This window comes from Pipistrellus hanaki (genome assembly GCF_964339955.1).
Source record: "Pipistrellus hanaki genome assembly, chromosome: 5".
NCBI classification, from domain to species: Eukaryota; Metazoa; Chordata; class Mammalia; order Chiroptera; family Vespertilionidae; genus Pipistrellus; species Pipistrellus hanaki.
The window spans coordinates 13,572,047-13,644,135 of record NC_140507.1 but is presented as its reverse complement, the minus strand read 5'-3'; positions in this window follow the sequence as shown (position 1 = coordinate 13,644,135).

The window sequence follows — 72,089 nt, the reverse complement described above, 5'->3', positions numbered from 1 at the left end:
AGGGTCTTGCTGAGGACAAAGGCAGAGGGAGGGACCTACCTATATCATGTTCTCAAAGGTACCAACTAATAGAGAAGCAATGCCTCTCAGAAGTAAATTTTGTTAATTAGGCTCTCAGAAAATAGTTACCTACTCTCAACTGCTACTCTCAATCTGTCTCTACTACTGGCAAAAGAAGGAAACACAGTTCAAGGAATGACCTACTCATGGTGGGTTGGTACAAAGCACAATGCATTTCTGTTGTATCAGTGTTTCCCAAGTTTCAGCCATCACATCATTATTATGAGGAGTTGGCTCATGTGACTCTGGGGGCTGAGCAGTGCTGAGATCTGCAGTTGGTACTCTGGAGGTGCAGGAGGGTCCATGTGTAGTTCCAATCTTGGGAAAGGGCTGAGAACCAGAGGATTTACTGGTAGACATTCCAATCTGAAAGCTGGCAGGCTCCAGACCCAGGAAGAGTCAGTGTTCTAGTTTGAGTCCTAAGACTGGAAAAGAAGATGCTCTAGCTCAGAGAGCCACGCAAGAGGAATTCCCTCTTTCTCAGCTTTTTTGTTCTATTTTGGTCTTCAACTATGGGGTGAGGACCCCCTACTTGAGGGAGGGCAATCTGCTTGACTAAATCCACCAAATTTAATGTAAATCTGATCCAGAAACACCCTAACACACACACTTAGAGTAATGTTTGACCAACTGTCTTGGTACCCTGTGGCCCAGTCAAGTTGACACATAAAATTCACTATTATATAGCCCTAATAATTTTTGTCACACTCATGTAGCATCCATATCCTAATTTATACAATGTTCTTTTTTTTAAACAAAATTCTTCTTTTCTTGAAGTTTTTCCATTTGTAAATGCAACGTTAAATCAACACTGTAAATGAAATGTTCGTATTACCTGTCAATTAGCAAGAGTTAGAAAAAGAAGATAGGCTAACACCAAACTGAGACGTTGCCTTGACAATGTAAGTAACATCAAGTCAGCATGCTATATAAAAACATCCACAAGCCAATGGTGGCACTTGGCCCACCCTTTGAGACACAGCATTATTTTTTAGGTAAATATAAGTCAAAAGTGTACAGTCTTAACTCATTGAAGGAAAGCAGCCCAACCCTTGCCATGGCAGTGAATGTGTACTTCACTTTTTAGAAATGTGATAGACACTTTCATACATCAGGCAATTTTTCTTAAAGACTAACATTCTTATAGACAAATATCTCAGAGATCCTTCATCTGGACTAGAACTTAGCTCATGTGCACCTAGAGACTAACCTGACCAGCCAGAGAGAATGACGTAAACAAAGATCTTGTCATAAGGCTTGGCAGACAGGGATGGTGTCATGAAATCTAGGGTACCTGGGGTAGTGGGTGACTACTTACTTATAGAGGTCAGGTAGAACCTGACAGCAATCACAGGAAACTGTGGTGAGTATTCAGCAGGCAGCAACCAGTGTTCAATAGGCAGAAGCTCTTGCATTGTTGATGCTCATTATCATTTTACATCTAGGTGCCAGCCCATCATTGGCATCAGCAGAGTCAAGCTATTGGCAGCAGGGACTGGGAAGGACTTGTGAGGGCCAAGGAAGAGCCAGGTCCCAGAGGAAATGGCCCATTGGGCTGTTACTTGCTCAAAGCCTGAGGCACTAGGAAGGTGAAGAGAAAGATTCAGTCATTCAATCTGTAGGCATTTGGCCACCCAGAGTGAGCTGGGAGTTATGCAACTCTTACGTATAAGAAAACATCAGTGCAGAAGAGAGACTGACCAGGTATTTTTGATATAATCACATCATAACTAGTCCAAGCCAGCGGTTTTCAAAGTGCAGTCCCTGGACCAGCCTCAGTTGTATCACCTGGGGCTTGTTAGTGAATTCTATGGCTCTGCCCCTACCAGAAACACTAGGGGTGGGGTTTAGCAAGCTGTGTTTTAATAAGACTTCCAGATGCTTCTAGTAGGTGCTAAAGTTTGAGGACCACTGGTCCAGGGAAGGGGTGTGTCCAGGTGTGCCCAGCTAGGGGACAACAGGGCTGTTCTCCTGGAGGGACAGGCAGATGTCAGAACACAATCAGGATGTTTTCCAGCTTCAGTTTTGATTTCTCTTCTCTTGGTAGTGGCTTCTCACCCTCTGGCAGTCGCTTCCTCTGCTCTGCTGCTCCCTTTGTGCACACAAGGAAACATCACATCTCGACAGGTGATGAGAGGACTCTCTCACTCATCATTGTTACTTTTTTAATCTCAATTTTTAAAGTAGAGACTTCCAGGGGAATTTGAATCCTTCTCCTAATTTATCTGATGTGCTGGAAAATTGTACAAATAGGCTCCTTAGGTTGTTTGTTTGGTTGGTTTGAATGCAAGGCTTCCTTGGTGTTATATGCCTAATGAGTCAGTCACTGCTGCATCGCAGAGGACGGCCTGCTGCTTCTCCCTTCCAAGCCAGTATGCAGATGTGGAGAAGTTCTGGTCAACAGGGGTGATTTTGCAACAAAGATCCTGGTGGAGGGAGGCAGCATAGGAGGTCGCAGGATTCGTGTGTGGCACAAACTATGGATCCAGATAGACTTGGATTTAATCTTGGCTCTGTTACATGTTTGCTGCTAAATCTAGGAGAGATCACCTACCCTCTCTTGAAATAGTAATACAACTATTTCATAAAGTTATTGGTAGGATTTAAAGAGGTGATATGTGCACGTAAAATGCCAAGCTTAAACTAGTTGCTCAATAAATAGAAGCGATAAACTTGTATTATTCCCTAATCTCTCTCATGTTTCTTGAAATCCATAGCAGCATTGTTTCCCAGTTACAGTCTGGGAGATAATGGCCAATATTTACTGAGTTCTGCTCAGTTAGAAGATTTTACTTCATGTAACTGAAACCCGACTCAAGCCAGTGTAAATGATAAGAAACTCTATTGTGTCCTATAACTGGAAATCCAGAGAAAGGAGGCATCTCAGGAGTAACACAGTCAGGGATCCAGCTCTGTCTCTCTAGTCTGCTCTCAGTTCTGACCTACTCTGTATCTCAGACTGGCTTCCCTCATGGTCACCAGATGAAGTTACATGCTCCTTTGCTCACGTCCTTCAAGGAAAACATGTCTCTTCCCACCAATCTTATTGAACTGACATGAGGGTCACTTAGGCTTTTATATGTAGAGACTAGCAATGACCCCAGCTCCTATTCCTTCCCAAAAATAATAACATGCACTGCTTGGTTGTTTGTCAGGAGTCTGAGGCTTTGATCCAATCATTGGCATCCAGTTATAAGAATCGGTTAGTTAAACCAGAAGGCACATTCCTGAACTTGGGGGATAGTACCAGCTTCCCTTAGTTTCTTGGGCTGAGTTTTGATGGAAGGATGAATACGTATCAATAAAGAAAAGGAAAGCCGGCTAGGGTCACTGCAGTTTTCTACATCCCAGGGACTGTGCTAAGCTTTTGACATTTATTTTCTTATTTGCTTTCCACAACCACCCTTGGGGATGGCTCTTTTATATAGATAAGGAGGAAGAAATTCAGAGACCAAGTCACTAACTTGCAGAACTAGAAAGCAGACTCAAGCCCAGGAGACCCTAGGGCCATGCTCCTGACCTCTGAGTCGCCTCCTTGGCTGGCCTCTTTGAGGCGGGACTCACACTTTGGCCTCACTGTTCGGGTTGTCTAGGATCCTGGCACTAGCCCAGCGAGGTGGACTCATTTTTACCCCATGCTGAGGAATAATGGGAACATTCTGGAAAGAACTTGAGCTCAGTTCTCAGGTTTCCACAGTTATTTGTCTGTTGTTACCAAACACTAAAGACTTTAAAAATTCACTGTGGTCATATAGGCAGGAAAAATGACCTCATTCTTGCAACCGCAAATCCAAAATGCTCTGGAATCTGTAAGACGAACTGCATTTTAATTAGAAGAGAGAAAGAGCAATGAAGAAGGTCCTTGGATATTTTTTCAAACCTCCCTTGGCTTGCCTTCAGGCCAAAATGTGACAAGTGCCCTAAATCTGATAACAAACACACACTTCTGAAATCATTGTTAGCTTTTCTAAAAAGAAAAAAAAAAATCACATTAGTTTCCTGTTACCAGTAAGAGTTCAAGAATGTGCAGCCTTGAAACCCAGCACATGAGAACACGGAGAACCATCCCCATTAAATATTAACAAGGAAACATGGAGCTCCCAACCCATTTTCCTCTCTGCTTAGAAGGTGTTTTATGATGTCAGGTCCTCAGAACTTTGAACCCAGCGATGTTAAAAGGCTTTCACTTTATCCCTAAAATCTGGTCATTGGTTATTGTCCAAGTGTTATTTTCAACCCTGGGTCAAACCTCCCAGCTGATGAGCAAGTTGTCCCAACTGACAGTGCAGAGCAGCAATGCAGCTTCCACGAGCTGCTCCCTCCCAGGCTCTGAACAGCAGCACTGGCCTTTGGTGCATCCGCTGCCTCATCAAAAGGTGGCAGCAGGGCAAGGAGAGGAGAGATCATTATGTGCTCATCGTGAGGCACACTCTCCTGAGAAGTTATATGCAACATTATCTCATGCAGGGACTCGCCACAAGCTGGTGTTGGTATCCATCCCATTTTATAGATGAGCACACTGAGACCTAGAGAAGTTAATTAAGGATGCATATGTTAGAAGGGCTTAACCCGCAGCTAGGAGAAGATGCAATTAAGGATGGTTAAAGTAAGAATCTGAAAACTCTTTCTGTAAAAAGCTAGATAATAACTATTTTAAACTCACTAGGCCATAAGGCCTCTGTCAGGATCATATAACCTTGTAGAATGAACACATCCAGAGAGAAACACACATAATAAGTGTGGCTCTGTTCCAATAAGACTTCACTTATAAAGACAGGCATTGGGCTAATCTGGCCTTTGGGCCATAGTGTGTTGATATCTGGCTCCCAGCAATGTCTCTCAAACTTATCTGCAACAAAGAACCAGTTAACTTGCCCTCTAATTTTTAGCGTATCAAGGACTAATACTTACATAAAATGCAATACAATTAACAAAATTTGAACATAAATTAAAATTTTTATTACTGTTAGATTCAACAGACTCTATCAGACTGTTGTAAAAATTCATAAACACTATCAATTTTTGTACCTAACTTGGACCAATAAGAAATGTCCATGGCATGATGCCACTCTATAATTGACATGTTGAGTAGCCAGTGATTTAAGGATTAGGATTTTATTACCTTAACTAAAAGTCTGGTGCATGAATTCATGCACAGGTGGAGTCCCTTGGCCTGGATGGCAATTGGGGCTGATCAGAGTGGCTGGGAAGGAAGGACTATGGGAGGTTGGCCAGCCATGGGAGCTTGACTGTAGGAGAATACTGACCACCAGGAGGGCAGTTCCTGCATTGAGCCTCTGCCCTTTGGTGGTCAGTGCATTGTCATAGTGACCGGTCAACTGGTCATTTAGTTGATGGGTCACTTAGGCTTTTATATAAAAAGACTAGCAATAAACCCATATGTGGTCAGGTCCAACTGTTAACCGTCGCATCAAGGAACCAGATTTTTTCTGCTTCTCAATGGTTGATCCTCAGTTTTTATCTGTCTTCATGGTTTAAGACGTTGGCCATAGTCATCACTGCACCATCACACAACAGTGTCCAAAGCAGGAAGGAGCAAGGTGGCAATGAAGGCTCTCTACTTGGACTATAGTCTTTTCTATTAGGCAGGATAAACCTGCCCTGAGCAGCCATCTGCCTATGTTTCATTGGCTATGGATCACATGACTCAAATCAACCACTAGGAAAGGGTAATAAGGACCCCATTGTTGGCTTAAAGCAATTGCGAGTTATCTCCTCAAAATGGGCCCAGAGCCACCTGATCAAAATTAGGATTTGGTAAACCAAAGAGGAAGCCAGCTCCAGGAATGTGCTTAAGGAAATCTGACTATTTGTTTAACAGCCCAGGCCTGCAGTCCTTATCCTTTCCACCCATAGCTGTGCTCCTTCTCTTCTAGTCACCTATTCCAGTGAAAGAATTCTCCTCTTATGGTGCTTGCTTTAGGGTCTGTATATACTTAACCATTTGTGTAGAGCTTTAAAAATTATAGTGGGCTTTCATGTGTTTTATAAAACTTGTCGATGCTTACCTGTTTGTACCAATATTATGTTAGAGGATGGATTTAAGTGCATGGATGATGCTTGAGATTATGTAGCAAAAGGATGTAGCATCAGAACTCTGGCCTAGGGCTTCAGACACTCTTCAGTCAGTTTGTTCAGAGATATTTGACCATTTTTTTTCCTGCACTGACCTACAGCATCCAAACAACAGTCAGCCAATGTATGCAAAAGGTCAAATAGGCAATTATTGGTGTGAATTAACTGGTTGTGTCAACAGAAATGACACCCTCCCACCCTTCTTTTTTAACCATGTTGATTTGAATGGTCTCATGAAGGGTGACTGACTATTTGAATTACCTGAGGCTAAGGGACTACCTGGGATGCAGGGCTTCCAATCTTAAAACCAGGACAGTCCCAGTTTTCAAAAGTTTAAAAAAATTGTTTATTTAATTAAATTTAATCATTAGGAGAGGGAACCCCAGTTTTCAATTTTAACACAGAAGTCATTCTAGGAAAAGTGGGGCAAGTTGGCCACCCTAGTTTCTGGCTCTATCTACTGTCAGAATGTGCTTTTGTCTATTTTTTGGCATGCTAAGTTCACAGACCCCTAGTTTTCCTGGAAAATTAATAAACAATGAGCCTAGCTTTGTCTTGTGGATTCCTTTTTTTTTTTTTTTTTTTTACAATTAAAACATCTAAATTAAGAGAAACACAGACACGTCTTAGAAATTGTTTGTTTCTTCCACAATTGAGGATTTTCTTGGGAAATTTTTAGAAGTAATTTTCCTTGATTGTGAAGAGAGGCATGCAGGAAGACCTCGTAAATTTTTATTTCCGCTTCTTTTCTATCTGCTGCCAAGCCCAACCAGGCACGTGGCAGCCGGTCTCAGAACCCACTGTTTGAGCTGTATGTATTTAAAGATACTTCAGCCTTTTCACTGCTTATTCACTGCTGTCCTTGGACTGTCTATTAGAAATCACTGAGGGTCCTTTAAAGAATAAAAATAAAACATTCCTGGGCCCTACACCATGCCTATATTGGGAGATAGGGGTAGAGAATTTGGGGCCCAGGGGCCTTTGCTTTCCACAAAGTTCCCAGATAATCCTGACATGCTGCTAGCTTCCGAAGCAACTGGCTGGAATATGTCAGTCAACCTGTCTGAGTGACAACTACAATTGTAATTGTGCTTTAAAAAAGAGAACCTTATAAAATTGCAAAATTGCTCACCTCTGCCTTTTTTCCTTTCTCTCCCCTCCTGCCTCTCTTTTTCCTTTTCTTCTTTTTCTTCAGTGGTAGAAGCTCATGGGAACATTGGGGGCAATTTTAGGAAATGGAATGAAACTTACAGATATTCTAAGTGAATTTAAATATGCCTTTTTAAATATTCAGAAGGCTCTTTGCCACGTAATGTCTGTAGGGACATGAGGCTTGAACAAAAGCTTAGGAGGAAGAAATTTCTGGGATTATCCCTAGCAAGGGACACCCCAGGCTGCCTTATTCTTCCACTATCTCCATCCCTCTGGTCTTCTTCTCCTTCCTCCATGGTCCGCATCCACCTGAGGATCAGTGGACAGAGGAGATCTGATTTCTGTTGCTCACAACGGCACCAGTCTGTCCCCTGAGCCAGGCAGCAGAGATGAAAATTAGTGACAATTCCCAGCCTTGCTTTCTGTAATTTGTCAAAAGCAAGCCCCATAGCAGTAAAGGTTCTAGTTAAGGCCTCTTTAATGGCTCAGACTGATTTCATTTTTTTTTTTTTTTAAGCCACCAGAATAGTTAATAGAGTGTGTGGGACAACACGATTTCCACTGGGGCGCAATCAAAAAGGAAGCTTCTCTCTGCGTTTTTCTTTCATCTCTCTCCTTACATCAACCTGAAGCTGAGCAGAGGCCCCCGGGGACACCTGCTTAGCAGCTCTGCCTCCCACAGAAGGGAGACTTTGCCTAGACAGCTCCAACGAGTCCCGATTCAAAGGTAAAACAATTAGTACACATTAATCATCACAAGGATGGTACTAAAAGCATAATCCTCTTAGAACGGGAACAAATTACACTGAAAGCAGCGCTATAAAATCAAGCACAACAAGACCACGCTATTAAGGAAGATGAGAGGACCCTGCGCTGAAGCCCAAATCTGGCTGTCACAGGTTTGGTCTCGACCCAGAAGTTTCCCTGCCCTCGTCAGGTGGCTGTAAAAACCAAAGGCTCACCATGTGGAGGCTGGGTAGCCATCTCCTCATGAGGCTAGAAGGTCTGGGAACATCTGGTAGCTACAGTTACACAGCCTGATGTCTGGATGGTTTTCTGAAGGTGGAAAATGGCCCCCAATGCCTGGAATCAGACCACCTAGGACTTCTCCAGGAAGAAAGAAAGACATCCCTTTTCTGCAAAAGGAGGACCTTTGTTCACATTTCCAAATGAAGCCAAGATTGTTTTAGACAGGAGTGTCTGCTTCCTTCACCCCCACCAGAGGCTGCCCGGCCTCCTTTTCTCTTTTCTGAGCTTCAGCCTGTGAGGTGAGCACTGTCTGGGGAGAAAAGTCACAGGATGCAAAGATGAATGCTGCTGTCACACTCTGTAACAAATGTGAGGCTCAGAGGCTGGGCCCAACAGGAAAGGTACTGCATTACTAACAGCCATTATCGATGTGCTTGGAATCCAGACCAGGCCGCAAAGGTATCTTCCCTACTTCTCTCAAGTGGCTTTCCATAGCCCCATGGCATTTTCCTTGGATCTACCCAAACCCTCTGTCCTTTTTACACTCTCCCTGATTCCCAGCCATATCCCAGTGTCCCTTGTCATAGGGACAGTCCCATTTCAGATCAGTGTCTTTCTTCTTTGTGCCAACAAGGCTCTTTTACTCTGGATCCTCAGAGCTTCAGAGTAATGGGCACTAAAAACTTTTACCCCCTCATTGCACAACTGATACACTATTATGTTAGAAGAGTTCTTTCCCATCAAAAGTACTGTGAGGGAATGAACTGAAGAGAGAACCCCTCCTGCCACCAAAGTTGTGTGGAACTTGCTATTTATTTGCACACTAGAAGAGAATGCAGTGGTCCTAGCTGGTTTGACTTAACATTGAGCATCAACCTGCAGACTAACGGGTTCGTGTTCAATTCTGGTCAAGGGCACATGCCCTCAAACCCCTGTGGGGAGTGTGCAGGAAGCAGCCAATCAATGATTCTCTCATCATTAATGTTTCTATCTCTCCCTCTTCCTTCCTTTCTGAAATTATTAAAAATATATTTAAAAAAGAGAGAAGGCAATGCTTAAAGTCAGGAATCACTGGTGGGCTTTCACACCAGTGTGGGGACTATCTTCCCAGAGCTTATAAAGCTAGAGACTGTTCCAGATATAATCACATTTCTTACTAGAGACAGTTTACAAGCTCAGTTCCTTTCATTTGTTTGGAAGCTCATACTGCTAGTTAGATGTTTATTATTTGTAACTATCCATTTTTATTCTCACCTTTCCCCACATTCTTCTTCTCAGTATATCACTACTGGAAACAGATACCATGATGCTAGGAGGAAGGCCAAGGACTCATTGGCCCAATCTGAGACCGTTGCTTGCTAACTCCCCCCCGGGGTGCTCCTCGCTCAGTGTTGTGTGTCCATAGGACACATCAGGGAGGTGTTTGGTTTACTCGCCCATGCCATGTGATTCAGGCCATGTGATTACGAACTTTGTGCCATTTCCAAAATGGAAAATATTCAGCTCTTGATGAGATTATTAGCTCTCCTCTTGTCCGGGTCCAATAAATGAAAACCAGATTTGCATGTATAAATAACAATGGAGTGCTGAAATGATTTATTTAGTAAAGTTACTGTTTTGGAAACCAAATCAATGTGTCATGTCAAGATCCAATCTGCCCTTCACTCACATGGGAAAGGAGACTTCTCCGGGGTCTACTAGAAAACAAAGAAAGAAGTTGGAATCCTATTAATAGTTTACTCCTTCCACAGTTACAGTGGAATCCAGCTCTGAGAATGAAAGCTTGAAATAATGTTTCCGAGAACATCCTGATAATGGCGTGTGCTATTTTTTATTGTATTCAAGCCACTCATGAATAACTCTCCCCACCCCCAGAAGGAAAGGAAGCAAAGCAAAGGGCAACGTATTTTCCCAGTGTGTGAATTTCCTTCCTCAAGTAGAAATAGTTGGAATTGGAAGGCAAATACTATGGTCATTACATGTCAGAACGCTGACATGATGACAGCTTCAGAGGTGTGTTGGGCTACTCTTGTGTGTGCTCTTTTTAAAGAAGACAATAGGCATTGAAAATTAAGTACTGCATCAAAGCCTTCCAACTCCACTGAGAACGAGACTGGAAAACTCAAACCATGAGGCAGGGCCATTTCTGCGTAAATTGTGTGGAGGCCTGGGTGCATGGGAATCACATTGTCTAGGATGCTCTGGAGATAGCCAGAGTGGCATTTCAGAGCCGGTGACTACAGAACCACCTGCAGTCAGTCCGAGTCATGTTCCTGGCATTAAACCAAGGCTTGTCATTTGGATCAACTCTGTTAATGCTCACGGACCTCACTTGATGCCACTCGACCTAAAGTGGGCTTGGATAGTGGATAGTGCCATCTGGAGCCCGTGATGAGGGAAGAGCTTTGCCTTGGACCTAACCCCACTCTGTTACTTTCCAGGTGCATGGCTTTGAGATAACTGGTTTGATTTTGTTGAGCCTCAGTTTCTTTGTTTGCAAAATAGGCACAGTTGTATCTAACTTGCAAGGGTATTGAGAAAATCAGAGACACTGCATGTGAAGTTCTAGGACATAGTAGGGACTCAGTAAATGGTGCTGTGTAGGTATATATGTATGTTAGTATGTATGCATGTTTAGTTATTTATTTACTTATTTACTTATTGCAGCACCCACTTCATCTCTTTATAGCAGAGACTCTTAACCTGGAGTCTAGAGAAAGAGGGAATAGGCATTGTCTTTGGTTTTCATTTTATAGATGAAGAAACTAAGGCTTCCTAAGGTGAAATGATTTTCCAAAATCACACACTTAGTAAACTGTTAAGCAGGGATTTCCACTGAAATAGTTTGATGCTGGAGACTGCAAAAACAGTTGCCACACTATTTATATTCCTAGGGATGATGGAGTCCATTTACAAAATGCTAGGGCAATAATTCAGGCAACAGCAGAAGAGCAAGAGACCCACGTTTGAGGTGTGAGGCTGATTCTGAGTCTCAAGGAACCATTTCATAACATTCCCCAATGTGGATGTATGACCTTGTGACCTCGTGCTGTGCTCTGCCATGTTTTATTACTTCTCTGTACACCAGGCGATAGAACTCTAAACATAGAGGAGAGGTCAGCTTAAGAAAGGAACACAGAACTATTGAAAGCCCTTTTATTTTTCTACACCAGTCCCACAGGTCTAAGAAAGTCAAGGACTTGATATTTACCATTCACCGGCTCCATACAAATAGAGACCCTCACTCAGAAGCTACAAAAACAGAAGAAAATGAAGTTCAGCACCTCCCAGCAGCCCTAGTGATGGGGAGGGATGTGTTGGAGCTGATCTTTACTGGCTGCTGTTGGTTCCTCTTGAGCAGTGTCAGGTTAGGGACCAGCAGGGAGGAAAGGTCCCTTCTGCTATGAGCTTGGAGAGTGCATTGACCTTCACAGATGTCTTACAAAAGGAAGTCAGTGTATTGAACATCGCTGAAGATTAGGATTTTGGGGAAGTTTCTCATAAGTCACAGAGGCTTCTGAATGCCCATCAATTCATCAAGTACCACACACACTTTTGCCTCAACTGATTGCATCCTTTTTCCTCTCTCCCAGCCAGCAGCTTGCCCCACCCTATATTTTGGTTCTCTCTCTGTCTCCCTTTTGTTTGTTTTTTTTCTCACTAATGAGAACTGCATTAGAACCATGTTAAGAGAGAAATTGAATGGCACACACCTGGGAATACACAGCCAGATATCCACTGCCTGAATACAGCTGCTGAGCTATTTGGGCTTTGCTTGGAGAAACAGGGACATTATAACATATTGATTTGGATGGATGCTAGTAGCCATAGGTTTACAAAGTACCCTTCACTTTCCTGCTGAGGATTTAGATATGGAATGAGGATGTCATGATATTCAGAGAAAATTAGTGAGAGATTAACTGCATAGTAAGTGTGTGTGTTTTGTTTGTTTGTTTGTGTGTTGTTGTTTTCCTGGACAAGTATTCTCTGTCATTCCTAGATATAGAAACTTCTGGAAATTACTGTTACTAAAAATTCCTGTCGTTTTTATCACTGCACTGTATTCCCAGCTCTTAATGCCCATTATATTGTTGGTACTCCATAAATATTTATTAAAGAAATGAATAGATGAATAAGTGTGAATTTGCAACACTAACTATTGTAGATGCCCTTATCCATCTTTGAGCCCCAGTTCCTAAAACAATGCATGATTTTGGTCAATTTAAATAGCTAATGTAAGCTATTTCTGTAATTTCTGAGTAGATGGTCTGTGGTGTGTATAAATCATTAAGAGGAGCAACCCAAGGCTAAGTTTTTTTTTTTTTTGGGGGGGGGGGCGGGGGCGGGAATCACAGTAGGGCAATGGATGCTGGGAAGGAGTGGAGGAGTACCAGTTATCCCTACTCCTTAAGGTCCCAGTGTCACCTTGGCTGACTGTCCCTTGGTTCATCAGGTTCTCCTCCCTTGGATCTCCTCCCCAACTGAATCTCTGCTGTACAGTGAAATCCTACTCACATAACCACTCCTACCCTTCATTCCAGGGAGTATTTTCATGTTAACAGCAACTTTACCAACACAGGGCTTTTGTCCAAAGAAGAAGCCCTAATAATGGGAATTTCAGAGACTAGAACAAGCCAACAGGAGAGAGATTTTCTGCTTTTATTTGAAATCCCATAATTTTGGTATTGTCCTGTTCTACCAACACACACACAAAAAAGAGTTGTTTGCTCAGTCACTATGGTGGTATTTTCTTTAGTGGAGGGAGAAGAGATTCTCAGGAAAGGAACCAGACCAGCCTAATTAAAAAAATAAGCTCTTAAGAGAACCCCTTAACACCGCCCATGGCCCCTCCACCACCTTTTCAAATCAGTATTCTTACTAGTTTTGATTTAGAAGATTCCCACCTCCCTTATGATTTTTTATGAGGAAAAGCAGTCCCACTTGGAAAAAAAAGGCATGCAGCTAGCATACTTGAAGACCATATTTTATTTATTGATTTTTTTTAAACATACATTTTTAACAGAATTTTTGTTGAAGTTATGTTTACGGGGTATCAGCCCTTGGAGAAAATGTGATGGTGTGCACAGAATATAAATAAGTGAAGCTCTCCACAGACAGGATGGCAGTCAATGAGGAGTGAAATTCATTGCATGTATTTTCCTTTGTATGATACTTATGTCTAGAGCATTAGCAATGCTTTATGTATATGTGATGCTGTATGTCCCCTTATGTGGGTCTGAAAGGGCTCCGGACCAAAAGTCAGGGGCTCTGGGGTTTGATCCTGGCTCTGTCTCAAACTTTCCAGAGGCCTTGGGCAAATCAATAGATTATTTCCAAGTTTCAGTTTCCTAGTTTTAAAAGAAATATATTATTATAGTTTCTAGAAAAAAAACAAACAAAACTAGAGCTTGAAAGGCTTGGATTCCAGCTAGACTATTACAAGCTACAGGATCCTGAGAAACTCATTTAACATCCCAGATCCCTTTATACTAGTAAAGTGGAGATAATGACAGCAGCTATCTAACAAGTTTACATATTAAGAGACATAAGCTCTGGACTCCTGCTTTAAGGTTGACTGTAATGGGGTATGATAGGTAGAAACTTCCAAAAAGGGGTAAGTTACAAAACTTTTTAAAACAAAGAGCTATAGAAGCAACAGGAACTAGATTTTAAAAAAATACAGAATAGGAAGCTCCCTTTTAGGAAATCTAATGATCCCTAGTAGTTTTCTTAACTGGAGACATTTGTAAATTCTAGGATTAGTTTAAGACTTGGATTTAAACCAAATTGAGGGATTTTATGAAGGAGAGATAAATCAGCAGATGTTTTGGCAGTGGAGAGCTGACTTGGTAAATGGGAAAATTAGAGGAACCCTAAAGGCAAGGGAAACTTGCTGAATTCTAGGAGGATGTGGGAGACTGGGGGCTGGGTGAGAAAGGAAAAGTGAAAACTCCCACACTCTTGCAGGCAGTTCTTTTGTGTCATAGTTTATCTGGGACTCAGGATTCCCATATTGTGGACCTTTAAGTTTTAAATCCAAGAGAATTTCAGGTAAATAAAAATGACTTGGTCACATAGGTATTTAGGAGAAAAAAATCCCACTAGAGGGAAGGAGTGTACAAGAAAATAGGCAACCAATTTCTTGCTCAAGACATTTGCTACATATTTAACTTGCATAGGTATGGAGCTAAAGAACTAGATTTAAAATATGCAAAGATCATACTTTCAGTGTTGAGGAGATTGAGATATCACAGTGCCCAAAATTCTAGGAGGACCATGCCTGAGGAACCCAAGATGGAATAAGACTTACTAAAATAATAACCCAATCAAAACTGAACTAATTCCTGATACAATTATAGTGATCAGCTTCTCCCTGTCTCTGTCAAACAGAGAAAAGTAGAACCCCTGTTGGTAGAGAATGTTGTATAAGATTCTATGGTTCTTTTATTCAATGTTCAGCATATAATAAAAGTTGCTAAACAGAAATGAGGCAAACAATGTGAGCAATAATCAAGAAAACAAAACAGCCAATAGAAGTAGACCTGCAGATAATCTAGGTATTGGAGTTTGCAGATAAGAAGTTTAAACTAACTATGAGTAATATGCTAAGAAAAATAGAAAAGAAAATTGACAAAATATCATAGATGAAAATATGGAAAATATTTGAAATTCAACTAAGAATTATAGTGTCTGAAAATAATTAAATGGACATCTTAGAACTGCAAAATAATATACAAACAAGAGTCTGGATATAGTAAAAGATATAATCTCAAAGACTGGTTAATGGACAATATTGAAATTGACACATAAAGGGGAAAAAAAAGGAAAGAACAAAAGCCATATAGAAACAATCAAAAGATATAATAGATGTATGAATTCCAAAAAGATAGAAAATAGTGAGTGAGGGAAAAGCAAATATTTCAATAACTTCCAAAACTGATAAAAACTATTAACCCACAGATTCAAGAAGCTCAATAAACTTTAAATAGGATTAAAAAAAAAAACAACAACAACAAGCCTACATAGGCACATCTTACATAAGCTATTAAAATCAAAAGACAAAAGAAGAAATAAAACCTTAAAAAACAGCTAGAAAAAAAGAGGACATCTTACCATCAAAGTAGAAATGATATCTAACTTTTTTAAAATTTATTTTTATTAATTTTTTTACAGAGAGGAAGAGAGAGGGATAGAGAGTTAGAAACATCGATGAGAGAGAATCATTGATCAGTTGCCTCTTGCACACCCCTGCTTGAATGTGCCCACAACCAAGGTATATGCCCTTGACTGGAATCGAACCTGGGACCTTTCAGTCCACAGGCCAGTGCTCTATCCACTAAGCCAAACCAGTTTCGGCGATATCTAACTTTTTAAAAGACATTATTGGAGCCAGAATACAAAGAAATTACATAATTAAAGTAATGAGATGGGGGAAAAATGTGCCAGTCTGTATTTCTATACCCCACAAAAATATTCTCCAGGAATGAGAAAGAAAAACCTAAGTATGTGAGAATTCACTGTTAGCAAATAGACATTCCAAAAAGTATTATAAGAAAATGATGCCCAGTAAAAGCGAGGGGCAATGAAGAGCACCAGAAAGGGTAATTGGATGGGTAGATATAAACAAATATTAACTGATTCAAGCAACAATAATAAAACTGTCCTGTGGAATTGATAACAGCATAGAGGTAAAAAGATATGTCAACAAGAGTGCAAAGGGTAGAAGGATAAAAAAAAGTTGTGAAACTGATGTTTCTTTTATTACTCAGGAAATGGTCACAGTACTGACAGCATAGGCTATTAAACTCAGGCTTGCATACTGAAATCTCTAGGATTATTACTAAAGATGAAATACAGCCATATATCACTAAAAAATAATCGAGGAAAAATATTGAGTAAAAAATACTTGAGGAATCCAAAAGAAGTCAAGAATAAGAAATAAAGGATATATGTGAAAAATAGAAACTGAAAGCTAGGAATATCAAACTGAAAGCTAGGGATATCACAATCAAGGTATGTGGAGTAAATATACTTTTAAAAAGGAGCTGGTTATGTGCCATTTATAAGAGATATAAGTTAATTATAAAATCACAGCTAGGTAGAAAGCAAAAGGGTGGAAAGAAGATGTATCAGTAAAATAGTAACAAAGAAATGTTGGAATGGTTGTATTTACATTGAGCAACGTATCTTACTGGAATATAACGATTGCTCAGTAAGTTAGCTCAAATTATTAAAAGAAAAAAACATTTTAACAATTCAAAATCTACTGATTTGGGATTTTATAAGCCTAATTTGAGGATGAGTCTTAAAATTTTCTAATATTTTTTAAAACTACTTTTCAGAATCTACCCAAAAATTTAGATTTATTTGCTCAGGAAAAATTTTCAACTGATTATATGCATGTCATCATGATACATATCACAATTATACCATGGCTACATCCATGCATTAAATATTTCAATTTGGATTCCCTTAAGTATACCAAGGAGGACTATGAAACAGCAGCATGTTTAAAATCCAGGAAGATAGCCCACAAAGGGTAAGACAGAGAAAGGTAGATCCCTGGCCTCCTGACTCATTGTCCAATATTCTTTTAACTTCAGTATCATGGAGACCTTCATGAAACTCTTTAATAAGTATTTTTGAACATTCACTCTATGAAAGGCACAGATATAATCATTGGATATAAAATAAAATAACAGCAAGAGCCTGCCATCAGTAGACTTGCAGTTTAACAGAACACAGATCTTAAATGTTTTAAAAAATAATTATTTTATAAAACTTTTAATGAGTGCAATAGCATGTAGGGAACTCTTCAAACCGTAGGATTCAACCTAGTGTAGTTTTCATGAAAGATTTTCCCTAGGAAGTCGGGATCAGAGTTCATTAGGAAAAGAAGAGAGGAAGAATATTCTGGCGGAGAAGAGGAAGTGTGATGGCTTGAGATAAAAAGGATCTTGGTTGGAACCTTAGGACTGGAAGACAGACAGTGTAGCTAGAGAGAGAGAGAGAGAGAGAGAGAGAGAGAGAGAGAGAGAGAGAGAGAGAGAGAGAGAGAAGGGGGGAGTGGTCGCAGCATAGCGGTGGATGGGGGAGGAAGTTCAGGAAGAGAGAGGTAGAATAAGATTGAGATCATAGGGCTAGAAATTATGGCTCAGAGTGTTACAAATATTTTTTTAAAAGACAATATGCAGGAATATTTAGCATGTGGGCAACAATCTATCCCATATTAATAGTTTGTGAAGGTGTCAGAGTACTATGGGACCATGGATTGTAAGATTATCATCACTTCCTCTATTTGGTATAGTTCTTAAGGTGCCAATTATATAATATATAATGTTTTTCACCAAAAATAGATGAATTCAAATAGATTTGATATATAATATGCCAAATTTTGTTTAGGTAGAACATTTGTATATTGGTAATCTTTTATCTTTAAGTGGTAGAAAATGAAACTCAAATCGGTATATAGATAAAGGAAGTAGTTGAAAGCCAAGAGCTTCAGGTGGGGTTTGATCCAGTAGCTTATCATGTTATCTGGGACCTGATTTCTTTCTCTTCTCTGTTTTGCTATCCATGTTCCCTGTAGGGCTGGCCCTCTTCATGGCCACAAGGTGGTTAGTTATTTTCTCTTTCATGTCCAAGAGGGGTGAGAGGAGGGCATTGAAAGGAGAGAGAGAGGTTATTCTTCCTCAGTCTTTAAGAAAGACTCCTCAGTTACATTAGAACAAAACAATTCACATGTTCATTCCTGATACATTAACTTGCAATAGGGGTCAAGTTATATTAATTATTTTGATTAATGAGGACCCACCTCTGAAGCTAAAGATGGTGTTAAATCCCTTGGGCTCCATGGTATGTGGAGAAATAAATGCCTGGGACAGTAGCAGACCATATCCACATGTCATTTCTCAAGCTAAACATTGACCAATTGGACTCTAAGCTCTGTGAACCCAGGAATCATATCCCTCTTGTTCGTTGCCATAGTCCCCACATAAGTTACAAGGGGTATCAACAGAGAACCTTAATAAATACTTAGTTATTGCTGAATAAACAAAAGATTTTTTTCTGTTTGGAGAAGTGCACAATTTTATTTGTGTGCTTCTTGATGCTCCCTGATTGCAGTTGTAGAAGCAGGAAGTACTGGGATTGATCATCACACAAGAAACATTTTCTTCTAAGATATTTAGCACTATTTCTGAAGCAAAAGAGGGTGGAGTCATTTGGAATAAGGCAAAATTAAGTCAATCATTTATTTCCCTAATTATGGATATCAAATGGAAGAGAGAAAATAAAGAGAAGGGAAGAGGAGGGAGAAAAGAAAAATAAAGGAAGAGATAGAGGGAGGGAGAAAGGAAAGGAAAAAGGAAAGAAAGGAGGAAGGAAGGAAGGAAGGAAAGAAGGAAGGAAGGAAGGAAGGAAGGAAGGAAGGAAGGAAGGAAGGAAGGAAGGAAGGAAGAAAGGAAGGAAGGAAGGAAAGAAGGAAGGAAGGAAGGAAAGAAGAAGGGAAGAAAGGAAAGAAGGAAGGAAGGAAGGAAGCTATGAAGCTATAACTAGAATCCGGTTCCAGGGCAAAGGCACTTTGAGATGCTGGATATTCTATGACATCATTTTTCTAAGTGTGTGTTTGTGTGTCTTGTGTGTGTGTATTTTGTTTCCTGATAAATGTCAAGCCTCATTTGAGGTTTTGCAATTTACTAAACAGTTATGAGAATGTGGATAACAAGTTATAAATCACCCAGTCACTTGGGTGTGGATATAAATCTGGAGCCAAATACCTGAGTGTCCACTTCATAATAGGAATAATAAGGCTACATGAAAACACGACCCATGCCCCAAACTATAGGGTTTTCTTTTTTTTCCTAGAAAGCTGTCTGACATGTTTATATGCATGTATAAGAATTGTATCCAAGGAAAAGAAAAACAATTGACTTTGTGACTTTATGGTCTGTCATTGACTTTTAGGGTATTTCATGAAATGAAGTAATAACTTCAAGATCAAGGGCATTTCCCTTTGGGTCTTCATCAATTATTTCACTCTGTCTTGGCAATGGCCTCCACCCACTTCTTCCGAAGTATCCACCATCAGGCTGACATCGCACTGGAAAATCTTACTCTCTCTTTCTGCCTTCCTGAATGCGTGTTTCATGCATTAAATTGTTTCAATCACTACAGTTTTTACTAGAGTTTGGCATTTGGTACATTTGCTGAATTGTGTGTTCCCAATTTAATGCTTTTAGAACGTATTTAAGTAAGTTCCAATACACTTAGTCATTGCTATTCAAATGAGAGAACCATATTTCAAGGAACAGCTCAGGGAGAGAGAGATGAGGTGAGTAATGGGTAATAAGTGAAAACCATCTATCAAGACACATTGGAGGCTGAAACAGATGGTGAAGAAAAGCCCCCAAGTCCATTCCCCTTGGCCTCTGAGGGCCTATCGGCTTTATTTCCAGCAAACATACACTTTGGCTGGCTTCCCCTCCTAGCTTCTGGCTGATCTTTCCTATTTTAAGATCTTGGAGAAGCAGGAAACTAACTTGTTTCTCAGACCTAAACTCGTAAAAAAGGCAGGCCCACAGGGAGGGCAACGGCCGATCTTGGGAGCCCCAAGCAGGTGCTGACATTTATTGGACGGGTTGGCAGAGCACCCAGCCTCTGCACTGGTTTCTAATAGGTGTTTGTAGGACTAGGACCAAGGGACAGTGGAAGGCAGAGACAGTCAAAGTAGGTATAGCTTGTCTTCTTCACCCCACTTTTATTACAGTCAAGTGCCCAGGCATTTGGTGACCCTAGGAATGTCCAAATTCCAAAATTGAACTTCTCTCTCTCTTTGAGAAATGTTCCCAACTTTTGAGCTTCCAAGTTCTCAAACATCTAAGTAGACGTAATGATACTGACTTCTCAAGAACGGTGTGTGGCTTACATGAGAACATGTGTATAGCTGACCTCACAGAGCCAGGCACATGTTCAATGTGTTTCCTGCCCTATATCTCTGCCTGGCCTGGCCTTTCTTACAAAATTTGGGGAGTTAGCAATGAATATAAAAGCAGGGAGGGAGCATCCATAACTGATTGTCCAAGACCTAAACATGGAAAAGTAACTCCTTATGTGCTTGCTTGGGCAGCACATAGACTGAAAATTAGACACTACGGAGAAGATTACCATGGCCCCTATATAAGGATGACTCGCAAATTCCTGATGCATCCTATATTAAAAAAAAAAAAAAAAGATAAAGAAAGATAACCTCTCAGGCAACTCAGTGATTTGTATCAAGTCAGCAGTATGAATAATCAGCAATATCACTTTTAGGAATTTGTCCTCCAGAGATATTCACCTAAGTGATAATAACAAAGAATTACAAACCACTTTAATGGCCATCTAAAAAGCTCCTGGTTAAATAGGGTACATCCATGGAGTAAAATAGCATTCAACTTCTAAAAGTGATGGGATAATCCTCTTGTTATTGATGCTAACATTTGTCTGTGTCACAGGACAAATTTAAAAAACGAGTTTACAAGTCAACATGTATGGTGTGCTTGCATATGTGAATATATGTATCCATAGCCATATTCATACTTATAGTTATGCAGAACCAGATGCGACAAAGAGATATTTGGAAAGATGTCAAACGGGATTTTTTTTACATTGTTCTATCTCTGAGAAGTGACATCTGAATGTAAATTCTACTTTTGTCTTTGTACTTTTCCACCCTGTGTGATTTAAAAGAACAATAGCAATGGGCTTATGAGGCATTTGTCCAAAATGCTAAGACTGTGCTCCCCGAACAGCTCTAAGCCAGTTGGAAACCCTGAGCAGAGATATTTCTGTCTCAGCCTGCACTGACGGTACCTCATCTGTTCCCGCCCACTGTCATTACCCAGGTAGCTGATTGTTTTCCCACTACACTGAACTCTCCTCCAAAACCTGGGTTTTACCTTTCCTCTAGTCCCCAGTCTGCATACCAAGGCAATAACGGATGCTCAGGGAGTGTTTTCAGTGTTTAGATCCAGAGTCTGGTGATCTGGACGCTATTCCAGTCCGGACATTGCCGGGCAGTGAGGTCATAATCGACACCTTTTCCAGAGATGGCTCATCCTCAGACAAAACTAGCATGATCTCGGAGGCTCCCTCTATTCCTGACCTTGTCATTCTGAAACTGAACTTGTCCAGGCCTCAGAAATCTGAGGAAATCAAACACGAAAACCTATTCAGCTCAGCTTTGTGGGCTCCAAAATGCTATAAAAATGCAGTATGGGGTTACAAATAAAGAAAAAAACAAAAACAATACCAACAACAATAGCGACCATTGTATATTGATGCCAGCACAGAGCAAGTTGGAATAGGATCTAAATAATTTCAAATTGCCCTTCACCTTCCCCGCCCTCACCGCAGGGCCTGCATTCCCTGTGGAGTTGCCACCGACACTCAGTTTGGAGATTAAAGCAGGACCTGACCCGGATTTGCTCCCCATTGCCCATGCCCTAGATTGAAATGTTAAAGGACTTGGAATAAAATAGTTGCATTTTCAGTAACAGCTTCACAGGAACTGGGGAATTAATGTCAGCCAGGCAGTGATTTCCCAGTTTGTAGCAAAAGCCTTCAACTTTTATGTGTGGCCTGTTTGAAGTTGAAAATTGTTGTTAGACTCTCCCAAGTTGTTTGAGGTGTCACTCATCCTTTCCTTTTGTGTTAAGGCAAGAATGTGAAGCACAGCGGCTGGGAATGGTTCCGTGACTGCCGTCCCCAAGGTAGGTCTCTGGCAGGGCCCAGTTGAGCCTGTCTCCCAGGGAATTCAAAGTGTCCAGGGCTTTGTGGCCCTGCCCCCATGTTCAGCTCCATGGCCCACCCTCCCCTCAGGAACTCTGCATCTGGAAAGAGGGAGGATTCCAAGGTCCCATGCAAATGCACGTCTCAATAGTTGTTATTCAGTGTAAAATTGGCACTCCTGGGATGTCGCTCTTCGGAGAGGCAGCAGCACGGGCAATAAAAATAATAATGTTAGCATAGCAATAGCAGCAATGATGATGATAATAATGATAATGATAATGATAATGATAATAAATAACATCTTATTTAGCACTGATTATAGACCAAACATTTTACATAAGATTGATTGTCTCAGTCATCCCATTGGATAGATATATTTCTGTTTTACCGATGAGGCAATGGAGGCCCAGTGAGAAGCTTCCTGTGACTGTAGTGGAGAGTGTAAGAAGATTAAGTAGGTAGATACATGAAAACAACCTCAAGGGGGTTGGCACTGACTGACCTTTCCCCAACATATCATTTGAAAACCACTAGTTTGTGGCAGTCTTGATTTTGCTCCCCTGGGCTCCCCTTTTGCAACCAGACTGAGGCTTCCAGTGGGTGGACAGTGTATTCTATTCCTTTCAAGGGCAGTGTCTTGCCCAGGTAGCTTCTCCACACACACTTGGCAGTTATACTTGGTGCTAAGCAAAGTGGAATGTAGTATGTACTTTTGCCTGGAGTGTTTTTGGGGAATAGCAAATAGCTCTCTCCTTGGGTAAGGAACTCTGGGTCCCACCCAACAGTCATTTGGAATGTTTGTTCCCTGGAACCAGCATGTGTTTGGTGCGGGGAGACCCGTTTGCCAAGTGAAGGGCTTATGGACAGGGCCCCTCTCTCTCTCTGACCTTGTTTGTTTTTTCTTCCCAATGATGAGATTAATTATTTCCTAACCTCTTGAGTTTGTTTCTAGCCGAGGAATTGTGCCATAAGGTTGAAAGAGTCATGTGCAGATTGTTGGTTTGTTTTTGTTTTGTATTTGACTCCCGGGACTTTTGTTTCATAAGATGGTGTGATCACAGGGTGAGGGCCCGTCTGGAGTCACCCCCGCTATTGTCCTGTGGACTTTTGGGGACATCTTGGAAGAAACTTGTAGATTCCTAAAGAAGAATTTAGACTGAAATTAAGAGGCATTTGGTGGATACTCAACATGTTGTCTTTTTTTTTAGGCTAAGTAGAAAACAGAAACACTCTGGTCTCCAAAAGTGTGCTAAGAGCTGGCTCGGAATGGCTTATGAAAACCAGTGATTAAGCATTCAAGAATGTTTGAGCCTGTTGTCCAACCATTGGTAGCTTGAAATAATCTACAGTGGGAATATTTACAACCATTGAAATTGGCAAATGTTACAAATCAGGGCTTCTTCCTTCTCTTTCTCTTCCACCTCTCTCAGAGCTGGTTTTTCTGCACACCACAGGGTCTCGCCCATCTAGAGGAATAGCATTTTCTACATCCAGACAAAAAGCCTATGCTTGGAAGCACTGGGGGGAATATATGATGTCTTAAATTTCAGTTGGGCAAGAACCGCCTGTTTCCTTGGCAAATATATCCCATGTCATTGCATAGCACAGGGTCTGTCACATAATAAGTGCTCAGTAAACAGCTTTTGAATGGATGCAGTACTGGTGGGCTGCTAGGCACCTTCACAGCAGTAGCCAGTCAGTCCAGACCAGCCTCCTACACAGGAACCCTTCCAGAGCCACACATTCTCCAGATTCACTCAGGAAACTAGATTGTCACTCTTTTATAGTACTGTGTCATTTAGTTTTTGTTGTTGTTGTTAATCTTTATCCGAGGATATTTTTCCATTGATTTTTAGAGAGAAGGGATGGGGAGAGACAGAGAAAAAAAAGTATCAATGTGAGAGAGAGACACATCCATTGGTTGCCTCCCTTAGGCACCCTTACTAGAGCCAGGGGTTGAGTCTGCAACCAAGGTAGGTGTCCTTGAATGGAATCAAACCCAGAACCCTTCATTCAGTCCATGGGCCGATGCTCTATCCACTGAACCAAACCAGGTAGGACTGTGTCACTTACTTTTTGAAGACAATTGTAATTCTATCAGTATATTCAGAGTCCACCATCCACTTTAAGCTCGCAGAAGCAGAATTCTTCTGATTCCTTTTTAAAACATAGCAGATGCTCAATAAAATGAAACATCTGCAAAAAGGGTGAGTAATAAGCTTGGACGAAGTCACAATACATCACGGTTTCCTAAATATTTGACGGGTGTTATGTGGCTTGTTGCCATGATATGCCTGTGAGTAGGCAGAATAGAACAGTTGTCCCTCCCAGCTGCCAAAACACAGTGCCTGGCACGTTGGGGGGACTAAGTATTTGTTGATTTTATTCTCACTTGGTCCTTCCATTTCACAGATGAAGAAACAAGCCTGAGGAAGTTACCTGATATTGTTCATTTTTAGATAGTATCACTACTCTCTACATTAAACTGCCTCTATTAACAGTTCCTAAAAAACAAACAAACAAACAAAACAAACAAACAAACACAAAAAACAGTTCCTTGGCTCTTAATGCCTTATTGCTCATCCTCACATTTTTTTCATAATAGCTCTATCAGGTTGGCAGGTATGTACACTCATGCTTTAGGGGTGATGATACCAGGACACAGAACGTTCTAGAAACATGCTTGTGATACACAAGGACTTGAGGGTAAAGCTAGCATTAAAATCTACGTGCCTAAGAATTCCCGAGTTTGACTGTACATTGTGCATTGTACTCATGCATTCCTCCAGAGAGACAGAGGTTGATCAAAGTGGGCTAAGCAAAAGCATTGTGCCACGAAACACTTTCTAACCCCGTCACGAGCCCCCACGATGTTTCTCCCATCTGAAACACCTTAAAACATGCTGATGATGAGAATTTGTGCTTTGCCACTTAAGCCTCCTGAAGATTCAAGTTGAAGTTTCAAATGTAAAATTACAGGAAATACCTTCTTTTTCTTTTGTGAATAGAATCTTGAATTTTTTTTTTAAAACCATCTGAGAAGGTGCTGATTTTCCACATACATGGAAATTCCATGGTTTTTCCTTTCCTAAGACTCTAACATTTCAAAATGGCCACAACACCTCCTGTATGCGTTCTGGAAAGGGTCCAGAATTAAGCATGATGACTTTTAAATTCGTGTTGTAAAACTCTGATGCTGTTTCCAGCACAGTGCCTCATTTCCGATGAAAAGCATGCTGCCAGCTCCCAGCTTTCTCTGTGGACGGTATCACCACTCATTTCATTAAAGCCACCAGACACTCCTAGCAGCACGCATGATGTCGTTTTGCAATGTGGGGGGAAATAATTTTGGAAATGGGAGCCAGTTCACATTTCTAAAGCATGTTTTTTCATTCTTGCCTTTCCCTTTTGACCTTCCTGAGGATGCGTGTGGGTGTTAAATTGTTACCAAGGGGAGGGGCTGTTGTAACTACAGCGGGATCCACACACACCAAGACACACTTTCCCACACACAGGACTTGGCTCGGGGACACTTTAATGGAATGCTGAATGGAAAAGATGCAGGGTGTTTTTGATCTGCAGAGAAATTCAGCCAGTGGAGCATCCATCATTTTTATTTAAACAGCCAGATGAGCATTCGAGCTGGAAGGCAATGTGTGTGAGAGGAGTGGGTGTCACTGGCAAGTATTTTTCCTGTGTTTAAAAAATCATAAACATAATATAGGCCCTTTATAAACATTTAAATAATAAAGAGGAATATCAAGTGAAAAGTAGAAGTCTCCTTTTTCTCCCATCTCATCTCACTCCCAAGAAATAGTTTGATGTTGTAGGAGCAGAACTTTTTCTGTTCAAGAACCGCTTAGTGAGATTCTATAATTTGTGTTAGTCGTCCATTTGAGGGTGAGAGTTTGATCCAAAAATATATATGTTTTATTCTACAACTTGTTTGTGTTTTTTTCACTTAATTTTTTTTTCTGTCAAGGTAGACTTCCAGATTTTAACCGTTCTTTTTAAGGGCTGTATAATGTTTCATGGCATTGGCTGTGCCTTATTTATTTTTTTACTTTTAGACCGAATCTATGTGGATGAGCACTTGGGTAGCTTCTGATGGTTCATTATTACTCAGTGTCGCTTTGCATCTCTGAGTTTACACAGTGGAGTTGCATTTCTGTATGACTGTTTCCTGAGAGAGGAATTGTTAGAGGGAGCAGATCATGAATACTTGTAATGCTAGGGGAGAATGTCTGTGTTTTTAAAAAGATAAGACTGTCCATTGATCAACACTCAGAAGGACTCGGTTGCATATAAGACAAATTCTAAGATTTGTCCTATTATCATGTTCTCAATACTAGTTACTCACTAGATGACTCTGCAGGAGGAGGAGCTTTCTGAACCAAAGCAGAACCTTCTGTCTGGACGTTACCCTGACAAACTACATCAGAATCTCTGTTGTCAGAGTTCAAGTATGTGTATCTATTTTTAAAGTCCCTGAGGCCAGATTGGGAGCCACTACTCAAGAGAAAGTATCCCCAACATAGTATCACATGTGCCATTTTTGTTGTTATTCTTTGCCTGTATGCATGCTTGAGCACATACAAGCATGCATGGCTTTATGTGGTTAGGATAATATGCTTTTTCTACCTTTTGCTTGGTTGTTTGGTACATTTGGCCTCGATTGCTATCAGCTAGCCCAGAGATACAGCACGTGTCACTGACAGTTCTGCATACAAATAAGGATCAGGATGATGATCAAAGAGACAAATGGGAACTTTAATGGGGGGGATGGTGAGAAGTCCTAGATGTGATTAAAGAGAAGATAAAGAGGCCATTAAGCAACTGTGCAGAGTAATTTTTAGACTGAAAAATTGTAGACAGTCCTGTATAAACAGAATCCATATAGGGCATTAACTACCAAGGTAAATGACCCTTTGTCATTTTCTCCTATATGTCTTCAACCTGCAGAGTTTGGTTGGCAGATGGTAATGGGCTTTAGGGAGGGAGAGAGAGAGAGAGAGAGAGAGAGAGAGAGAGAGAGAGAGAGAGAAGCATCTTATGCTAGACAGGAGCAGCTATTTAAAAATACTATATACACTTGTAGTACTCTTTAAATATATGAATCAAATGTATACTCTGTTTTATGTGACACTCCCATCAATCCATCAACTTTGGAGAGAAGATGGTGGTACTTCCATTTTTCAGAAGAAGAAACTGAGGCTTAGAGAGAGGTGATGAGACCAAGACTGTAATGCTAACACCTGGGAGAGATGGAATAACATTTTACTTCAAATGTATGTCTTAGTTGCACTAGCACCTAGGGTTTCTGATTCCCACTCTGTATTCTTTATGATAACATACAGATGTGAGCAGGGGTGAACAATAGAGAGTGGTGTGGACTATGGCAATTAGGAAAGAACATGCCCTGTCTAAAGGCATTCAAATTAAAATTTTAAAAAATACTGTGTGAGAAAAAAACAACAACCTTTGGGCCAGATACAATAAAAAGGCTCCAATTTGTAACTCTAATTTTATTATATTTATTTACTTTTATATTTTAAAATACATTTTTATTGATTTCAGAGAGGATGGGAGAGGGAGATAGAAACATCAATGATGAGAGACAATCATAGATTTGCTGCCTCCTGCATGCCCCATTCTGGGATGGAGCTTGCAACCCCAGCATGTGCCCTGACTGGGAATTGAACCATCACCTCCTGGTTCATAGGTTGATGTTCAACCACTGAGCCATACCACCCAGGCTTGTGACTATAATTTTAGAAAAATCTAGAGTTTGTGTAATAGAAAACTAGAGGAAGAATCTACTTTTGAAGGTAATATTTCCTAAACACTGGAAGAAGGTTTAAAACATAGATGAATGTGGTCTGAAAGTAAATGCCTTTTAGAATCCTTTTCTTTTTGTATTACAAAAATATATATTAAAACATTCATTTGTAGTGCTACTTTCCTTCAATCTCCTCTTTGTGAGAAGACCTTGGCATTGCGGAGCATGGCTTTGTCAACTCTGGTATTTCCAGGAACGTAACTTCCACGGTGGTCCAGGGATTGCTCTGTATTGCCTGGAAAGGGAGCACAGTATGACCCATTTCATCACAAGTTTGGATTGCTTGCCCAATTAGTCAGTTATTATCTGGCTGAGACAGCACAGGCCATTGTTTTGGAACAAGGGACCAGTTTTTGGTGAAGTTCTGTGGACCGAGAAGGTGGGAGTAGATTGAGGTTAGAAATACCTGGGTGGGCAAATTGAATGCAGCATCAGGGAAATCAAGGCAGAGAATGGGGAAGGCCAGTGGGCACAGCCCACGCCTAAGGTCTGAACTGTAAAGTTATTTTAACCTTATCCATCAGGGAAGCAATTTATATATTTTTCTCTGAGTATTTTCTCAACCATCCTGTGAATTCAGTGGGGAAGGTAGTATTAGCTCTAATGTTTAGATTAATAGCATCAGAAAATGGTTCCATAACTGCTAAAAGGTCTGAGTGAAACGTTAACAGCATACATGAGACTGGAACTCAGGACTCTGCAGAAATCCTTGTCTCTGCATGTCATACTACCTATTACACACCTGGAGGGGGATGGGGTTCTATGGTGGGGTCTGCTGGTACCAGGCTCTTCAGTAAACAAGAGGACCTGTCGTCAAGTTCAGTTTGGGTCATTAAGAGGAAGAGGAAGGACCTGCTTCAATTCAGCAGGTGGAAAAAAAAATGACCAATGAGCTGAAGTTCTCTGTGTGAGAAGAGACATTTATTTCTCCCAGACTGCTGGGGAAGGGGGAGGGGAGGAGGACATGGGTATGGGTGTGGACATGGATCTCATATTATGTTGTTAACCAAAGCTGTTTGTAATATTTGAGACTGTTTCAGGAATGAGCTCCATGCCAGAATGCTAGAGGCAAATAAACATTTTTATAAATTGTTTTTTAAACAGCAAATTCTGGGAACTATAGTCAGGAACTTAATTTTAACTACACTTGACCATAATTCTAGGACAGGCTGTTGACTGGAGAAGCTTTGAGGCCCGAGCAAAGAATGTGGCGAATTGTGAGAGCAAACATTGGTTCACTAAAGATGAAGTAGAAAAGACTAACTGATTTCCTTTTTAAAAAAAAAAAATATTACCACATGGGTCATAAATCACATTGATCTGAATTTCAGGAAAGCTTTTGTCAGAATCGCTCTCTGGAAAATCTGGTGGGCTGCATACCAAGTATTCATTTCTTAACTTCAAATTGACAAACTCCAGTAATGAGGTCTCTAAGCCTCTTTTTAACTCTAACATTTTATGAGAAAATGGGATAGTTTTCTTCTTCACTGTTCTAAGAAGGCCAAGGTAAAAGTTGCAAAGAGGCAGGTTTGGATTTCAGATTACAGAGGAGAACATTTTCAATAGAGCTGCCTCTGAAGATAGTGAGCCTATCATTATGTGAGGTAATTAATTCAGACCAACTGTGGGAATACCATTGGGTGGATTTCTCCAAGCAAAGAGGATTATACTGATGACTTCTGATGTCCCTTTTAACTCTATATTTTTAAAATATATTTTTAAAATATACATTTTAAAAATATATTTTTATTGATTTCAGAGAAGGGAAAGGGAGCTAGAGATAGAAACATGAATGATAAGAGAGAATAATTTATCGGCTGCCTCCTGCATGCTCCTTACTGGGCATCGATCAAGCCACAACCCAGGCATGTGCTCTGACCAGGAATCAAACCTTGACCTCTTGGTTCCTTGGTCGGCACTCAACCACTTAGCCACACCAGCTAGGCAGACATTTTTTACGTAGTTATAATGTGAAAATTTCTCATATGAACCCATCCCATCTGTATGATAAATTTTATAAATTCATATTTATCTTATTAATTTTTTCTGCCATTAAAAATGATATATTCCATCACATTAAACCTTTCAGGATATTTCCTTTCTAAATATTTTTACAATTCTACAAAACAAAGTAGTCCCTTGTATGAACTACATCCCCTCCCAAAGTCACTAACAGAGTAGCTCATGCAGTCCCTGTTGCAGCCAACTGTGGCACCGTGAAAAGTCAGGAAGGACAGCATGCTAACCAGTGCAAGCCTGTCCCAAGTAACCTTGGTCACAGGGTCTCATTAATCACAATCTATTTTCCATAGCAATGAAATTGTACATTCAATAAAAAGCAATTGCTTTTAGCAAGAGTGAAATCCCAGGAGATGGAACAGCAGAGCATTATTTTTTATACTAGCTACAAGACCTAAGTTCTATGAGAAGAAAACACAGTAGAGAAAGTGTAGTGTAAAAAAAACGATGCCTTCCTGAGAGAGGATGCCAGCAGATAATTGAGCACGTTGGCCATGGGAGGGGTTGTACTTTCTATGTCTTTCCAGGTAAAGGGAACAGGGATGTTCTAATCCTACAATGCAATGGAAAATAACAATATCAGTAGTAACAACTGATAACATTTATTGTGTCTCCTAGTAGTATACATCACACTCTATTAAGTATCATAAATGCTTCATCTCATGTAAATTTTATCATCTCTTTATTTGTTTATTTATGTTAATCATCACCCAAGGATATTTTTCCATTGATTTTAAGAGTGGTAGGGAAGAAGGGAGGGAGTGGAGGGAGAGAAACATTCATGTGAAAGACACATCGATTGGTTGCTTTCTGCATGCACCATGACCAGGACCATGGATTGAACCTGCAACTCAGGTACATGCCCCTGACCAGTAATTGAACCTGTGACCTTTCAGTGTGTGGGCTGACACTCTAACCACTGAATACACTCGCCAGGACTTAACATCACCATTTCTAAGGTGACTTGAGCCAAGGCTTCATGGTTTGTCCACTATCATAGCTAGAAGGTCTCTGACTCCGAGGCCCACACTTCCAGCCAGTTGGTTAATTCTCTCCCAAATCCTGTCCTCTGGTTGGCTTATTTCCAGCAACAGAGTTGTCATTAGGGGGAAATCACTATTTTATCTCTCTTTGAAATTGAACTGGAGGTTTTACAACTTCAAGTCAAAACTTAGGAACTCATGAAAAGGACTGAAGAATGTCAGTAGGAAGAGGCCAGAAGCAGTACAGCAGTAAAACATGGTCTCTGGCCTAAAAAGCCTAGAGCCTTCTAAAACCTATGCCACATATGCCACCTGATTGGAAATGGGATTTTGTGGTCCAAATCTGAAGAATTCAGAAATACTGGTGTTCAAGTTGAGCTTTCTCAGGGAAAGTGTTGTAATGTCCCATACAGGCCTGTATTGGAATTTGTCCTCTTTTTATCCTAGAGTCATTGAAATATCCTCTATTTGGCTAGATGCATGAATGGATGCACATTAGGTGATGGAAGGAGAGATTGTACTTCAGGTTGACTCCAATGTCAGGATTTGGATAGGTGTGGAAGCAGGAGTGAAACTTGGGAGTTGACTCATCTGCATCTGGCTTGGAACAGGCGTGTGAATCTCAGTTTGGCTACCAACTAGCTGTGTAATTTGGGGCAAGTCATTAATTTCTCTAAGCATCAGTTTCTTCAATCCTAAGTTCATGATCATAATTTCCATGCTGTTGAAAGAATAAATGAGGTGATGTTCCTCCTACATCTTCTCATGGCTGAGTCTTCATCACTCCAGTCTCAGAAAGAACTTCCCGGCCTCCACATGTCAACTCTCCATTCTGGTCCATGCCAGTGTTTGCTCCCTTGCCGTGTTTTATGTTATTTGGATATTTGTCACCCTCTGTACCCAACATCTATAATAATAAAAGCATAATATGCTAATTAGACCAGACAGCTGAATAACCTTCCGGACATCATTCCAAACATCCTTCTGGATGAAGCCATGGCGAGGGGCGGGGTGGGGGGGTGGGGGGGTGGAGGGGGGCCAAAAGGCAGAGGCGGTTAGGTGATCAGGCATCAAGCAAGCAATTAGGTGTAATTAGGCAGGCAGGCAAGCAGTTAGGGGTGATCAGGCAGGTAGGCAAAGGTGGTTAGGGGTAATCAGGCAGTCAGGCAGAGGAGTTAAGGGTCATCAGGCAGGCAGGCAAGCAGTTAGGGGTGATCAGGCAGGCACACAGAGTGGTTAGGGGCAGTCAGGCAGTCAGGTGAGCACTTAGGAGCCAGCAGTCCCAGATTTCCAGAGAGTGCAGGCTGGGCTGAGGGACACCCCCTTTGCATGTGCATGAATTTTGTGCAATGGACCTCTAGTATTTACATATTTGTTTATATATAGTTTATTGGCCTGTCTCCACGAAATAGAATGCAAGCTGTTTGAGGTTGGGGCGTTTGTCTTTTTGTTCATGTGTTTGTCCCCCGTGCTTAGAACGGTGGCTGCCACAGGGTAGGTGCCCAGTGCATGTTGGTCTGATGTGTGAGGAACAAGCATGTGACAGCCACCAGGGTGCTTGTTAAAAATACAAATGTCCCAGAGACTCTGATGCGGAGAATCATTAGGGGGATCACAGGAAATGAGAATTTTACAAAGTTCTTCATGCGATTCTGACATGGAACTAGGTTTCAGAAAGGTTCTGTGGTAAAGATTGCCTTTGCCCTCAAGCAACTTTCATTCTTCAAGGGCAGATAATATCATCGCTTAGGGAAGGAAAGGAAACCATCACCACCAATTTGATCACCACAGGCCTAAGCTGGGTTCTTTTGGCCTTCCTGAATTACAAAGAAAAAAAGAAAAGGAGACAGAGGAAATGGGAGGAAAAGAGTAAAGATGGGGAGGGTGAATAAGGACGCATTAAAACACCCCTCCGCAGCAGTCTGTTAGAATAATGATAAAGAAATAACAGTGAAAGTGCAGAAGAAACAGATGTGTCTGCCAGAAGTTAAATACACATCTGTGAAGAATGCTCTTCTCATATGCAGGGTCAGAAAAATATGTACAAATGTAGCACCTCGCTGATTGACAGAGAAACCTCAGTTCTGGCACGGGGACTCTTGTTTTCTTGACAGCACTTTGTTTTAAAGCTGGAGGCAGAGAAATGTCTTATGCATGTCCTTAAGCGGGAAGGCCTTTTGTTCAGGACACTTATACCATTTGCAGTAATGATGTGCATAGCAGTTTCAGCTGTCTGCATATGCATTTTTATGTTTTTTTATGACAGCTCCGCGTACTGAACTAAAAGGCCATTTAGAACTGTCAGGCACTGACAAGCATTACCCTTTACATTTACAATTCTGTTAGCGTGCATTGTCAGGTGGGCTCGCCAGACTGCAGAATGTGATTTTCTTTGAAACCTATGTATGACTTTAATTTAATACAGCAGCCTCAAAAAAAAAAAAAAAAAAAAAAAAAAAAAAAAAAAAAAAAAAGACGACAGTGAGCCCAAGAGAGCGTTAAGTATTCTTTTTCCATTAATCTCCTACTTTTTTGTTTTTATAAGTCCCTTCCTCTCTTCCTCGTCTTCTTTCTTCCTTTTTCTCTTCCTTCTTCCCTCTCACCATGATTTCCTCTTCATCCTCAGCTCTGTCAAATCCTTCCCGTCAGTCTAGAGAAATGACTGTACCTGTCTGAGCCATGCCAGACCATCTCTTACTTTTCCAATGGCCTGAGGTTACTTGTTAGTCAAACCAATTTTTAAAAGATGTTTGGCTCAGTCTAGGGCTGGGTGAACATTCAGGCCCTGAGTAGTGAGGGCCTGGAAAGAATCCACTTAATCCAAGTAATGACTTATTCTCTGCTATCACTCCACCTGTCCTGGGAGTCCCTTTCCCTCCCCAAAACGCTTACTTCAACAGTATGGAAAGCCTGTCCTGTGAAGGACATGAGAGCGCTGGGAAAAGGTGGTTTTGCACTGTGTGATTTCATAGTCCACCTGGGGTGGCCGGCCTTGTGTGCATGTAACAAACAAGTTTCAACTCAAACCACTCTGGGCTGAAATGCTCACATGTACGCTGACCTGAAACTGACCTACCGAAATGGGACAAAGCTCAGGCTTCCACATGCTCCTCTCACTTGCCCGACCTGTATGCATCCTGGGGGTGGTTAGGAGCTGATGCGAGTCGTGGGGGCAGGCGGGAAGCGGAGTTGCAAACAGGCAGCAGTTTTATATAAACATTTCTGATAAACTGCTGAAAGAGAGAACAGGATAAAAAAGGGCTTGAAACCTCCAGTCCCCTTTTTTTGTAAGCTAATTTTGTATTCATAGTTTTGTGTTCTTTATCTCACACAGGATTCCCAGCTTGTATAAGCCTCAGGTCCCATAATCCTAGACCTGCCTCAGGGGGTTCACAAAGCATCGATCGATGTGGCTTGGTCATCAAGGTAGATTTTCTTTAAGAAGCTTGTCTTAATTTAGCCCTTAATAAAGCCGAGGGTTTAGGCAGGGAAAGAGAGGAGGTAGAGTGTCAGGAAAATATTAGTCTATAGATAAAAATTTGGGGGGACCTATGTTTTTTACAATAGTTTTGTTTGTTTAACTTTCTAAAACAGAGATATATACGCAGTACAACATGCACCAATTTTAAGTGTATGGCTTGTTAAAATCTTTTGTGTTTAACCATTTGTATGCTATATATATATATATATATATATATATATATATATATATATATATGTCTATAGATGCAAGCAGGGGGCCTTTTTAGAATTAAATTCAAAATATCAAGGCAGTTAGCTGGTTAAAATCCAGATCAAGACGTAGAACATTTCCCGCTCCCACAGAGTTTTCTAACTTCCAAGTATAAAATTCATCATCCACTCTACCAAGTGTTTCAGAAAGGCAGGTAAGGTAAATGGGAGTGTCGAATTTGGTGTCAAGAGATCATACTTTGTGTTGACCTACTAATGCTAAGGCAGTTCAGAGGAGTGGGTACACCCACCCCAACAGTAGCGTCCAGCTTTATGAGTGGCAAAGAAATCTTATCTGGCCCTAACCAGTTTGGCTCAGTGGATAGAGCATCAGCCTGCGGACTGAAAGGTCCCAGGTTCAATTCTGGTCAAGAGCATGTACCTTGGTGGCAGGCACATCCCCAGTAGGAGGTGTATAGGAACAGCTGATCAATGTTTCTCTCTCATCAATGTTTCTAACTATCTATCCCTCTCCCTTCCTCCTGTAAAAAAATCAATAAAAAAAAATATTTTTTTAAAAAAGAAAGAAATGTTATCTGGCCCAGCCAACGTGGCTCAGTGGTTGAGTGTAGGCCTATGAACCGGGAGATCACAGTTCGATTCTGGTTAGGGCACATGCTCAGGCTGGGGATTTGATCCCCAGTGGGGAGCATGCAGGAGATAGCCCATCAGTGATTCTCTCTCATCATTGATGTTTCTATCTCTCCCTCTCTCTTCCTCTCTGAAATCAATACAAATATATGTGTTTTTTTGTTTTGTTTTGTTTTTGTCTTAAAGAAAAGATGTTATCTGGTATCTAGATGCGACTTACAATTTCATTAATGCCTGCAGGTCCCCCTTTGGGGTCATAACTGGGTTAAGCATGGCCCTTTTTGTTAGGTTCTTAGAACAATCATATTTGCTACACTCAGTCTATGAGAGGTGTCACATCAAGTTCCAACACCTTTCTTTAAATTTACTACGCTGCAGCTTTCTTCCCTGACAACAGTGGCCTAGAGAAGCACCCCTAGGCTCCTGCTGAGGGGCGAGGAGAGAGGAGAGCTCTCACGGGGGGGGGGGGCAAGGGGTGCAGAGGTGAGTCTGCCTCACCAGGATTCCACTCCACCATCAGGAGGGCATCCCTCCGCCCTGCTGTGAGCCAGGCTGATTGAAGTCCCTCCTGGAGGAGAAAAAGTGAAAAGGGAAACAAAATCTACACAGTGAACTCCCCCTCGTCCTCCTCCTCCATCTCCTCTGAGTCACTAACCACGCATGCCCTGGGGGAACCAATTACAGTATTCTAATGAGTGCAGTTCCCAATAAGCGTGTTTGGCTGTGGGTTACCTCCTCATCCACATGCTGACCTCCAACCCCTGGTCTCAGATCACCCTTCCCAGCGACAGAGCCGCCTGCCTGGAGCTGGCTGGCTGGCTGGGCATCTCTCTGCAGGGTCACAGCGACAGAGGGCCACAAGGACTGCTGTGGGAATGCGCCTGTTTGCAGAATGTCAAGGACTCAGGGCCACCAAGCCAGCCGGGAAACAAAACAGTCAGGTTGGGGCTTCTGACAGACATGGTTCACCTGCTCCACACAGTCTTTGGGGACTGCAATGAAAAGTCACTTTTTAAAATAGCCCCCGTGTCCTAGAAATGAGTATAGAGCAGGGGTGAAGTGCGGTGGTCAGGAGCATGCTGAGCAGGGAACCTGGGAAGACTTACCTGAGACTAATGTCTCTGTCACTGTCTCACTGTGTGACTTCCAGCACATTAGTCCACCTCACCGTCTGTAAAATGGCAATAAACATAGTCCCTATCTTGTAGGGTGATCATGTTTAAACAATAGTGTATGGGGAGCTCTTGGCTCACAGATGAAAATGGACCTATTATTATTCCAATACAGGTTGGTCTGATAAAGACGGAAATACATATAAAGAGCATGGATTCTTGTCTCTCAGTGGCAAAGCCCTGTCCCCTTTCCTTGGCTCTGCTCTTGTCTCTGCTCAAGTCTGATCTCAGCACTCTGCGTTCCTATCTATTCCGTGCAGCCATTGCAAAGCACGTGATAACTGTCCATGCATTTGCAGGTAAACTCTCCAAGACGCATTAACTAGGAAAGTCACCTTTTTATATATGATACCCATGACTATGTAACCTGGACGTATGACAGTGCATAAAAGGGCATTGAGCATGCTCTTCCCCAGGTAGGCATGGGGATGGTGGTAGAAAGGAGATAATCCCACATTTAACTCTGACTACTCCTGATTGTCCAAATCTTTTAAGACAAAGATGTATTCAGGTATTTCTTATACAATTAAAAAAAAAAAAGAGTAATACAGATGTATTTATGTGGTCCAAAGTGAAAAGTTGTGTTGTTGCTATGTGGGGTCCTAGAGGTTTCCCATACTCTGCAGCAGCCCTCACCCCCCACCACTGAGCCACTCCATACCCTACAAAGCAGAACAACCATCCTGGTTACAGCTCCTTCTTTCTTGTGGGTTTATAGGCAATTGTGTCACTAAGGCCTCAGATCATTACAAGGTTGCGAGGGTTTGGGAGTTCTCTAATAGAAAGAAAGAGGGGGACAGAGGGAGAGAGGGAGAGCTTGTAAAGAAAACCCAGATTTATAAATAGAGAATTTGGGAGGTGACTATTGCCTTTGCATGGACAGTTGAGAACGGTATAGGGTCATTTCTTTCACTGCTTAGCTCCCTTATCCATGGACACATCTGCTTCCTGCTCATTAGTCCCAGGAAGGAGACTTGGTGATACTGTTGGTCAGTGCTGGCAATCAAAGATCAATACCAAATGCAGATCAATGTCTCCAGTGCCAAGCCGAGTCAATGGGTCTGCAGAAATCTGATGGGAGCTGCCCTTGCACAGCATTTCCTTGTTCAGTCTGTGATCTTACATTCAAAGTCAGTGGAGAAGTCGGCATCTGGCTTAGGGAGTTTGTGTTCTGTCTGGCCCTCTACGTATGTGAAAGACCATGAGAGAGAAGATGGGAGAAAAGACCGAATCCACAAAGCCTTGGTGTGACAAAGGCATGTGGTTTGGGGGTAAGAAGCTGGACTGGGAAGGCTGAGGAGAAGATGCTGAGCCTGGATGGGTGTCTGAGCCTAACTTGCTGAGAGTGAAGCCCAGGCTGGCCTCTCCCTCCCCAGCCTCCAGTGGTCTTGCCATCCTGACCTAGCAACTGTGCAACGGGTTACTCTAAGCCTCCAGCACTTTCCCCAGTTCATTGCCCCACTAATCCCTGCTCTCCCTGCAGATCTCAGCTCCTAAACCCCCTGCTCAGGAACGTCAGCCTTGACTTACCCAAACGCGCACCCATTATAAATTGTTCCCTTATGATGTTTTCCCATAAACCCAAGTTATTTCCCTTCATAGCACTTATCAATCACAATTATAAACGCATATTAGTTTGTCAGGTGAATTTGTTTAATGTCTGTCTTGCCATGACAGACTCTTTGAGACTGTAAAACTTTTGTTTTATCTTTCTGTTTAGTGCTTAAAACAGTGTCTGGTGTATAGTAGATGCTCAGTAAGTACTTGTTAGATGAAAGGGTAAATTAGTCCAGGGAAGGAATGAATCACTTTCTGTAGGCATCCTCTCACAAGTGCTTATACGTCTTTACTTCCTCTGTTTTATCTCCCTGAAAGATCTTCTTCCTCTCCGTTGGTTAAATGTTCCTCAGCCTCAAAACCCAATAACAGTGACGGTGATAATGTGGATGATCTTAAACACCTCCCTCCGGACCCAGCACTGCGAATTTGATTACACATAACCTTATCCAATCTTCATAACTCTATTGTTATTGTCAAATATCAGAGGGCAGGCACTCAGACATCTTCCAGGAATGCAGCCTGCATCTCAGAGCCCCAGGTGTGCGTGTGTGTGCGTGCGCGCGCGCGTGTGTGTGTGTGTGTGTGTGTGGGGGGGGGGGGGTTGAGACAGCGAGGACCGTGGCCTGGCTCTTTGTGATTTGTGCGTGGTGTCTCTCAAGTGTGTCTGTATTTGAAGCCGAAGGGCAGTGGCTGCAGCTCCTTGCTTTTGTAATTCTCTGCGGCGCTCTGGGACCGCTGGGTTCTGCTGAGGAGCGAAGAGCAGAGACAGATTTGTTATTGCTTTCCTGATGCTTTCAGTTACTTGGTCCTGGGGGGGTTACAGGGAGGGAAGAAACTGGGGATATGAGGCAGCCCTAGCCTATTAAGATATAAGGTGGGTGACGGGGAAAGTAGTTTGATTTGTGGGGCAGTGAAAGTTATTATTCCCACCCCCTCACTCATGCATTCCACCTCCGCCTCTACCACCAGCTCCCTCAGCACAGAGGTGGAGGGGAATGTGTCCTCAGAGGCCAGTCTGCTGGGCACAAGTAGCCCTGGCCGGGGCCTCAGCATCTGCACTGAGAGCCTCAGTTTCCTCACTCAGCATCTACACTGAGAGCTTCAGTTTCCTTACTCAACATCTACACTGAGAGCCTCAGTTTCCTCATCTCTACAATGGACATAAGGATAGTTCCCATCCCATGGAGTTTCACACAGATTCAATGAAATAGTGTGTGTGAAACCTTCATAGAGTACCTGGTCCAACGCCACATCTGCAACAGACGTAGTTATTTTTCATGTTACTGACTTACTAAATGCCTAACGTCAGGCATCAGCCTAATTTCAAACTCAGATCTTTCTGCCTCCTGTGTCCTTTGGGAACCACCCCTGATCAATGACAGGACTGTTTGCCTGCACTGTGAGCAGAGAGGGGAAAAAAGGGAGGATTCATTACAGAAGTCATAAAAAAAATTCACTGACTATCAGATGAATGTAATATTAACATACGTAATTACTTCTCAACTTCAGAAGCTGTATCAAAGATAAAAACCGTGTCAACTTCCATCTTTTTCTCATTGCAGATTCAGACCATTACATTAATGACTAACTTTCTGAGCTGTATAATTTTCTTTTGGAAAAGATACTTTTTTTTTTTTTGAGCTAAGCACAGAATCCCATTCCCAGGCACACCCTGGACTTGTGGGAGGAAGGGGAGTCCCCTCCCCTCCTACTGTGGTGATTGTCAGTGCATCCACTCCCTCTCTGAGGAAACAAAGGCAATTAATCACACAGGCAGTCAAGCCCTGCCTTTGGCTGGCTGTGCAGTTGGCTCAGAACTTCCTTGGAAGCTGGGAGCCCGGAACGAGGGACCCTGTCAGGGTCCCTGGGTCAGAGAAGGCTCCAGTAATCGCCAGCCTCCGGGCATCCGTCAGTTCCTAGAGAAGAGGTCCCCTAGTGTCTGTGACTCAGTCATCCTTCATTTTAAACAAAGGCCCTCTTTCCCCCACCTCTCTCACCCTGGCTGCACCTTTCATCTCAGTGACAGAGGACAGGCTCTGGGGCACCACAATGCGGCACCCTCTCCCTGCAGCTTCCTCGGTGCCTCCTTTGAGAGGAAAGAAATGAGAGGTGTCCTGGGCATTTTTGCCAAATAGGATGCAAGCATAGTATCCTTGTAGGTCCTTCCCCCTTCTCAAGACCTCAGGAGAGAGTTGGGACAAGGGGGATCCCATTTCTCAGATGCCATGCTAAGGAGCTCACACAATGCCAGAATTGCTGCTAAATGGAACTAGAAGTTAAGTGTTCTAACTCTTTTGAAGCCTCTCTGAAACAATGAGCAGAATGGGAGGTAAGGAAGGTAGTCTGGTGTTTTCCTTTTTTATTTTCTTTGGGGGCTCAGCCCTCCTCCCAGCATCCCTTCCTCTCCCTTTTCATTAAGCATCCAAATCTGTCACATAGCTCTCAGAGTAGCGGCCTTCCCGGAGTAGCATCTTTTCTCTGGACCCCTCTCTATTCCAATGCCAGGTGAGGACTTTCTATCTGTCCTCTGGTTCTTTCCTTCCGTTAGCTTTGACTCAGCCAACTAATTATGTTCTATTTGTTCCTCTGTTGCCCCATCACCAAAAAGTGCTGTTTCAGATGGGCTGACTCATCACCGGGGCTACACAGAATAAAGTGCACAAGAGATTGGCAATGTTGGAGAGTAGTTGAAACTGATATTTCTAGAGCAGATGTGGCTCCACTGGGGCGAGGCAGGCCCTGGATCCTGATATATTCTGCACAGATGAAATAAATAGTGCCTTTTCCTCTCAAATCACATCCATCCTTGACCTAGGGCAAGAGTAAAAAATGGAGATCTATGTACCATATGTCACAATATTTAAGTTCTATCTTTAGTTAACTATTAAAATACTTTCTTCTCCTAATTTGACAAAAACATATTCATAACACCCTATGATACATCAATATTGGACTTCTTGGACAACTTGGAATTAGCATCAGAACATGGACAAACAAAGAGAGGTGACCCACGATGCCCAGTCCCTAGTTCTGTCCTTTTCTCACCCGGTGCTAGGTGTTGTGCCACACTGTGTGTGTGTGTGTGTGTGTGTGTGTGTGTGTGTGTGTGTGTGTGTGTTGGGGGTGCTTGTGTAAAGTTCCCACAGGAGAGCAGGCTAAAAAAAAAGCCTGTTCTGAAGGTGGGCTCAGAGTAATGTGGGTAGAAAATTACAAGGACTCTGGTTTAGAACAGTGGTCGGCAAACTCATTAGTCACAGAGCCAAATATCCATAGTACAATGATTGAAATTTCTTTTGAGAGCCAAATTTTTTTAATTTAAACTTTTTCTAATGCCACTTCTTCAAAATAGACTCGCCCAGGCCGAGGTATTTTGTGGAAGAGCCACACTCAAGAGGCCAAAGAGCCGCATGTGGCTCAGGAGCTGCAGTTTGCTGACCATGGGTCTAGAAGGAGGTATGGTGGGCTCCAGATAGGCACATTCCCATGATTTTGTGGTCAAGGTTTAGGGAGGCACCTCTTAAAGCTCAGGGCCTGGGCAGCATTCTTCTGACCCAAGACTAATGACAGTACTGACCTAAAGGGCAAACAGTCCATGTTCCATGCATGTTTTTGCAACATGCTGCTTCTCCCCTGGGCCTCAGGTGGATGCTCTAAGCTGTTTTAACTCCATATTTGATTTAATGATAGTTAATGAGCCTCCTGAGCAAAAGGGCAAGGGGGCAAATGAGTTCACAAGATGATAGGTGACTCTTTCTGGATAACAATGACCAGCACATAGTAGACACTTAATAAATGCCTTATGTGTGAATAAATGAATAACCTACTGGGATAAATGAATGATTTACTACTCGAGTTTTACAAAGGGTTTCATATATGAAAGGAGTGGTGGAAATTTTATACACTAATATCAGAGGAGATAAACTTTGATTGATTTGTAAACTTTAAGAAGAACCTGCTTATTAGAATCTATTTCTGTACACAAAGCATCCATTACTGCACCCAGAGCCCAGAGAATATATTTGCTCCTGAAGAAAATATTGTTAAAGCAAGATTTGTCAATCTAGAGTTGCTACTGATATGGGGGTAGGACCATTCCCTGCTGTGGGGGACAGGCCTGTGCATTGGAGGGTGTTGAGCAGCATGCTTGGCTTCTACCCACTAGATGCAAGTAGCATTGCACCCCAGTTGTGACAACCAAAACTGTCTCCAGACATTGCCAAGTGTCCCTGTGGGACAAAACCACCCCAGGGTGAGAACCACTGTTCTTAAAGGATCTGAGTTTAGGTATCTCGGCATCACCTGCACCCAGCCACAGTGAATACCCCGAAGAAATCACAGCAGGCTTTGGTTGCACCCAGGTTTATTGTCAAAGGAAAATGAGAGTCAGGGGAAGCCAAAGTAATGTTGTAGTTTGCTTTGTCTCATCAGTCTCTAAGATAGTAGAGCAAATAGTGATTTTAAGCTAAAAAAATGAAAATGAAGAGTAATGACGTTTAAATCTCTTATAGCAATTGCTCTACTAATTTCTGTTCCTTGTATTTTTAGTGCGAGGGAGTGAGCTAGAGTGAATGAGCTAAACATTCAAATGTAGAAGGAGATAAACACAGAATGAGAAAGAAGATGCCAAAAGCATCTCTCCTTCTTGCCCCACGGAAGGGAATTTTAGGGAATTCCAGAAAGGGATATTTGATACGCGGCAACCCCCATTTCCATGGGTGTTCTCTGGGCGTTTTCATACTGGTCCTCCTATCTCTGCTACTTCCTATATCAAAACAAGAAGTGGTAACCTCTGCACATGTGGGCCTGTCATGAAACTTGGACTTCGAGAAGTTTCAGTCTGTGTGGCTTTCAATATTATTTTGGGTTCAAGAACCCACCCCCCTTCCTCCACCCCTGATGCAATTAGGCATACTTACTTGTGTTGCAAAGACAAAAATTATTTATGCATGAGAACACACAATTTTGCCTCTTCCCCACTTTTTCGAAGCAAGAAAGGATTATTTCTTGCTAAGTGAGCTTCCAGAATCTTTTGTTGAGAATCTAGTTAGTAAAATTAAAGAAGGAGCTAATTAAAGCTATATAATAAAGTGCAAGAGTGGGTAGAGAATAGAAGAGCTACATTGACTTTAAATCCATGAAAATGCTTGAGAGAAGAAAAAGAGGGGGAGAGAGAGTTGGGGCAATAGCTGGCATACAGGTGGAGTATACCATTGATGTCTCAGGGCTAATTCATAGGCTATACTTGGAAGTTCCTATAGTAACTTTCCAGTCAAAGTAATCCTCACACCTACTACAAAGCCATTATTTTATGTTTAATTCCTCCCTTGATTTGGTGCTTTAACAAGAGGCCTAAGGAAAGATTTACCAGTCAATATGCAATCCTCCATATCATTAATTAAATACTAATTCATTAAATGTCTATGGGGATGGTACCGGGTGAGATTCTGGTGACACAAACAAGAGCTTACAGTCTTGTCTCTAAATAACTTCTTAATAACTTCATATGATTACCCACCGATGAGCTAAGTATGTAGAGTCAAAGAAACCTGGTCTTTTCATAACAATAAAATGTATTCCAAAGTGTATAATCATTAGGACTTGTAGAATTTTCCAACTGAATTAGATGGCTGTATGTAATATGAATAACTTTGTTAGAACTCCCCCAGTGTTCCCAGTTTTTGAACATCTCTAAAATAACAGGATTTGGAAAAATGTTTATTACATTTTGTACTCTCCCTGCTAAATCTGATATGGCTCCAGCAATGAACAACACATCTTTCTAACATAATGACTCAGACTCAGAATCAACAACACAATTTCAGGAGCAGGACGGGCAGATGAGAAAATGCCTCCGTCCGCTGCACGCCTCCATTGTGTTTCAGCCCAATGCCACATCAAGCTCAAAGTTCCCTACTGATCCTTAAACCAGCCGTGGGAAGGAGCCTTCTGTTTATTTCCCCCTCTGGGTCTGGGGCCATGTTCTATTCCATTAGCAGCCTCTCTGATTTTTCATCTACAGCCCTTCCCTTGCCTCGGATGTTGGCTAACATTTTCCACTGGTCAGAAACTTTGTTTATACAGCTGATCAAGTTAACGGTTCATCTCCTCTGCTCTGTAAGCACTCCAATTCTACCGTCATCGGAACTAGGATTGGCTGTTTTACTTGGCAGAGTTATTTTGGTAATACTAGATAACCAAATTGGATTGGTGATCTATCAGTACCCATTCCACTAAAGAAAGCCAACAAGGCTCTAAGTGGATGAACTGTTATTGCTGGAGAGGCACAATGTGAATCAAAGCTTAGAGACCTCAGGGAATTTCATAAATTCTTACTCTGCAATCAGATGATTGCCCTGTAACATATGCTGTGTAGTAAGGACCCCGTCCGTTTCAGCCTTTCTCAGAGACAATAGCAAGTGGTCTTGGATGCATAGGTGAGAGATACCACCCTTTGTAAAAATTGCTTTTGAAAACCCCTGAGCTCAGGGAGGAGTCCAGAAGCCTAAATGCTGCTGCTCCATATGGGTTAATAGCTGCTCATTTTGCTATTTTCATTTCTGTGTAAAATGCTGATATGGAAAGAATTTGGAGGGTCATCATAATCCTTGCTTCGATGGACACAGAATATTGAATGTTAAATCATAAGTAAACTTAGTTTGTAAGTATCTTTGGTTTGATCGAAAAATATGATTTTTTAAAAAATGAAAACTTGGTAAGGGCCTCAAAGTTTATGACACAAGATGTAAATGGAGAATGTATAATATTCTTTAAAGTGTTTTTTTTTCAAATAAAATAAAATCCCAAGTATTAGAGAAAGCTTTGCCACTGATTTGTTATGTGAGCTTAAAACATCTTGTTTTACATTTTGTTTTCAGTAGACTAAAAGGAATCCTTTATGGTCCTGCCTACATGAGAACCAAGTAGAACATTGTATGTGGGAGCACTCCCTAAAGTCTACATAGGTATTAAAAGCATATACTGCTAGCAGGGCTCCCCAAATTATAAGATGCAGTGATAGTCAAAGACAGATGTACTCTCACAGTATTTAGCGGTTCACTGTAGGAAATGGACATGAAACAGTCTTGACCTACATAGTGAGAAATTTAACCCTCCTTCAGTTATCAATCACCCTTTCTGATTCCTAGGAGAAGCAAGTATTCCTTTGGGGCTTGCTCTCTCCACCACCTCTTTAACCCTTTCCTTAAAGAGAGAACAGATCTCAGGCAAAGAGCCTTGAATGGCAGAGGTATTGAGCTAGATTTTAATAGCATGGTTTAGTTTTTTTGCAGGTGTGTTTTTGTGGTAAACTAACTACTTAATGGCCAGTGGTAATTGTTTTCTGTTAATAGCAGTCATATAAATTTTTATTTCCAGGCAACTTTATCAAGTGGGGATAAAGGAGGTATGTTAAAGAAAAATGTTGACTAATAGTCAAGTGATAAGCTGAATTAACAACATTGTGAAAGTGAGATGCACATGTTTGAAGTTTGGGAATGTATGCACTAGTAAGTGTAATGCATTGGCCAAGACCTAAAGTATTTGTCTTAGAGATAATTAATAGTTAACTCTTTGTCCTTTTTAATTATTTACCCATTCATTTATTTTTTTTTATTGATTGATTTGAGAGAGAGAAAGAGAAAGAGAGAGAGAGAGAGAGAGAGAGAGAGAGAGAGAGAGAGAGAAAAGAAGAAAGAGAGAAACATTGATTTGTTTCTGATGCAGCCATTGGTGAATTCCTGTATGTGCCCTGACTGAGGATTGAGCCCACAACTGTGCAGTATTGGAACAAAGCTCTAACAAACTGAGCTACCCAACCAGGGCAATAGTTAACTCTTTTTAGTTTCTATGGTTTATACCTTACCGTCTTTGAACAATCCTAAAAGGGGACACTGGAAAAGAAAAAGAAAAAACAAAAACAAAAAAAGGAAGGAAATTGGAACTTTCAGCTGCCATTTTAACTTCAGCTGATAAACCTAACCCATCTATTGAGAAAATCTAGGCACTGGAATCCCACATACATCTTCTAAACTTTTCAGCATTAAAAATTGGCAGTGTTGACTGTGCCGAAGAGATGGCCCCTCCCTAAGAGTTCAGTTTGTCTCATTAACCCTGAAGGGGGAGCCAGGCCCAGAGGTTGACCTGGCACGCTCGGACACACACGTAGTATATCAGCCTCACTCAGAATGGGCTTCAACACTTTGATGAAATGCATCTTGCTCCATCCTCTAGAGACCGCATGAACCCACACACAATTACAATTTTGAAGAAGTTGTGGGAAAGCCAGTCCCTTGTTATCCGCGTGTTTTCTCACCATTTTTCTGTTCTCTCTCTCTCTTTCTTTCTTCCTTTCTCTCTCTCTCTCTCTCTCTCTCTCTCTCTCTCTCTCTCTCTCTCTCTCTCTCAGAGAGTAGGAAAAACTTCCAACAGTTGTGCTAGAATATGAAGGGCATTCTCTGGCCTGGAATATAGGTTGGTAGGTTTTAAAAACGTTACTTCTGAAAATTTATGGATGAGCTCAATTTAGAAAAAGTGGAGAAAGCACATGATGACATTCAGGCAGCTTGGGAGTTTCTCTCCCTCTCCTTCCCCCCAACCATATAATGTTGTGCTGAATAGAATCCCAAAGTATGATTTTCACTTTTTTATAAATAACTCTTGCTTGAATGAGGAAGTCTTGAAGGAGGAGAAATCATAATAAAAATACTACTAGGGTCATCTTTATTTCTTTGAAATATGTTAAACTCCAACCCAGGAAAAATAACTCCTTATCCCAGTACCAAATGCCGCTTCTCCTGTGAGCTGGGGTTTTTTATTACTATTTTTTTTTTTATTGGTGTATCTCTTTTCCTATAGTTTTCAAGCCTGTGTTTATATAATTACTGTTGCCATGTAGGTATTTGACACTTTAATAACATATTATTACACTTTAAGGAAACACACCCTCTAGTCCTATTCTTTTCGCCTGGGTGTACAGCACTCTTTCAAGCAGATGTTCATTGCTGTTACGAAAGGGCTTTAGAATGCTGGCTTCGGATGAAGCTTGGAGGCAAGTGCCAATTATGTCATATGGTGTCAGTGCCCAGTTACAACACTAATCGGACCAGCTTTTTTATTATTTTTAATTTTTTGGTTTTAATTATTCCCATGTATATTTCAGGGTTCTCATTATGGAAAGCCAGAATTAGAATTGCTTTTTTCCCCTTCTTTTTGGCCTAAACAGGATAGGAAAATTTTTCATAGTCTGATTTTTGGAGTGTCAGGAACATCTTAAAACAAACAAATAAAACAAAACACAACCAAAACCTCTCCTATAGCCTAATCACTGATGATGCCTGGTACCATAGGTTTCCAGAACATTTATATTGCAAGAATTAATAGGATAATTAAACTAATACTACTTTTCTATTTTTTAAACTTCAGTTCAGTTATATGCCTTTCCCATTTATTAGGGTCTGGAAGCACTTATATTTATATTATCTGGAAAAATAAGAAATAATGGCTCATTCACAGAAGGGCTGTTTAATCTTTTAATATCACTGTCCTTCCCACATTGTTGGTATCATGAGTTTGCCTATATAGAAATAGTGCAAGTAAATTTGTTGGGGATTTTATTTTGGGGTTATTTGTTTGTTTGACTAGAAGAAGGGCAACCATGGCTCCACATGCCAACAAAGCTTGCTCCATGTTTTTGTAAATAAAACTTTCTTGGAATACAGTCACACCTGTTTGATTACATATAATGTATGAGAACTTCAGCTCCACAGTGAGGAGGTGGAGCAGTCACTTCAGAGACCAGATAGCCTGCCAAGCCTAAAATAATCACTAGATGGTCTTTTACAGAAACAAACTTGCTGAACCTTGGATTGAAGTAAAGGGAATTTTATAGGTAGACAGGGAGATAAAACAGTACTGCATCCCTCAACTTCTCTTTAGAGTGTTTGTTAATTCAAAGTTTGGCTTTCTATTGATTCAAAGATAGATGCGTTTGGCTTTATAAAGTCTTAACATAGCATGGAACATAAAAAGGTGTCAGTTAATTATTATTACTTAACTTGACCCCCATTTTTAATTGTAATGAAGGTAATAATAATAGTGACAATACGCAGAGGGGGAGAGTATTGGTGAACTAAAATTGCATTCATACAAACCAGCCACTGTCCTTTGCATCACGATGAGACCAAATGTATGGATGTCATAAAGAGAGTCAGTTTATACCTTCCTTTCCCCAAATGGCTTGATTTCTGATAACAGTGTCCAAGGGCCTTAGAAAGATTTGGAAATTGTCTTGTTTCCTGGAGATCAGCACGATTACTGCTTATGCTGCAGGACTTCCCAGAAAGAAGAACAAAGTGTGATAGCTCACCACGTGACCGCCTGCCTCTGTCAGAACTGCTGGCTGACCCGGGAGCTCAGCTCTGGGCAGAAAAGGTGTGTGGCAGGGAGGATGCATTTGGTTTCATCCATTGCTTCTCAGCCAGGACCTTCGGACTAGGTGTCTCCACTCACCCTGTGTAATGTGATGCCTCTGGGTCAGTGAGTCTGAATCCACACACAGCAGCATCTTGAACCTTGTGGGGTGCATGATTTAGAAACAGCATTGGAAAGAAAGGAAAGGGATTTGATCCAAGTAGCCAGCTACCTCCCATAAGGAAAGAGAGTAATAATTCATAACTGTTTTCTTTGTGTTTATGGTATGCCAAGCTCTGACCTAATTAAAATCTGTCACATGACTAATGGCAGTTCGTTGAGTCCTACCCACAATCCAACATTTAAAGATAAGGCTCAGAGAGGTCACACAGCTGGTAAGTGGCAGAGTAAGAATGAGACTCTAAAAACACTGTTCTTTCAAATGTTACGTGAGAGATTTTTGCAGAGGATTGGGTTTCATGAGTGGGTGACGTCGTTTGACCCCTGACCTGGAGTTGTTCAATATAAAAACCACCTCTTCCAGGAAGTTGTACTGGATGACCTCAAGCAGAAAGAATTTTTGCTGCGAGGGTCTAGGACCATTCTCCCCATCCACCTAACTTAGCTGCCCTGGGAAACCGGGGCTGCTCTTTGGTGTATGACGATCCTTTCCCACTAAGAGTCAGTGCAGCCTCCCAGCACGAGAAGCACAAAGCAGGTTGTCCACTTTTGACTACTCAAGAGCTCAGGTCAGAGGAGCATGCTTAGCAATTCCCAGCTTTTCAAATGATAGTATGGCAACCCCAGGGTCTCCAGTTCAAATGCAAAACTTCCTAAGCCTCTGAAAAACTCTCATTGAGGTTTTGAATTAGAAATGGTACAGGATAGACAGGAAAAACATATCTCCCCCACATACATCCCACACACATCCATACATATCATGTTTTAGATGGACATGCACACATCACACATATCATGTGTTAGATGGAGACACATACATATGTTAGGTGGACACACATATCATGTGTTAGGTAGACACACATACAAGTGTTAGATGGACACACACATCATGCATATCATGTGTTAGCTTGATACACATACATGGATATACATTTCACACATATCACATGTTAGATGCACCCACATACACGTGTTAGATGTATATACACACAGGCACACACTCCACTTGAGATGTGTTACAGGGAGCAAGGTGGCTCTCTTGGACCGCTGGCCTAGGAGCACATGCTCAGAAAGAGTGGGCAGTGCTCACACTCACAGTATCCCAGAGGGGTGTGGGCTGTGGCTCATTTCTCCAACTCCATGTTTGGTTGCCACGCCTCTTATCTGGGTCTTAGGGAAGCTGACTGGTCCTTTGAAAGGTCTCTACTCCCCAGGATTGTGATTTTTTTTCCAGAAGGAAGGGACACAGACTATCCCCAAAAGGATCATTTCCATTATCTACCACAGTGCACAGTGACTCTTATTAGCGATGATAGCCCACATTTAAAGACCAATCTGTGCCAGGCAGCACACTCAGCACCTTCCACACATCGTCTTACTAAATCATCCCAAAGACTCTCAAAGTTAAGTGCTATTGTTCTGTTCATTTTGGAAAGAATTGTGGAGGTCCAGGGCTGCCTGGCTAACACCACAGCCTCTGGCACATGTGGCTTTTGAGCACTTGAGATATACTGTGGGTGTAAATATATATATATATATATATATATATATATATATATATATATACACACACACACACACACACACACACACACACACACACATGATTTCAAAGACTTACTACAAAGAGCAAAAAGCAAAAAAGCATACGAAATAGCTTATAAATACATTTTTAATACCAGTTACCTATTGAAATGCTAACATATTAAATATACCAGATTAAACAAAGTATATTATTAAAATCACTTTCTAAAAACTTTTCCTAATATAGCAATAAGAAAATCCAAAACTACGTAGGTGTGTAACGTGAGTGGTTCGTGCTCTGTTGCTATTGGACAGCTCGGATCCAAGGTGGAACTCGGCACACTGCAGCCCCCAGGCCAAGCACAGCCCACAGCCAGGTCAGTACTGCTTACAAGCTAAGAATGATGGAATGGTTTCTACATTTTTAAGGGCTTGTAAAATTAAAATAAAAACAATATGTGACAGAGACTGTAGGTGGCCTGCACAGCCAAAAATATTTGCTCCCTTTACAGAGGAAGTTTGCTAACTCCCAGTCTAGATAACAAAGTGAAGGACAGGCCTCAAACCCAGGACCCCCAACTCCACGATCTTTACCAGCACAGAACGCCAGCTGTGCACCAGATGCCAGACCTCTCATGGATATTGAGGCATGGTGCTGCATTTAATTCTGAGATTAAGTGATATTAATTGATACTTTTACTAATGATGTTATTATATTCTTGCACAGGATTAGTAATGTTATTATATCCCTTTTACAGATGAGCAAGTCTAGGCCCATAGGGATTCAATAACTTTTCTTAAGTCACACAGTTATCAGTGATGGGACTTGGACTTGAATCCACTTCTCTCTGAAAGGCATAGCTGTAGGCCCCTTGATATGCTGTGTAGTCAGGGATATTAGCACCCTTTCCTACTCTCTGAGTGTCTGTCTGTGGTGGTTTAGTCTTCCCTGGTGTGATGTAACCTAGGGATCAACAAACTATGGCCCATTGGTCAAATCTGGTCCCAGATTTTGCTTGTTTGCTATTTGTTTGTTTGTAACACAAATCTGCCCTTTTGTTTATGCATTATCTATAGGTGGTTTTTTGCTACAACAGGGGTTGACTAATTACAACAGAAACCAAGCATCCTACAAAGCCAAAAACATTTACTTTTCGGGCCTTTACAAAGAAAGTTTGCTGACCCCTAACCTAACTCACTTAGGACAGAGACCATATTTGACCTACAGTGCCTAGTACAGTGCGAGGTTGACAAGGGCCTAGTAACCATGGAGTGTCTGAGTGAGTGAGTGAGTAAGTGAGTGAGTGAGTGAGTGAGTGATGGGTGGGTAGGTGGGAGAGCAATTTTCTCTCTCCCTCTGAGTCTGGAGCCTGTGTTGTCAGTGCACACTCACATATAGTCCCCACCTTAAGCTGTTGCCATCCCTCTAATTGCTGATGCTGGGATTCTCCCATATTCTTTCCCCATTTCCTTCCGTAATGGTCATTTGACCTGGAACATGTGGATTTGATTTCACTTAAAATACACAGGGAATTTAAAACTAGAAGAAAACATGTTTGGCAAAAGCTAAAATACTTTGCAAACCACCTGAGATGTTCTCTTGTTTGTACTGGAGCTGAGTGCCACCGTCCTCCATGGAGAAATGATATTCATTAAAGCCTCATTAGTTCCAGGACAATGGGACTCTTCACACTTAAAGTAAAACCAACAGGACTGTTGGCCTCACTGTGGCCCAGGAAGGGAATTGGCAACCAGCTGGATGTGAAACAAAGGTGGTGATTCAAGAACACTTGCAGAGAGCCATGGCAAGAACTGGTGCATGAGCTGCCTTGTGCCATTTCCAAACTATGTAATAATAGCTACCATTACCGAGTATTTCCTATGTTCCGGGCATTTCTCTAAGCACCTTCTACCCTTTACCTCAGTTAATTTTCCCCACAACTATACGAGATGGATCCTATTACTGCTCACATTTCAATCTGTGGAAACTGAGAATTAGGCAACTTAATCATTTTCCCCAAGGCCACACATCTAGTAGGTAGCAAAGCCAGGACTTAAACCCAGAACCAGGACTAGCTAACACAAAGCCTGTTCACTTATTACTATTCTGCACTAGACTGCCCACTAAGTTCCACTAGCTATGTTTCCCAGGCCCTGTGAGGTCTAATGGTGTTGGGCACATGGTAATGACTCAGAAATTACTCATTTCCCAATGTATAGATTTAAAAAATATGTATTTAAGACTTCGTACTGTCAGGCATCATAATAGGCAATAGGCATTTAGTGATGATCTAAGACAAATGATTCTAAATAGAATTGATTAATAAAGAAAAGAAGACATAGCAGCTTTCTCGGTATCTAGAAGGTTCCAAGCGAGTAGAAGTTTGGGGCTTTTCATTCGCTTTGCTTTTCCATTCCTTTTACTTGGAGGATAATTCATCTTTCTGTGTCCTTTCTCTCCCTCACTTTGCCCCTTTCCCCCTTCTCCCCAAATCCCAGCCCCAAAACAGTCTACAGATTGTGAAAAGGATTTCTTAAACCACAGGAGTGATGTAACTCCAGGCCTGTTTTTTCTCTCTCACACACACACATAATATTGGATATGAGTGAGATTTTTAAAAATTGGTTTTCAAATGTGATGAAAAGAGTGTCCTTTTCACCAGAACAAAACAACCCCTCACACTGAAGCCTCCTTCCTGATACGGTTGGTTTCCAAAGATGAGGAAATCGGCGCTTTGGGCCACAGCCTCCGACCAAGGGTGAGGGGCAGAGGGAAGCCATCGATCGCAAAGAGCTTCACTGTTCAGATGGAGGCTGGAGGGTCCCGTTGGGCCCCAGAGGCTGTAGTGAAAGACACGGCCTGTATTTAGATGGGCAGTGGCCCAGAAGGATCGCTTGCAATCCAGCTGATATGACAGGGTTTTTGCCATGGAAAGTGTTCGCATTGGAGCGTTTCTCAGCTCTAGTCACTGGCCATCAATTACTTAAGAGTCAAATCTTGGCCAGAGGCCCCCGTTCCACAAAGTATGTCATTCTGTGTTCACAGAAATGGAGTTTACAGTCCTGCCGCTAAATTAAAACTGGGGTTCCCAAATTAAAAGCAGACAGGACAGATGTGCAGGGAAGAAATGGAGACTCACATCTTTTGTGAATCAGCTAATCGTGGTGCCAGAACTTGGGATCAGCTTTTCCTGCCGAGGCCTCAACTGCACCACACCTATGTAAACGCATTAAGTGAGGTGGAATTAACGTTTTACCAGATATTTCTTCCCGCTGCCATCTGGAGAAGGATCAAGGGCTTGCCGAAGCCCCAAATCCCAAGAATTCTGCAACACAGGAAGTTGGGGTCAGTACCTGATGGTGGCCACAATCAGCTTGTCCCCCATGTTGAGCAATTTGGAGCCACTGAGGACATGGGCAAGTGGATGAAAGCAAGAGGGCCACTCATAATGACAAAGGGCTGAAGCACTACCCCAAAGCTTTGGGCCCTATACTCCTCAGGGGAAAAGGATGAAAAATAAGGCTTTCAGTACTCTGCTTGCCCCATTAATCTATTTGTGATAGAAACATTAGCTTTAACTTATTGAGCACTTATTATATAAAATTTGAAAACCTTCAATATGATCATGTGACTCCTGCTTAAAAGCCTTCAGTGACTTCCTATCGCCCTAAAGATAGAGACCTGAGTCCTTTTTTTGGGGTCTCTAAGGCCTGTCCTTTGTCACCAGATGCCAATTCTCATCTCCATGCTCCAGACACATGGACTGAGTTTTCTCCGCACACACCTTCTCTGCCACTTCTAGGTGTTCCCTCTGTGCAGTGTTTCCTACCATCTTCTATTCTTAACATCTTTATTGAGAAATAATTCACATACCATCGAGTCACTCATTTAAAGTACATAATTCAGTGGTTTCTAATATATTAATAAAGTGGTGCAAACATCAGCACAATGTATTTTAAAACATTTTGTCACCCCTTCCAAAGAGCCCCCTTATCCATTAATAGTCATTTCACATGTTCCCCCAACCTCCCTCCACTTCCAGCCTTAGACAATCACTAATCTACTTTGTGGCTCTGTTCTGTCTTCTGTCATGAACATTTCGTACAAATGGAACCAATATGTGGTCTTTTGTGTCCAGATTCTCTTATAATTTTTTCAAGGTCCATCCACATTTACTATGTATTAATAAAATGTTTTCTTCTTAATATCAAATAATATTCCATTGTATGGATATACCATATTTTGTTTTTCCATGAATCAGTTGATGGACATTTGAGTTATTTCCACTTTTTGGCTATTATGTATAAGGCTATTGTGAGCCTTCACATACAAGCTTTTATGTGTATATGTTTTTTAAAAAAAATATATTGATTTTTTTACAGAGAGAAAAGGAGAGGGATAGAGAGCTAGAAACATCGATGAGAGAGAAGCATCCACCAGCTGTCTCCTGCACACCCCCTACCAGGGATGTGCCCACAACCAAGTACATGCCCTTGACTGGAATTGAACCTGGGATCTTTCAGTCCATAGGCCAACGCTCTATCCACTGAGCCAAACTGGTTTTCGCTGTGCATATGTTTTCATCTCTTGGGTGTATACAAAGGAGTAGAATTGCTGGGTCATCCTACAATTTTGAAGCAATCATCATCTTTTGGACTTAACATTAACCACTACTCATTCTTTAAGCCTCAACAAAAGTATAATTTCCTCACAAATTAATTTCTAATCCTCCTGAATAGAGTGCTCCAGGTATATGCCCTCATAACTTAGTGTCTTTTTCTTCATTGTCTTATCCTAGTTAGTTGTTATACTTAATGTGCATAATAATTTTACATATGTCTGTCTCTTCTACTAGACATGTCAGATGGCTCTTTAGCTCATCACCACTATATTTCCAGAACTCACGGGAAGGCACTGTGGTAGCCTTTAAGATGGGTCCCAAGGATCCTACCTCTTGGTATTCATATATTTATTTAAATATCTCATACATTTATACTCTTATGTAATACCTTACTTGACTTAGTGACTTCTTTCTAACAAACAGAATAAGGTGGGATAGACAACATTTTATTTGAGGGACTAGTCTCTCTCTCATTACTTGCCCTGGGAGAAGATAGTGGTTACCTCATGAGAGCACTAAACAGCGGCCCACTTGGGAAAGAACCAAGGTCTCTTTCCAGTAGCCATGTGAGTCAATCATCTTAGAAACAGGTCTATCAGCCCTAATCAAACCTTCAGATGACTATAATGTCAGTCCATATCTTAATGGCAACTTTATTAGGAATCCTGAGGCCAAACTACCCCAGACAATACTTGAATTCCTGACCTTCAGGATGATAAATGTTTGCTTTTTTAATTTGCTAAGTTTAGAGGGTAGTTTATTACATAGCAATAAAAAATTAGTATAGTTTTACCAGCTGGAACATCTGAAGAGGTCAGTAAATGATGAATGAATGAATGAATGAATGAATGCTTTAGGTTTCTTAAAAATCAAGATATTGATGTGAAATCATCTTCTCCCACAAATCTGCTTTTCCTCATATTCTCCATTTCAGTGATGGACTTCACCAGGTCTGGGGCAGAAATCTGAGCAGCTTCCTCATTTCTTACCCCTCTTTACCCCTGCATCATTCATGCTCAGTTCTTCTTATCTTTTTCCTGGATTATACCCTCCTAACTATCTTTACTCCCTCTGCTTCCATATGAATGTTGCACTGACGCTTTAAAAATAAGCCAACGTGCTCATGGCCCTAATTAACAACCACACCAATAAACCCTTCTTACTAGGACTGACATGGTTTTCCCAATCCAGCATGTAGTTTTTCCAGACTTCTATATTTCATCACCCTCCACTTGAACCTTTAGCCAAATAAGCTTCCTCTCTTCCTGGAACCTGTTGTGACTTTCCATGTTGTTCCCTCTACTGGAGCACTCTTCTCCGCATTACCCCCTAAGATGGCTAACTCCTACACTCTCATTTCTACAAAAGAAAGGAAGGAAGGAAGATGCTAAAAAGCTACATTTATTGAACAATTCCTAGATTTACGTGTTTACATCAGAATCTCATTTAATGACCATATCAACCCTAAATGGTACAATGCTAACCTGTATTTTACAGGTGAGGAAACTGAGGACTGAAAAAATTAAGAATAAAATCAGACTTATCTGACACCAAATCAGGAAAATAAAAAATAAAAATCATACTACTCTGGGTGAGGAATGGCACAGCAATTTTCTCACCCATCCAAGGGAAAGAACTCTTCAGCCATTCTGAGGCCAGAAGGAAGGCAAGGGATCCACTACATAGACCCCTACCATTTTTTGTTGTTTATTAATTAATTTTTGAAATTTTGAAAAGATGAAATTTATGTAGGATATAATTAACCCCTTTAAAGCTTCCACTCAGTGACATGTACTACATTCAGTGTTGTATAACCATCACTTCCGTCAAGTTATAAAATACAGGTTGAGAACCGCTGCTATAGATAGAGCCTAAGACCATCAGAAAACACATATGTTTGCATTACAATTCATTAACAGTAGCAAAATTACAGTTACGAAGTAGCAACAAAAATAATTTTATGGTTGGGGGTCACCAAAACATGAGGAACTTTAATACAGTCCAGAACCACTGGACTATTGGGACACAGTCATGGTTGTCAGTTTATGTGTCTTCTCATAATAAGGGAAGAGTTGAGTAGTTGTGACAGGCATTGCCATCTTGCCCTTTATAGAAAAGAGTGGCTAAGTTCTGCTCCAAACCACAATCTGTCACCCAGAACTCTTTGTCTGATAATTAGGCAAATCTTTCCACCCCCTGGGCCTAATGTCTAGTTCCTAAAATTGAGGCCAATGTACTAGAAACTATCATTTTTAGTTCTCTTTTTAATGTTCTTTTTCACTTTCTCTCTGCCTTATATATAGTAGCATATATTTTTTCAAACAAAACGTGGATGGGAAAACCCAGTATGGAAACATAAAAGTGAAAGATCACTGGTAGAAATACCATTATGTCTGGCTGGTCTCCCCTCACGTATCTCTCCATTAGTCTTCAAGATACTGTATTGATATGCCAAAGTCCTCTGTGAGAAAAGCAACCTGCCTCTTAGATACTCTTCAGGCCAGTCCCTTCTGTGGCATCCTGCTGTTGTGTGGTCATGTGCACAGTGATAGATTTTGGAATTAGTGACTGTGTAGCTTGGGCCACAGTGTCCTCTCTGAACCTCATTGTCCTCATCTGCATGACAAAATGGGAATAAACATTCTTGACATCACATGCTGACTGTGAGGATTTAAGATAATATTTCTAAAATACCTGCCACAGATAGCATCAGTGAATGGGAGCTACAAAGCATAAAACATGGTTTTCATGCAAGTGGATTTATGCAAGGCCTTCTTCCTATGTGTTAGTCCAGGATCCTCACTCAGTATAAGTTCCTTGCGTTCAATGATTAGTTGAGTTTTTGCTTTTTGGAAATCATGACTGAGATTGGAAAGATCAGCCTTTTTATTTTGTTGGGAGTCTGTTACTTATGTGCTGTGACTTGGGGACACTCCTCAATATCTATCTCTGCTTCAAAATGGGCCCCAGGTGGCTGGATGAGTGCCTGGCCTCCACTATTGGTGGTTAGCAGACTTGGGGCTAAGATACTGCACTGTCATCCACAGAATGTCCTGGGCAGAATTAACAGGCTAAACCATTGTTGTCTGCAAGGGTTTTGTTTTAGTTTTAAATTTATAAAGTTTACATCCTTGAAGGAAAGAGGCATAAACAAGGCTTGGGAAAGGCCTGCAATGTGTGTCACCACTTTTAAGAATACACAGAAGTCAATTGTAGAGAGTGGAAAGGGCTCTAGACAGGAAGTCATCCTGAGTTGAGTCTTCCCTCTTCTTGTAGAGGCATTATGGCTTGAGGCAGAACCCTAACCTCTCTGAGCTTCAGTTTGCTCATCTGAACAAGGCTGAGACTTCTCACTGATGTCCCAGGGTCATGATGAGCATCAGTGATCAATGCCTGGTCCACTGCTTGGCTCACAGTGGGCATTCAAAGTTTCCTGGATGAATCAATATAGCATCACAATCGTTACAGGAAGAGAGCACTCTGAGCATCTAAAGTTATCATGTCACATTGAAGCTATTACTTTCTGAATGTCATAGTAAGAAATGTCTTATATTGTAAACTGGGCAGGGTCCCGGGCTGCATCGGGGCACCTAGAGAAGAAAAATAGATACAGGAAGGTAGGGACAAATTGATAGAGGTGAGAGATAAGCTTGGCTACTAAGGGAACCTGGAACCTACCACGGATCATGGCCGGAAGCAGCCAGTGGTTTGATTGAGTCAGAATTGCATTGGATCAAATCAGACAGGCACTGAGTCAAAGTAATAACCATCACCAGACACACAGCCGGCACTCATCATGTGCCGGGAACTGTGCTGAGCCTTCCATTCACATCCTCATTTAATCTTTTTACAACAATGGGATGTAAGCACGTAGCCAAATTTACAGCAGCTTCCTATGGGGTGGGATAGGTGTGCCGGCACGGGCTCTGGCTGAAGGGCCATATGTGGGAAGGCTGAGCCAGGTCATTCCGAGGGAGGTAGGAGCTGTAGTGCTTCCTTCACCTGCTTCTTTGCTGCCACAGTGAACTTCAAAGCCACAGGTGGATAGAGCAATGCCAGACTCCAAATCCCTAAGTTTGCTGACAGAGAAGAAACCCCTCCACCTGTGCCAGTGAGAAATAGACTTTCATAACCCTGGCTGGTTTGGCTCAGTGGATAGAGCATCGGCCTGTGGACTGAAGGGTTCTGTGTTCAATTCCGATCAAGAGCACATACCCAAGTGTGGACTTAATCCCCAGTGTTGGACATGCAGGAGGCAGCCAATCAAGGATTCTCTCTCATCATTGATGTTTCTACCTCCCTCTCTCTTCCTCTCTGAAATCAATAAAAATATATTACAAAATAAGAAAAAGAAAAGAAATAGACTTTCATTATGTGAATCCACTGAGGCCTCAGGGTTTATTATTCACTGGAGCAGAGCCTGAACCATCCTGAGCAATGCAACAATGAGCATTTACCAGTAGTAGTGCTTGCTACCACATATACGACTTTATGTATATTTTAATATCATCCCATCCTCACTCTCTTTATAAAATATAAAATCAGTAAATTATCTAGGAATCTACACATAGTTAGGATGTATCAGGCCCTGAATTTGAACCCAGAGCTGCCTTCTAAATCATTACACTTAACTGCTGCTTCCAGGGAGAATAGATAGTTGAGAAGTTAAGGGACTTGCCCAAGATCAAAAACACAGCAGAACCACTATTCAAATCCAAGTCTGTTTGGCTTCATATTCCAGGAAGTGGCCACAGTTCTCTGTCCTCTGCTTTGCAGCTTTGGCCCAGGCTGACCCACAGTGTCTTTCCCTGGTTTCCACTCACTGCCCAGCATGGGGAACATGAAAACGCTCTATAAAGTGTGAAGAACCATGCAGATAGGATGGGTGGTGTTGGCAGCCACTGAATGATGTGGAGGCAGGCAGGGCCGGCAGTGCCCGCCTTGTGCTCACGTCTCTGTGCACAGGGAGGCCGCAGATGCTCTGGCTGGACAACCACAGGGCCTTTCCTCGGGCAGCCTCTCCCACACCACAAAGCTCCTGTGCACAGGGCCCACTGAGCCCAGACAAGGCGGTGGGTGGCCCCAGGAGAGATCAGCAGGCCTGCTATCGACAGGCATATTGACTTTCAAAAACCACAGTGTCAGAGCCTCGGGGCACTCTGACTCACATTTCCTTTTTCAGTCTATAATGTAGGGAAGTTCAGACAGACAGCGAGAAAGGCAGGCACAGCCCTGCCCAGCTGGGTAATCAGGAATGGACCATGGCCCAAGGGAAAGAGATGAAAGGGATAATAACAGCAGCTCACATTCGCGGACACGTGTGCCAGGCCGTGGGTGTAACATCATGGAATTCCCACAGCAGTGCTGAGAGGTGGTGTGATCTGGGTTTACAGGGCAGAGCATGGAGATTCAGAGAGGTCAGGTGACCCACCCAAAGTCATGCATCTAGGTGTGAGAAATTGTGTTGGATTCCTCTGGAACCAGGAACCTTCATGTGCTCGAGTCTTCAATGTGAATTTGCTTTGTAAATGCTTTTTTGTGTGGGTTCACTTGACAGTTTGCTGTAATGAAGAGTCCGTTGGAGTTCTTACCTTGCAAAGAGCATATGGAAAGGTTAATTTATTTCATCCTCACAAAAGCTTTGTGAGGTAGGGAGGATGTGTCTGATTTCCTATTCAAGGACACAGGGACACACCCACGGCCACACAGTGAGCAGCAGAGGCAGGACCAAAAACCCAGGTGCTCTGAAACCTGATTGGATGTCTTCCTGTGACTCCCCCATGTTCCCTTCTTGGAAACCCAAGGTTGTGAACTGACCAAGAGCATAGGCTGAGACGCAGGGCCATCTTGGGTCTGAGACCTCTCTCAGTCATGGCTCAAGATCTGTGTGGACCTGTGCCATACAGAGGTTTCCTTAGCCATAAAGTAAGAAGAGTACCTGTAATACCCACCTCGTGTCATTATGAGGATTCAGTGGAGGTTCATGTGAAGTCAGTTTTTCCTATTCTATAAACCCCTTCATCTGCCTCTTCCTGTCTGCGAAAGGTAGTCTGATAGAAGCCAAGACTCCTACCAGCTCATGTGCGTTTCATCCTCTGAGATGCCCAGGAACCTAATTGTGCCCATTGTGTGCTTTGTGGATCCTGTGGAAAATAATACCATTGGCCCCCTCTCCTCTGGCATCTGGCCCCTTGGGAGGAAAGGGTGTGTACGGGCTATGTTAGGGACTTTGCCTGCACATGGATGGCTCCACTGTCTAGGTCTCCAGGAGCTGGGAAGCTGCTGTCACTCTCAGTAGCCTCAGCCGCTTTCCTGATAACAGTGTTATTCTCTTTGGTCTTCTGGGAGTCCCACCAGCATCATTAATCAAAGCACCGCCTTGCTTCCTCGTACTGAAGTATCCTCACCGCCTCATCAATCATAAAAGCGGCAAAGGGTATGCTTTGGATTTCTAAGGAAAGCTCCAGACAGCACCAGAGGAAAACAAAAGTGTGGGGGCGGGGGGAGCTTAATTATCAGCTGGTCCTCGGCCCATCACTCACGCTGGAAATGTCTTTACAGCTTTATTTGGGTTGTGTCTCTTTTTAAATCCCAGTAAACAGCCGTTAAGCTAAAAACCCTCATTGCTCGGCACAGGGAGCCCCACTGGTTTTCAAGCTATTATTTTAATAAGGCCTATTTTACAATTAAGGCACCATGGGCTTTAAATTACATATAAAATAAAAGGTGGAAATTGAAGCATTAAGTGTGTGACTGCCACTAGAGAAACAGCAGCCGTTCTTTGCTGTAAAATGCTGCCTGGTGGAAAACAAACAGAATGGAAGGCTGGGGTTGTGTGCACCATGATAAACACACACACACACACACACACACACACACACACACACACACACATGAGGGAGGTCTGTCCACTCTCCTCAAGTGAGGATTTGGGGTCATGCCTATAATAATACTGTGCATATTAATAATAACAACGGGGCTCTTACTATATGCCAGGTACTCCTGAAAGCTTTCTCCTGCACCGTGTCATCCTCTTAACAAGTGTGGGAGGGAAAGGCCATTCTTATCCACAGGAGAAAGATGGAAATGGAAGCTTCGGGTAAAGGTCACCTCCCCGAAGACCCAGTGCTGGCCAGGGACAGAGCCAGAAGCTAAACCCAGGGACTTCACTCCGGACCCTGTGGTTGTTGTCAGTCGACATCAATCCCAGATCCTTTATTTTGGTAAAAAAATAAATATATGTTTGAGTATTGATGCTGGGTACCAGGCAGTGAGTCTGTTGGCAAACGAAAACAACTACGGTCCTTGACCTTGTGGCATTTATAATCTATCAATAGCAGGAGGATTAAAGGAAATCAGTTGCATGGATCTGTGACCATAGTGAGTGTTAGGAAGGAAGCAGCAGAGTACAGTGATGCAGGGAAGGGGGACGTGACTTCTACATAAATAGTCAGGGAAGACTTCTCTGAGGAGGTGCTGTTGAAGCTAACGAAAGCAATGGGGAGGAAAGAGGACCCCACTGTGAGGTGATGTAGGGCCTGTAGCATTCTGTGACACCAGGGAACGGAGGGAAACAGCGAGGTTGAAGGCTGTGAGAGAGGGTGGAGGTGAGACTAAGGAGCCATGCAGGGGTCAGTCCAGTCATGACCACACAAAGGAGATGGTTTCATTCTAAGTCTTGGGAGAGGTCAGGCACAGAGACTCCTCCTCCAATTCCAAACACATCACCTGGGCTGCTGGTGATGATGGGTGGAAGTGAACATGCGTGACAGTGAGAAGACAAGCCGGGAGGTTGTTGTGATAGACAGGCCAAAAGAGATGGCAAGAAGATAAAGACTGGTCATATTCCAGTGATCTTTGGGAGGTAGAAAGAGTGGTGTAGGGCCAACCACCCAAGTCCTACAGTTCCCTTCAGACTCTGTGGTGCTGTCATCTGGTCCTCGTCCTCTCTGAGGAGGCTCGGCTCCCTCCCTGCAGCAAAGCTTCAGGTTCCCAACTGCCCTCCCCTCCCTTCCTGTAATCACCATGAATTTATTCAAAGGCTTTGCTGGTCTTGCCTGCCACCAACTCCTTTCTCCTATTAAACAAACATATGTTTTTAAGCTACCACCCCCTCCGGCCAATACTCTCCCCATGGCTGGCAGGTGAGTCCAGAAGGTTTGAAAGGTTTGGATGCAGCTTCCTCCCATAAGTAAGCCACGTGTGAGTCAGACCCTCCTGCCTGTAGGGAAGGCTGTCAGAGACAGTGATGCCACAAATGTCTGTTTGTTCTTACAAAGCATCACAGCCCCATAGGCGGGAGGCTTTTACAAAATAGCATCGGAGGATGGACAGGGGCCTCTGCTTCCCTGGTGCAGGGACACCCTGCTTTCAGTTCTTTATCTCCCTCAGAAGGTGACCTCCTCCCAGAAGAGCAGAGGGCATGGCCATCTGTGTCATAGCCTTGGAAGCATGTACCCTTTTGCCCACAGAATCCAGCTTCTGGGTGGTACTGAGTCAAATTCACAAACATCTGACAGCTGTTCCATGGCTTATGGAAAATGAGTTGCAGCTTCATGGTTTGATTCCCAGTTTGGCCTTTCACAGCTGGAAGCAGCCATGTCAGAGGTCTGGGGACCCGGCGAAGGGTCTGAGGAAGGGAGTGGTCCTTTGAACTCTTCCTGCATCTTAGATGCTCACAGGAAAGCTGCAGGGCCAGTGTTAGCAGAGCAGAGTTTATACCCTTGCTTCCAAACATACTTTCTTTCTGTGGGTGTCTCTTTCCTGGTGCCCCTGGAAGGACAATGAGAATATTCCTTAAAAAAATGTTTTTATTGATTTTTAGAGAGGGAAGGGAGGGGGTAGAGAAATAGAAACATCAATGAAAGAGAAAAATCATTTATCTCGTGCACAGCCTGCACTAGGGATCAAGCCCACAACCTGGGCATGAATGAGAATTGAACCAGCGAGCTCTTGGTTCCTGAGTGGATGCTCAACTGCTGAGCCACACCAGCTGGGTTTGGGAAGATTCTTAGCAGAGATACCTACTGAGTTGTTTGTCAGGTTCATCTTCTGTAGAATGCATCTTCCATTTCCTAAGAACTGATCCTTTCACCTGCTCCATCCATATGCTTCCTGTGGGAGAAACCTGATTTCTACAGTGGGCTCTTGGCCCTGGCTTCAGTGAATGAAGACCAATCAGACTCCCTGGCTGATGAACATGGAAATGAGATCCAGGTCTCAGTGGGTCCAGAGGAAATAGCGTTGTACTGGCTGGGGGAAATCAGGTTTTGCCTCAGGTGGCGGGAAGGAAATTAGTGCTATCTCCCACAATAGACAAGCCCCAGATCTCAGGGCTTAACACCACAGGCATGTATTTCTCACACATGCATGCAGGAATGCCTCACGGCCTTCAGGCTGCCAGAGCAGAAGCGAGAGCAAGAGGGTCACAAGGGATATGTTTAAGGGTCAGGCCTTACTTCATGTGCATTCCATTGCCCAGGATTAAATGAGATGGTCCAAACTTAACAGTGCGAGACAGGGAAGGGGAGGAATGCAATCTTTGCCTGCTAAGGAAGAGGAAATGTAGTGAGCATGTAGCATTGCTTAAGCACACACATGAACCTACAGACAAAGTCCCCAAAGAGAGGAGGAAATGAAGGGGCCCATGCTACAAACAGCATCCTGAAATGAGCTCCTGTTTTAGCCTGAGGTAGTTTAGGGGTTCAGGCCAAGCCCAAGTCCTCATGCTTATGACTCTGGGCTTCTAACCATGAATGACCATGAGGACACAGGTGTTCTGGTATTGTGAAGGCCTGCTGGCTCAGATTGGAAAAGATGAAACTTTTCATACCACCTATGGAGAAAGTACCCTTCAGTACAGTCACGAGTTTATTTATTTATTTTTTTTAAAGAATATACTATCCTTTTGTAAAGGTCAGGTTCATTTGCTATAGAGCAGGAAGGAAGCCGAGTCCAAGAGCAGAGCAAAGGAGATGGGGCACCATTGGCATCAGGATAGTTCTATGTGCAGATGGAATGGGTGGCACCCTGGGTATTCATTTCACTGGGTATTGATTCATCACAGGCTCCTATGCTCTCCCTTGAAGCTCCACCCTAAGAACTTCATTTGCTTAGGTCTTTACAAATCTTCCCAACCTCACCTTCATGCATGCAACACCCGGAAGCTGGCAGTTCCTGTCAAAGTCCACAGGCTCACTACAGTCTGTCACTTTCTGCCCTGCTCTACCTCTCTAGCTCTCCTAAATGTCATTGGTCTCCCTTCCTCATGGAAAATTCCACTCCTAGTCTTCTTCAAAGCTTTTCTGGTGTGGCCAAAGATGACTATTCCTTCTGTGCCTCCATCACCTCTGTAATCGCTCTGTCTTGTAATTATTTGCTTCTCAGTCAGTCTTCCCTGCCACTGCTGAGTACCCCAAACCCCAATCTGGGCACTTCTTGAAATCAGGATATTCATCTTGTAGTTAAATTCTTGTGGAATTATCAAATATCTGATACATAGTAAGTGCTCAGTAAAAACATTGACTAAATAAGTGAATAAGTAAATGAATGAGTGAATCTATAAAAATAGTTACCTCTAAGGAGAAGAATAAATCATGTCTTAGCAAATATATTAGTAAGTGTTTATTGTTTTGAGCTTTTAGGTAAAGGAGGGTGGTTTTTGTCATTTTTGCTACAGACATTTATTTTTTTCTCTGGCTTTCTGCTCCACCTCTGATCTGTTAGACTCCATTGGCTCCCAACTTTAAGTTTTTCTACTCTTTCTTGAAGTGCTGTTTACTTTTGTCTCTTCCTCCTAAACATGTACACACAAACTCATTGATGTACCTTAAGTATTAGGACACTAGTTCCACTGGGAAACTATGCCATTGTGGCCATCAGCATCCTTCGTGCCTAGAATAGTACCTGGCACATGGTTGTATCTCAATAAATACTTGTTGAATAAATAAATGAATCAATAAATCAATAAATATGTAAAAGAATAACATAGTGTGGATTTAGGTAGCATTTCACCGTATGTTATAAGAGGATGATAAATTGGTTTTATCTTATTTAAAGGTTTAGTCAGTTGGAATACTCTATTGAGAATTCAAATTAATTTCTGTGGGAAAAGAGGACCATGATTGATTAGTGATATCTGTCTTAGGGAAAAGAGGAGAAAGTTGTGACGCATGTTTTATTCTTGAACTAGAGAAAATTCAGGAGTAACACATAAGTAATACTTGATTATGTGGTTTAAGCTGTAGAGATCTGTGTAATGTGGTGAGAAATAAAGGAAGGCTGGGATAATGAAAATGCCTACAGTTGCCAGGTATGAATTTGAAAAAAAATGGTGAAAAGTTTTTTAAAAATTGTTTTACACAATTCTATTCAGATGTATAAATAAATCTCTCAATTTAAATTGCTAAAACACTAAAATAAGGGCCCACAAAAACAAACAGCTTACCAATCATATTGTGCATAGACAGAAGTAAGCGTTTGGGTGCCTTGGAACAAATCACCTTGAGAGATTCTCTGTGGTCTTCCTTAGTGCCCTTCATAAAATATTTCCAATATTTCTTTGGCTAAGTCCATGGTAGGATTGCATCTTCGTTGGCTCCTCCAAGTTGGTTGTGATCATAATACTTGCATTATTGCCAAGAAAATGTGAATGAAGGTGTCATGATCCTCCTTTGAGCAAAATCCTTTAAGAGCCAATGTTTGCCTTTCTTAGCCCCTCCCATATAGCAACTAGCAAAACTCCAGATGGTACCTCTTTCTTTAGTCTGAATCTCTGACTGGAGACAGCATGGGGTGGAGCAGAGACTTTAGCTGATCTGTTGTCCACATTGAACATGAACAAGAAATCAACCTTTGTTAATATAAGCCTCTGAAATGTGGGGTTTACTTATTGCTATAGCATAACTGAGCCTCTCCTAACTGATACATTCTCCAACTTGGAATTTATATGTCACAGTGCAGGATAGAAATAAAACTAGTGGATAAGGACCAGTTGCTTGGCTTAGCATCCCCTTCTCTAAACAAGCTTCTGTTCATCTGAAATATTTAGGAAAAGAATGAATAGAGGAATGAAAGCTCTACCTCCCACTGCTCCTCATCATGAATGTTGTGCTCCAGCCAAACAAAGCAACGCATTGTTTTCTATCATCACCCCGGGGCTTTCTCATTTCAGGCCTTTGTTCTGCGTCCTCTCTCCTTAGAAAAGCTTCCTATCACCTTTTACCCAAGTCTACCCATCTCCCAAGGACAAGCTACAATGCTGACTTCTCCAAATGTATCTTCCCATTAGCTGGGCATGTAGTAATCTCACTTTTCCAAACTCACAGAGTTCTTTATCATTATCTCTCTTATTATACTTTCCATTGTCTACTATACATGTTTACGGAACAATCATATGAAAGAATAAAGAGGGAAAGGGGAGGAAAGAAGGAGAAAGAGAAGAAAGCAAATTCAGGGAATTATATGTGCAAAGTGGAAATAATATTTGCAAATTCTAGGCTTCCTTCTAAAAACTAGACACCTTTTATACTATCCTCGCTGCTTATCCTGTGTCTCAGAATGGCCTTCTTTTAACTATGCCTTTTGGTTAGCTATGATGGGTTAATTGCTCAGGTAAAATGCATTCTTGCTAACAGATGAAAGAATTTCTGATCCTTCCTGTTCAATGTAATGCACACTTCTGTTGGCTCCGCCTCTATCCCTTTGTGGCTCATGATACACATTGGTGGTCTCCAGGATACATTATTTGAAAAATTATAACCTGAACTTCTTTAATGGACCCTTGGAAAGCCACAACCCAGTTTTCCCTTCCCAGTGCAAAATGAAGATTCCAGGTCTCTTGTTCAAAAGTTATTGAGAATTTCAAAATGGCAACAGCAGAGCACTAAACCAAAGGTGAGGCCCTTCCAAGTATGGGTTCTATTTGACCCCACAGTCAGCCCTTGTTTGTGATGTGGGAATTGAGTTCTCAATGTCTTCAAATCCTGCAATGTTGGTGGCAGTCAGTTTTAATAACTTAGAGTTCCTCTCCAAACTGGCAGCAACTTTGTCTCCCTTCTCTGTCTGCTAGGCACGTCCCCACCTTCCCATGAAGACCCAGACTTCCAGGAGTTAGACAACCTTCAGGAATGTTGTCTGCTGGTTTTGTTCTCTACAGATAAAATGGAATGCATTCCAGCATCAAAACAGTAGCTTCCCTCAGCTTCTTCCAGCCCCTTTCTGAGGTGCTGCTGGAGGTTGAATTTGTGTCCTCCCAGAATTCATAGATCAAAACAAGTGTGATGATATCAGGAGATGATGAGGTCATAGCAGTGGAGTCCTCATAAATGGGATTAATGTTTTTATAAAAGAGACCCCACCAGATGTGGAATCTGCCAGCACCTTGATTTTGGACTTCCTAGCCTCCAGAGCTGTAGGAAATAAATGTCTATAGTTCATAAGCCACACACTCTCTGGTTTTGCTATAGCAATCCAAAGGGACTAAGACCGATGCCAAGGAAGAGTTGTGATTTGTCCTCATTTTCCTTTAAAATTTGCCTGTGTTCATCTGCTTGAGCTCTTACCTATTTCTTTACAGAGTTGAAAGTTTGCCCACATTTCCTAAGAATTGTGGTCCTGATGGCCTGGGAGTATGTTTTATTTTATCTTTAAAAAAATTTCCCTCCTACTTAAATCAAAGGGAGATTGAGAATACTTCTGGCTTATGTTGTCTAACTCCTCTACAGTTCAATTCCACATCAAGGTAACAAAGGACTGGGAGTGTTCTCCAGTAGGGCGGGCCAGCAGGGGTTCCCAGCAGGGCTCAGCGATGCTCTGTGATCCACTCACAGCTGTGGAGAGCACACCACACAGGGGAGGTCTAGTCTGCTCCTGTTCAAAATTCCTAGAAGCACCAAAAGGTTGCTGCAAGCCTGGAAGTCATATTGCTATTGTCCTTGCCCTGCCTTTAACAAACTGAATCAGCAAGTTTGGAAAGTGAATGCACAGGGCAGATGAGGTCAGGGCAGTGGCTTTCATCCTGTGGGGCCAGGATGCTCTAGTTGCAGTTCTTACCTGCATGGATTAGACCAGCATCCATTCTGATGGACTGGAATCTATGTTATATCAGATGTTGAATTTTGTTTATTATCATCCCTGGAAAAAAAACCGCATGCCCATTTTCAATCTGGTATCTCAGAAATGTGCAACTGAGGGTTATTGGAATAATGGTGTGATGGAGCCAGTTCTTCCCAATCCCATCTTCAGTGATGGAATATTGGTAGTTTAGAATCAGCCATAGTGGGAGCATTTACACCACAGAAATCAGTAAATACTACAAATCATAGAACCAACTTAATAATTCATCATATGTCTTAGATGAGAGATGTGTGACTCATTTCTTTAGCTATTCATCCATGATACAGTAAAAAACACTTATTGCTACATATTTTATCTCCCACACTGACATTTCTAAGAATGAAAGGGGCTGCTCTTCAAAATTACAGCAGGACAACCCAGGGTGAACAGAGATTGTCTTGGGCAAATAAGAATGAGTTGACTCCACCATGCATTGCCTCCAGGCACTGTGTTCAGTATTGGGAACACAACAGTCAAATGAGAGACACGATCTCCATCCTTCTGACATTACAGCCTAGTGGGCTAAAGGAATATATCCATAGATAGCATTGCTTACTGCCTCATCTTCCATGAATAAGATCCAGAGGCTTAAATCAAATGCAATAAGAACAGCTATGTAAAAACTGGCTTTTTCTTAGCCATCTAACTTTAAGAAATTTTGTGTTATGACTACACAGTGTGACGGCCTTACGAAACAAACCACACAAACACAACCAACCATGTTTGATGCAGTCACCTTGAGAGGCTGTATATTTATCCCAGTGAGGCTGTCATTATGGAACACTGAGGTTCTGAGGGTATTTAGAATAGCTTTGATGGTAGTTGGTCTGCATCTGTGTGGTACTGATTTACCTTTTGAAATGGACCGAAAGTTATTTGGCATGAAGTGTGATTGATGAAGAAAGAAAGTGACCAAGCTGGGAAAACACTTTGTTTTAAAACAGGGTGGAATCATAGGTCATGAGATTAAGTTTCCCGTGTGCTTAGCTCAAGTGGCTTTGCCAACAGACACTCCCAAGAAACTTTGCAGAGTTAAGTTTCACTCAACTCATTGGCATAAACAATCTTAATTATTTAAATTAGCCCAAGAGCTGTTGGCCACATCTGATGTAGATCGGGCATGGGCGAGGTGCAAGGCTACAGTGGAAAGAAGAAATCCAGGTCATCTGATGTTTATGTCACAGATTTACAAAAACCTAACTGATAAAAATTATTTTCAATCTAGTACAGGCATTGAAATAGTAAAAAAATCAAAATGCCCTAAAATATGGTTACCTTAAAATGTTGCTATGTAGAGAAATCACTGCTGGCTTCCTGTTCTTGGAAGGTGCTACTCCTCACACAAATCCTCTTAGTGGGAGCTGAACATACTTTAGTGGGTGCTGAACTCAAGCCCGGCTCCCATTCCACATCCATCCAATGGACACAGATGATGGGGCAGCTACCTTGAGCCAGGGCTTGGCCCTGGGCATGTGGTAGCCAGGGACAGTCACCCTACTCCTGTCTCCTTGGAACTCATGGTCTAGCAGGGAGAGATACAGAGGCTTTGCTCAAACAACTCACAGATGAAAGATGGTTTCCAGCTGTTGTCCTAGATGCCCTAGAGGCAAGTACAGGGCTCTGTGAGAAAGCACAACCCTGCTGAGGAAAAAAGGTTCAAGCCAGCACATGATGGATGAATGGGAACTAACTGGTTAGAGTGCGAGAACAAACAAGCAAACAAATTGTGGGAAGAAGGCAGCATGTGCAGAAACCCAAAGGCTTAAGTGAAGATCAGGGAATTATTCTAACTTGGGGCTCACATCATTGGAGTCCTCTTTTGGTAAGTGGGGAAAGTGGAAAGGTCAAGTGTAGAGACCAGATGTTCTGACTCATATCTCCTTCAGGATGTTCCCCAGCACCTTGCTGTCACTACCTGGATTCCAGGTGTGTCTGGAGCATGCAGAGAACCTAAGAGCCAAGGTGGTAACCAGGTGTACTCACACATACACACATAGAAGCACGTACACATATATAATAAACACATACCTCTATTTATATATTCATATGCATATGTATGCACACACATGAACTTACCTGTATATATTCTTGTTTATAAGTGTGGCCCTTTATCTACACTATATTAAGCAGCAGGTAGAAAAACAGAAAGAGAACTGACTTCCACTCCTGTCCATATTGGCACAAATCACTACATTATTCCATACCTCTTTGTTCTTATGTGTAAAATAGAGACAAATGACCAATCTTGTGGTCCAGATAATGCATTGGTTTTAGGGAGATTCTAAACAGCTGGTTAATATAAAGTGTTATGAATACACAATACATTATTGTATTGTTTTGAAGCAGCCGGAAAAAATTAAGAAATGGTTTAGAGAGGTCTCTCATGCATTGACACGAGGCCTTTGCCCTTGAATCTGGAAATTCTTCATCTCTATGTGGCCACTTGATGCAGGATTCTGAGATCCAGCCCTGTGAGAACTGCCCCACCAGGCCAGACCCAGACTTCCACTCCTGTCCATATTGGCAACATTGTAGGTCTCAGGGTCATGAGCTTTGGAACCAGAAAATTCCAGATGGCAATCCCAGCTCTGTAATCTCCAGATCTGTTACCCTTAGAAAAGCTACTTAATCTCCCTGAGCCCCAGTTCTCTCATTTGTAAAATTTGGATACTAATATTTTTCTCCTAGACTTGTGAGGAGGAGAGGCTATTTTGGGAACCCCCTGGGCTCCTATCTGATAGGCACGAGGCCCCAGGAGGCTGCACTTGGCAGGGCAGTGCTCTACTCCCAGCGTCAGCCCAAGACACTGCCAAACACCCAGAAGTCTTATGCATCTGTGGCACCATCATGCATCTGCCATTCAGCGAACTTTAAAGATCTGTTGGGGCTACTATTTATACATTCAATCTGGCTCATGTCGTGGGGGGTTTAATTCCATTGTTTGTTCATTCAACAAACACTTATTGAGCACCTATTATGTGTCAGACACCATTCTAGGCACATGTCACAGGTTCTGTGCACCATAAGCAAGATAAACAAAAAGCACCACGCTAATGAGGAAATATATACAATATACAACAGATACAACATATTTATAAATTCTGTCCTCAATTTGAAAGTGATATGTGCCGTGGGGGATAAAAGATCAGTGTAGTTGTTTAATGGGTGTAGGTTTTTCATTATGCAAGATGAATTTGTTCTAAAGGTCTGCTTACTACATAGTTAGCCATACGGCATCATGCACTTCACAACTTGTCAAGGGGGTGGATCTCATGCTGAGTGTTCTTACCACACAAAC